This window comes from Zingiber officinale, chromosome 3B (assembly GCF_018446385.1).
Source record: "Zingiber officinale cultivar Zhangliang chromosome 3B, Zo_v1.1, whole genome shotgun sequence".
Taxonomy (NCBI): domain Eukaryota; kingdom Viridiplantae; phylum Streptophyta; class Magnoliopsida; order Zingiberales; family Zingiberaceae; genus Zingiber; species Zingiber officinale.
This window is the reverse complement of record NC_055991.1, coordinates 35768882-35840970: the sequence shown is the minus strand read 5'-3', so window position 1 is coordinate 35840970 and position 72089 is coordinate 35768882. Positions and strand designations below refer to the sequence as shown.

The 72089-nt window shown below is 41.1% G+C and overlaps 3 protein-coding genes across 4 annotated transcripts; 2 read left to right on the top strand and 1 right to left on the bottom strand.

The window, feature by feature from the left end:
- Window positions 1-24631: 24631 nt before the first annotated feature.
- On the bottom strand, window positions 24632-25497 carry LOC121968204. The gene has a single exon (XM_042518672.1). It carries the CDS (start codon window positions 25319-25321, stop codon window positions 24932-24934), a length of 390 nt encoding a protein of 129 aa, XP_042374606.1. The 5' UTR covers window positions 25322-25497; the 3' UTR covers window positions 24632-24931.
- Window positions 25498-43961: 18464 nt separating this feature from the next.
- On the top strand, window positions 43962-49782 carry LOC122056373 (rhodanese-like/PpiC domain-containing protein 12, chloroplastic). Of its 2 annotated transcripts, XM_042618295.1 has the most exons (9): window positions 43962-44310; window positions 44558-44674; window positions 45217-45308; window positions 45411-45503; window positions 46034-46134; window positions 46225-46335; window positions 48946-49054; window positions 49291-49341; window positions 49513-49782. In XM_042618295.1, exons 1-9 carry the CDS (start codon window positions 43971-43973, stop codon window positions 49591-49593), a joined length of 1095 nt encoding a protein of 364 aa, XP_042474229.1. In that variant the 5' UTR covers window positions 43962-43970; the 3' UTR covers window positions 49594-49782. The 2 variants fall into 2 exon arrangements, with proteins under 2 accessions (XP_042474229.1, XP_042474230.1); XM_042618296.1 differs by lacking the exon at window positions 45411-45503.
- Window positions 49783-50017: 235 nt separating this feature from the next.
- Window positions 50018-52524, top strand: LOC122056372 (calcium-dependent protein kinase 2-like). Its single transcript, XM_042618294.1, has 8 exons — window positions 50018-50970; window positions 51053-51196; window positions 51284-51436; window positions 51528-51643; window positions 51744-51911; window positions 51997-52124; window positions 52197-52296; window positions 52419-52524. Exons 1-8 carry the CDS (start codon window positions 50256-50258, stop codon window positions 52515-52517), a joined length of 1623 nt encoding a protein of 540 aa, XP_042474228.1. The 5' UTR covers window positions 50018-50255; the 3' UTR covers window positions 52518-52524.
- The last annotated feature ends 19565 nt before the right edge of the window (window positions 52525-72089 follow it).

The following is a 72089-nucleotide window of genomic DNA, read 5'->3' as shown; positions in this document are numbered from 1 at the left end:
AAGCATGATGTACCAATAGGTCAAGGTTGACCGGATATTGGTTTGGAAGGTTTGGGACTTGGTTTGGGCAAAAACCAAGCTCTGGATCGGTCTGCAGACCGATCCAGCGATACGTTTGTGTATCTGATCGATCAGATGACAAATAGAAGGTGATCATGGTTCTGTGGGCTTACTGATCGGTCTGGGGACCGATCAGCTTGGAGCCTGATCGGTCCCCGGGACCGATCAGGGACGCTACCACCTGAGGTGGGATCGGTCCGGGGACCGATCAGATTCCACACAGAGAGTTGGGCAACTCTCTGTGAAAGCTTTCTGATCGGTCTGGGGACCGATCAGCACAGGGCCTGATCGGTCCCCACGACCGATCAGGAGGTTCCCTGATCGGTCCATGGACCGATCAGGGACGGAACAGAAGCGAAGGCTTCTTCCCTGATCGGTCCACAGACCGATCAGGGTTCTAGCCGTTGCGACGCAACGGCTAGTTTCTTCGCTGTTTCTTCTTCACAGGTATAAAGGATCGAGGGCATCTTCTGTGCTTTTACAACCTTCTTTTCTTCTCTTCTGCTGAAGATTTGTGGGCTACGATAAGAGCTCTGTTGAGTTCCTTCCGAAAGCTTCGCGTGAGCTTCCCCGACTGGAACAGCTGCTGCTGTTAGGGTTTTTGAAGCTGTTGCTTCATCCGGACTCCAGTCGATGAGAAAGCAAGATTGGTAGAGTGCTTGTGTATTCTTATTGTATTTCTTGCTTATTCTTTGTACTTGTACTCCTGTTCGCTGTTGCAAACAAGTGTGGCGAGGTTTCTCCACCCAGAAGGAGTTTTTTTATTAGCCGGTTTTCCGGGGACTCATCCACCGACGGATTGATTGGGTTCGTCCACCTTACGGACACGCCGAGGAGTAGGAGCATCATCTCCGAACCTCGTACATCGCTGTGTTAAGGTTTGATATTCTTCCTTTCGTTTCTAGTTTATTTTTCCGCTGCGCTAACGAATTGTAGGAAGAAACGAGCGATTTGGGACGGCTATTCACACCCCCCTCTCTAGCCGAGTACGAAGGATCCTAACAAGTGGTATCAGAGCAAGGCCGCTCTTCGACGGATCAACACCCGTGGGAGCAAAGCTAGAGAATGGATCTCTATGGAGAAGACATCACCATTCCACCCTTCTACGAATGCGGTGACTTCGCGTATTGGAAGGTAAGGATGAAGTACTTTCTTATGACCAACATAATGAATTGGTTTTGTGTACAAGAAGGTTTTACTCCTCCGGTGGATAAGGAAGGAAAACCACTTGAGAAGAAGGAGTGGACAAGAGAACAAATTCACAAATCCGAAATCAACGAAGAGGTAACGAGAATAATTGAATTTTCATTGCCTACTAACATCTTGTGTAAGATAGGTTACAACAATGCCAAGGAATTATGGGATAACTTGGCCAAGTTCCATGAGGGAAGCTCAAATTCAAGCCATGAAGAGGAGCTAAGTGAGCCAAGTAGCTCACATCATGGAGGAGAAGATTTAGAAGTTGAGGGCCACTCAACATCTAAAGAAGAAGAGGAGGAGAGTTCCTCTTCAAGATCGGAGCAAGAAGAAGAAGCTTCTACCTCCGGAAGGGATGAAGATGAGAGCGTTCATCCATCCTCAACCCTAGGTAACTCAAGCATTTTAATTTCTAGCAAATTACACACAATGTGCTTCGAGTGTAGGGAATTTGGGCACTACAAGAGCAAGTGTCCAAAGAGGGTTAGAAAGACTCCACCAGCACCAAAGGTCAAGGAAGCCGGCGTCCCAACACGCAAAGGCAAGAAGCACGTGGTGTGCTTTCAATGCAAGCAACGGGGACACTATAGGAGCCAATGTCCGAAGGGGAGGAAACCTCACAAGGACAAGGGATGCACATCGATAGGGGGAGCTAAGGCAAACCCTAAGGTATCTTTTAAGGCTCATTCGTGCAATTCTAGTAGGATACATGCTAGTAATTGTATTGCATTAGTCAATAATGATAAGCATGTTAACACTAGAAATCAATACATGTGCTTAGGTGCTAAACATGTCAATCTAAATAGGGATACTACTAGGAATGCTAACCCTAGGATTAACACTTCTAAGGTTAAGGAAAACCTAGGTAGAAATCCTAAATCAACTAGACATATGCCTAGGAACACCTCAAGAAAGAATGATAAATTAAAACTTGAGGTTTTAGAGAAAGAAAATCAAGTCTTGAGGTCAAGACTTGACACTCTAGAAAATGCCTTAAAGAATTTAGAGAAGTCAACTCTAGGGTCTAAGGGTCAAAAACCCAAGTCCAAGGACAAGAAAGGTTTGGGTCACAAACCTAAGTCCCAAGTGGTCAAGTCCACTTACCACAATGTTCCATTCGATTATGGAACAAAACCTAGGGCTAGGAAGACCATTACCAAGGTTACAAGGGGAGTCACCCCTATGGTTGACCTTGATGAGACCCAAATGACCAAGGCTTCAAAGCCTAAGAGGGTCATTAGGAGGGTTGCTAGGGAAGTCATCCCTAGTGAATATTTAGTGAACCCAATGAGCTCAAATAGGTATTGGGTTCCTAGGAGCATCTTCTCTACCCCATAAATGGGTTAGAGAGTGTCAACTCCAATAAGAAGGGTAGTTAACCCAACTTTGAGGAAATTGACACTCAAGGAGCATTTTCAAGGTTTTGTGAACCTTTGAAAATGAAATGGAATTATCATTTACTCCTTGGAAGAGTAAAATGTGCCATTATGGAAAAGAATGATTTTAATTGGCACAATTTGGGAGAACTCTCGAGGAAAAATGAAACATGCCAAGTTTTGAGGATAAATTTGATCTTTAAGTGGCATGAATTAATCTAGAGTTCAAGAAGTGTCAAAATTAGGATTCTGGCATTTTAGGGCAATCAAGGGTTAAATTTTAAGTTAGCTAAGACTAAGGATACTTAGATAGGGAATTTAGGTATTTTATTTGTGCTAACTTGCCATGATTGGTTGCCATATGCCATGCCATGACATCATATTTATTTTATTATCATTTGAAATGTCATGATAATGCTTAGGTTATCTATATGTCATGTGTTAGTTTAGTTTCAAACTTTATGCCATGACATCATGACATTGGCACATGTTTTCATTTATGATACCATTTTATGCCATGTCATCATCTCTTGCATTAATAATCAATTGAATTGATTTAAGGATGAAAAACACATTTTGATATTGAGATCAAATTTGTGTTTAGAAAATGCATGAGACCTTAGTCTAAGATACCTAAACCCATATCTCACATCAAAATTGCCATGGATGTGTTTGATACACTTTAGATGTGTGTGAGATATTAGGATCATGAATTAGGATCAAGGTGCATAGTTCTTGTACCTAGATGACCCTAATTCAAGAAATGGAGGATCATAGGGAAAGCTTGTGTACAAGTCATGTACATTTAGCCCTAAGATTATGGTCCTAAATTAAAAGGTTTAAAATCATTTTGAAATTGATTTGGAAAACCTTGATGAAGCCATCTTAGTGATTGCATTCATCATTGAACATTGTGATACAAAGTTGAGTTAACCTTGAACTATTTCAAAGTTTTTGAACTTTGTATCAAGATTGAAAAATGGAAGTTATTTTCATAGAAAACTATTTTTCCTTGATAGTATATGTTATGAGGAATATATCCTCAAAATTTTATAATTTTTGGAATTTTCTGGAATTTGTTGTGAGTTTCTGAATTTCGGGAGAAGGAAATCAGAACTCGAATCTGTCCAAGGCTGGATCGGTCACTGGACCGATCCAGGGAAGGCTGGATCGGTCTGGGGACCGATCCAGAGGGGTCCTGATCGGTCCGGTGACCGATCAGGCGTGCTGAATTTGCTGAATTTCGACTGGTTGTCTGAAATTTCAGCTCGGGAAGGTGGTGTTTTGGATTTCTAAAGGTTTGAAACTCTCCAAGACATTGTTGGTGCAATGGTCAAGGGGGAGTTGACTTTTAGGGGGAGTTTTACCTAATTGTCAAGGGGGAGTTGACTTTTAGGGGAGTTTTTACTCCTTAAGACTTTTGAGGATTAGTGATATGAGATTATCACTAAGTTGATTGTTGAGTTTAGTATCAAGGGGGAAATTAAGAGTTTCAATGAAAGGTATGGGACTTTCATTAGGAAGAAACTCTTGACCTTGATACCCTCCTTTTTCCTTTTTGATGTGTGTCAAAAAGGGGAGAGTGTTCATTGGAGAATTATTGGAGAACCCAAGTTAGGTTATCGGGTTAACCTAAGCTAGGGGAAGAATGTCAAGGAATGTTCGAGGAAGAACATTGGAATTCTTTTTGATGTGTGTCAAAAAGGGGGAGAATTATTGGAGAACCCAAGTTAGGTTATCGGGTTAACCTAAGGGGAGAATGTCCAGAGAATGTTCAAGGAAAGAACATTGGACATTGGAAGATGGTTGAAAACCTAAGTTAGGTTATCATATGAGTTTTGTCAAACATCAAAAAGGGGGAGATTGTTGGTGCAACATTAGGTCAAGGTTGACCTGGTTGACCCGACTCGAGGTGACTTGACTCGAGTTGTATTTTGATGTTTGACTTGGGAAGATTGTCGGTGCAATCTTAGGTCAAGGTTGACCTAGTTGAGTTGCATGTTGATGTTTGACACTCGTGAGAGAGTTCTATTCTTGATGTGAGACAAGAATAGATGGTTGGGAGATTATTGGTGCAACCCTAGGTCAAGGATTGACCTGGTTGACCTGAAAAGTCCAAGTATGGAGACTTGGCACTGGGAAAGTCCAAGCAGGGAGCTTGGCACGCGAAAAGTCCAAGTATGGAGACTTGGCACTGGAGAAGTCCAAGCAGGGAGCTTGGCACGGGGAAAGTCCTGGTGAGTGAAGCCAGGCAGTGGGAAAGTCCTAACTGGGATGTTAGACAGTTGGAAAGTCCTGGTGAGTGAAGCCAGGCAGTGAGAAAGTCCTAACTGGGATGTTAGGCAGTGTGAAAACCCTAGTGAGTAAAGCTAGGTGAAAGTCCTGGTGAGTGAAGCCGGGCAAGGGAAAATCCAGATGGATCAAGGGTGATCGGACATCTGGTGATGGGAAGTCCAAGTAGGTCATAGGAGTGACCGGATACTTGGCACGAAGAGGAAAGTCCAAGTGGGTCAAAGGGATTGACCGGACACTTGGTGGGGAGTCTTAGCAGGTCAAGGGAGTGACCGGATGCTAAGCATGATGTACCAATAGGTCAAGGTTGACCGGATATTGGTTTGGAAGGTTTGGGACTTGGTTTGGGCAAAAACCAAGCTCTGGATCGGTCTGCAGACCGATCCAGCGATACGTTTGTGTATCTGATCGATCTGGTGACCGATCAGATGACAAATAGAAGGTGATCATGGTTCTGTGGGCTTACTGATCGGTCTGGGGACCGATCAGCTTGGAGCCTGATCGGTCCCCGGGACCGATCAGGGACGCGTGGGATCGGTCTTGTGAAGCCTTCTGATCGGTCTGGGGACCGATCAGCACAGGGCCTGATCGGTCCCCACGACCGATCAGGAGGTTCCCTGATCGGTCCATGGACCGATCAGGGACGGAACAGAAGCAAAGGCTTCTTCCCTGATCGGTCCACAGACCGATCAGGGTTCTAGCCGTTGCGACGCAACGGCTAGTTTCTTCGATGTTTCTTCTTCACAGGTATAAAGGATCGAGGGCATCTTCTGTACTTTTACAACCTTCTTTTCTTCTCTTCTGCTGAAGATTTGTGGGCTGCGATAAGAGCTCTGTTGAGTTCCTTCCGAAAGCTTCGCGTGAGCTTCCCCGATTTTTGAAGCTGCTGCTTCATCCGGACTCCAGTCGATGAGAAAGCAAGATTGGTAGAGTGCTTGTGTATTCTTATTGTATTTCTTGCTTATTCTTTGTACTTGTACTCCTGTTCGCTGTTGCAAACAAGTGTGGCGAGGTTTCTCCACCCAGAAGGAGTTTTTTTATTAGCCGGTTTTCCGGGGACTCATCCACCGACGGATTGATTGGGTTCGTCCACCTTACGGACACGCCGAGGAGTAGGAGCATCATCTCCGAACCTCGTACATCGCTGTGTTAAGGTTTGATATTCTTCCTTTCGTTTCTAGTTTATTTTTCCGCTGCGCTAACGAATTGTAGGAAGAAACGAGCGATTTGGGACGGCTATTCACACCCCCCTCTCTAGCCGAGTACGAAGGATCCTAACACATGGGACGAATCTTCATCGGAGGACGACGACGACGAGCTCGAACAAACGAGTCTACTTGCATTAATGGCCCGAGACCAAGTCGTCGAATCCGGATGTGAGAGCGAGTCTGAGGCAGAGTCCGAGCAAAGCCACGGATCCGTATCCGTTTCCGAAGGACCAGACCCCGCTGTAAGTATCTCCCGGTTGAACATTTTAGTTAGCTATTTATTGCGCAAATTAGCTAAATCAAACCTGAAAGTTAAGTCACTTCTAAAGGAAGTTAGTGTCCTTAAATAAGTGGCTAACACCAAATCCTTACCTGACCAGAGTCAGACTGAATTTCCAACTCAAGTTCAAAAACTTGAGGAAGAAAATTCAAGTCTAATAAATCAGGTTAAAGATTTAGAAAATACCTTAGAACGGTTTACTTTGGGCTCCAAGAATTTGAACTTGATTCTTGGGACACAAAGAGCCATCTACAACAAAACTGGGCTGGGTTACAAAAGTAAATATAGATCTTATTTATCATTAATAAACAAACAAAGTATTAAAACAGTCCAAGCATGGGTCTCCAAGTCTAACTTGGTTAATCAAGTTGGACTTGGCCAATACTGGGTTCCAAAGGATCAAATATACTACCTCGATAGACCATATCGAGGCCATGATCCAGGGGGAGCAAAAAGAAAAATAATCCTAAAAATTTAAAAATTCTAAATTCGAAATTAAATTCAAAATTAAAATTAAAAATTAAATTCAAAATTAAAATTAAAAATTAAATTCAAAATTCGAAATTAAAATTAAAAATTAAATTCAAAATTTGAAATTAAAATTAAAAATTAAATTCAAAATTAAAATTAAAAATTAAATTCAAAATTTAAAATTAAAATTAAATTCAAAATTCGAAATTAAAACTCAAAATGAAGATAAGGGATCTAGACTCGCTGGCACCCCCAACTAAACTACCCGGCAGGGTAACTGAACCTAATCTACCCGAAATGGGTAAAACAAGAGTAGATTACTCGGCAGGGTAATTAAGGTTAGATTAAAACGAACTAAGGTTAACTTGAACCACAGTACTGGTGAAGTTTTTGGAAGATAGTACGTTAGGGAAGCTTGGGCATCGCATGTCTAGGAAGATATGGCTTCGACCTGGTGCATTTGGCCAAGTGGAACTGACCGAAGCTACCCTTAAATGGATCCTAACTGTTGGAGCAATCTAGTGACCCTAGGTTTTGATGTTTGGGCAAAGGTTTAAGTTAGGTTTATTGTTGTATTTGATATGCATTGTGAGTGTGCAGGATACAGGTACAACAAGGAAGTCCAAGTGTGATCTTGGCAAAGGAGAAAAGTCCAAGGATGAGTCTTGGCGGTGTAAGTCCAAGCATGTGGTCTTGGCAACGTAAGTCCAAGTGTAACTTGGCAATGGATGAAGTCCCGGAGGCGCGACCTCTTGGCAAAGGAAGACCCGACAACAATGACAAGGTCAATGGAAGCTCCAGAAGGCAAGACGTGAAGGATGGGGATGCATCCGAGGGACGCAAGGCTGATGGAGGAGGCTAGAAGGCTAGGTCTAAGTTGGTCGGGCAGAGACGAGTGCTGAGAGATTGTACTCAGAGTAAAATACTAGAATTAGGGTTTACCGTAGCAGCACTGTAGCGTTACTGTAGCAGTACTGTAGCGTTACTGTAGCAGTACTGTAGCAGTCGACTGCATGTTTTAGCAGTCGACTGGTGCAGTCGACTGGGGCAGTCGACTGCATGTTTTAGCAGTCGACTGGTAGGCGGGGTTTTCAACCCGCGGGCTATAAAACCAAAGCTTGGGAGTTTGGTTTGGGTTGACGAAATTAGACTTGGTTAAGGTCTAATTAGTAGTCTATAAGTGCTCAAGAGTTTTCCTTGTATCCAAGAGGTCTTGGTGAGTTTGTGGTGAGGTTTCTCCACCCACAAGGTGTTTGAGCTAGCCGGAGGTCTTCCGGGGAGTAATCCACCGACGGATAGGGATCGTCCACCTTATGGACACGCCGTGGAGTAGGAGCTTTATCTCCGAACCACGTAAATGATCGTGTAGCTTGGTTTGCATTCTTTCTTATCTTATATTTTGTTTAGCTTGTTTATTTTTGTATTATTCCGCTGCGCAAGCTAACAACGTAGGAAGCGAACGATTTGGGTGAGCCGCTATTCACCCCCCTCTAGCGGACGTCAAGGTCCCAACACTAACTAGTTAGACCAAGGTTTAGTACTAAGCTCAATGGGTAGGACTATTTGGAAAACCTCGAAGGCATGGTTACTTTAATGAGTTCCTTGTGACTCACCATAGCCCAGAAGTTTATCCAAAGAATGCTTACTTGTTGAAACCAAAGCTAAACCTGAATCTAACACAAAGTTAACCCAAACCTTAAAATTGAATTATAAATCATCTCACATCAATCATAGGATTCCCTGATTGAAAATTTAGATCGGGTGAGATGACTAAGTAATAAAATTCATTTGAAAATTATTCCTTTCAAAATCGTTTCAAAATCAATTTTAAAACTCAATTTCAAACTCAATTTTAAACTCAATTTCAAATTTCAAAATTATTTTAAACTCAATTTCAAAATTATTTTAAACTCAATTTTAAAATTATTTTTAAACTCAATTTCAAAATTATTTTTAAACTCAATTTCAAAATATTTTTAAACTCAATTTCAAAATTATTTTTAAACTCAATTTCAAAATATTTTTTAAACTCAATTTCAAAATATTTTTAAACTCAATTTCAAAATTATTTTTAAACTCAATTTCAAAATTACTTTATTTTAAAACTCAATTTTAAAACTCAATTTCAAAATTATTTTAAAAATCAATTATAAAACTCAATTTCAAAATTATTTTAAAACTCAATTTTAAAACTCAATTTCAAAATTATTTGAAAAATCAATTCTAAAACTCAATTTCTAAATTATTTCAAAACCTCTTCAAAATTAAATTAAATTTAAATTAAAAAAAAAAAAATCGGGTGGAGCTTATTAGAGGCGCCTCCCATCAAAAGGAGGCGCCTTAGCAAGCGGCGGGAAAATTCCGGCCGCTTCGTCTTAAGGCGCCTCGGATCAACCCGAGGCGCCTCCAACTTATATAAGGCGCCTTAAACCTTGGTTTAAGGCGCCTTCAACACTTTATATCAAAACGAACAGAAGCTTTTCTGTTCGTTTTCTGTCGACGCCGAGCACGCGATACTCGTGCGGTTTCTACCCAACTAAGGCTCCCTCAACCGTTTTTTTCCCTCTCTACATGACAATGCCTCCTAGGTATAATCCTAATCCCTTCCGATCAAGTTTTACTTAGAATATTTGCTTATTTCTGTCAATTTTTGGTAAAATCGTTCAAAATAGGAAACGCCGACATGTTGATCTTAATCCAGCTAGAATTCCATCAGCAGATATCCGATTCCCGACTATACATCTTAGGGATACCTTTGCTAATTACATCTTTGAACCTATCAAACCTAGATATGTAAATAAGACTTTTTATACCCAGTATTGTCAACCAACTATTCAAATGATAGAGCACTATCAACTGGATCAATTGGTTTACTGCACTGATACAGTAAACCAGGAGTTATGTGCACAGTTTTATCACAATCTTGAGAGGATTGATGATAATAGGTACAGCACCAGAGTTTCTGGCGTGGACATTGAGCTTACTCCCACTCTGCTACGCCCCACCCTAGGACTTAGGGCTTCTGAGTCTACCTTTCTATGCTACCCCAGTAGGGATCTGCCATTTGGCTATCCTTACTCCCACATTACGTTAGATACTATCTATACGTATTTCCTCGGGGGAGAGAGACCTGCTGACTTGACTGAGTTCAGGTCAGTTACTCTTCGGATTCAGGACTACATGATGTATAGGGTCCTGACAGCATGTATTCTGCTGATCTCATCTCGGGATGTCCCGAAGATGAGATCTTCACACTCATTCTTCTTGTACGCCCTGTGTCATCGATTTGACATCGATATTGCCCTGCATATGTTCCAGAACATTATCTGTGCATCTGGGACAGTCACCTCCAAGATAGTCCACATGCCCTATTGTCATATTCTGACACGCTTCTTTTCGACGATAGAGGGTATAAATGTGACCAGAGGAACAGTCATTCCTCTTACTATATATGATGAGCTAGGATCCCGTAGTTGTAGACTAGCCAGTGCCGATATCACAGCTGATGGGGTTCTAGCATGGATAGGACGACCACAGCAGGCAGCTGCCCCTATCGCTCCAGCAGCCGATGATTTACCAGGCGAGGGAGAGGAGTGGGCTGATTTCTTAGCTGAGGATCTTTTCGCGGATCCCTCCCCGTCTGCCAGACCATCCACCTCAGCTGGACCTTCGACCTCTTCCTCACTCTCCGTCGAGGACAGACTAGCTCGACTCGAGGTTGAGTCCATCCAGACACGACGGATAGTTCTCTCTATTCGATCCGAGATGGCTGCCGGATTTACGTCCCTTCGTGACGAGATACGACGGCTAGGTCAGCCAGCACCGGAGCAGCCCCATGATCCTCCAGCTATTTCTCCTCAAGCAGATGATCCTGCTATTTGATATGACTCTGTTATGCATTATTCTGTGGATTGTTGTCTCACTTGTTTAGACTTCCTTATTCTGTGGATATACTTATTTGCATGCTTATTCAGTTTCACAAAATCTGAGTTTGGTTATCATTTGCTTTTAAAATTTCTAGGATAAAATATTTTTCAAAACTCCAATTTTGTTAGATTTTTTAAATTTGGATTTAGCTTAGGTTTTCCCCTAGATATCATGTACCCCTAGATTAAAGCCAGAGCATCTCACAAACACCTAGGTCTACCTTGCTTGTGTTTGAAAAACTTAAAAAGGCGTGAGATGCATAGGGTACAGCCTGGACTCAGGAATGCTTATATTTGTGCATCGATATGAGTCTGGGCGTTAAACACATCATAAACATTAATCAAATTAAGTTTTCCAGCTCTAGCCAACTCTAACTGGACCAAATGGACTTAATTTGACTAACCATGTGAAAGCTACTGCCCTCTAGGCAATCAGCAAGTAGCCAAAGGTTAAACAATTGGGAAAAGTGTGTTTCAATTTTTTGTTTAAGCATGATTGTACTTTAAGGTTCTAATCAAATTACTTTACCTGATTAATTTAAGGCTCTGATACTTAATCAAATTAAACTCAATAATTTAATTTGACTCATGCTTGGACTAGAAAACAAACTCCTGCTACTCCCTCTGTCCTAAAACTAAATATTTTTCTTTAATATCAAAATGAGTATTCAAAACTTAATTACAATTTTTTTTCAAAAAACTTGTCCATGTAATTGAATATTCAAATATTTTCAAATCTAGTCAAACTTTTTATAACGTTTTAAAGTGTTCAAGTGACCTCATATTTTATAACTTCTAAGCAAATCCTTTTATTGAAAATTCAAATACTCATATTTTCGAACTTAGTTAATTTTAAGACTATTTTAACTAGACTTTGTTAGATTGTACTCTAAACTTAGCTATTTGGCAAAATATTTTCTCAATACAAATCATTTCGAAGCTGAATATATATAGCTAAATATTTTCAAGCTAAGTCGTTTTGCTAAAGAGAAAAGTTATTTTTATCCCTCTTTGAAAATTTTCCTTCAGAAAAATACAAATCTACTTTCAAACTGGTTTATTTTTGATATATGGCAAAGGGGGAGAGTAGGTAAATTAAAAGTTAAAGGAAAATTCAAAGTATTTAATAAAAGGAGGGCTTTTATTAAGGGGGAGTCTAATATTACCAAGGTAAAAAGTTTCCAGCTTAACTGTTATTGCATTTGAAGTTTTATTTACTTAAGCTTGGTTAACTTTATGCAGTTATTACATATGTTATTTTTCTTAACTTTGAATTACGTATTGCCATAATCAAAAAGGGGGAGATTGTTGGTACGGGAAGCATCCGACGATCGAACCTAAGTTTTGATAATGGCAAAGGATTCAAAGTTAAGGTGTTTTGTTGTCTGACAGCTTTTGCTGAGTGTTTCAGGAAAGTCCTAACTGCGGTTAGGCAAGGTAAAACCCTAGGGGGTGGTAACCCTAGGTCATAGGGGGTGGTAACCCTATGCGGAAAGTCTTGGCAGGTCGATGGCTTCAGGCAAAAGTCCTAGGGGGTGGTAACCCTAGGTGATAAGTCCTGGTGTCGCGAACCAGGTGAAAGTCTGAACTGGCCGGTGAAGCGGATGTTCAGCAGAAAGTCCGGAAGCATCGAGTGCCGAGCAAAAGTCCAGTCGATCTGGAGGATCATACTGGCAACAGGTAAATCTCCTGAGTGGAGTAGGTGAGGACGCGTTCCCCGTAGAGGGAACAGTAGGCGTCGGGTCGACCTAGGGTTTCCGGTCGGAAACCCGAAGTCAGACTCGGACAGTCCGGAGACTGTCTATTCTTTATTTATCATGTGTACTGTGCTAACTTTGTTTTGCAGGGTATGTGTTTGGGACTAACACATTTTGCAGGAACAAAGGAGCAAGTTACAACTCGGATGAACAGTGTCCGAGGCGCCTCCATGGAGCTTGGAGGCGCCTCGGGTGCGAGCCAGGAAAAGGCCAGCGCAGCAGACTGGAGGCGCCTTGAATGGAGTTCAAGGCGCCTTGAATGGAGTTCAAGGCGCCTTGGACCGGAGGTTGGAGGCGCCTTGGATAGGCTGAAGGCGCCTTGAACCAGATAGAGTTCGACCAGGTCAGTGCTGATCCACGCGGGTGACTCGGCTCGTTCAAGGCGCCTTGATGAACAGTATAAGGTGCTTTGAACCCTCTTTATAAGGGGTCTCGACCAGCAGCTCTATACAACAATTTCCAAGCGATCGTTCTGCTACAAGCTGCTCATGAGACGATCCCGAACTGCTGCTACGAGACACCGACGACCCGGAGCTCCGAAATCTTCAGATTACGATATTGTCGTCGGTATAATTGTACTTTTTTTTATTGTACTTAACTGTTATACTTGTACTCTTGTCGAGCTATTAGTTGTTTCCCACGGAAAGCGATCAAGGATCGCGGGCCTTCGAGTAGGAGTCGTCACAGGCTCCGAACGAAGTAAACGACCGTGTCTTTGTGTTTGTGTCTTACATTTTCCGCTGCGTATTTTACTTTGATAGTTTTACGATTCCGATAATCGAACAAAATAGCCGCGAGCGTTATTCACCCCCCCTCTAGCGCGTCTCGATCCAACACTATATATTTACGGTTCGATTCCTAAATATGGCATATTTGCAGAATTTTTTCCTCTAAATAGAAAGCACAACCAAAGGATGTTGGGCTTTTGAGCTGGCTACCACACTCGCTTCCTGATTTACGATGGTGGCCGGTAGAAAACTTCTGTAGAATTAGATCGGTCATCACAGGGATAGTCAATAAAACTAATTTGAGTTATTATTTTTTTTTTCATATAAGGGTAACGGTAAGAGAAAGAGATAATAATATTTTATTTTTATTTTAAATTGCTTATATAATTTTACAAAGATATATCTTTTTTCTTTATATTTCTTTGTATCTCAAATGCAAGTACATGGAGGTATTTATACATACAAGAAAATAATCTAGATACTGCTCTAGATTGATGAATATTAATTTTCTAAACTCACATACAACGAATACGATCGAAGACGAAAATTACTCTTATTCTAGATACAATGAATATATTAATTCTACCCATTCATATTCACATCTAAAATAATTTAATTTTGTATTTTCAACAAGTCCTGCCTACCCTAGCACATTTCCTATTTTAATTTAAAGTATTACTTCATAAAGTTGAAGGTCTTAAATATTATAATGATTTATTTTGGATGAGAATGTTGATGCAACCTTAGGTCAAGGTTGACCTGGTTGACCCGACTCGAGTTGACCTGACTCGAGTTGTATTTTGATGTTTGACGAGAACAGAAGAGTTGTATTTTAATGGGAGATTGTTGGTGCAACCTTAGGTCAAGGTTGACCTGGTTGACCTGACTCGAGTTGACCTAACTCAAGTTGTATCTTGATGTTTGACAAGAACAGAAACTTGGGAGGTTGTGGGTGCAACCCTTGGTCAAGGTTGATCTGGTTGACCCGAGGTGAGTTGACTTGGCACGGAAAAGTCCAAGCAGGGAGCTTGGCACGGGAAAAGTCCAAGCAGGGAGCTTGGCACAGGAGAAAGTCCAAGTATGGAGACTTGGCACGGAGAAGTCCAAGTATGGGAACTTGGCAAGTGGAAGTCGGAGAGGGCTCGGTAGTTCGTTCTCTGGACCGAAAGTGAAAGATGGAGAGGGCTCAGTAGCTCGTTCTCTGGACTAGGTCAGAGAGGGCTCGGTAGCTCGTTCTCTAGATCAGGAAGGCAGATGGAAAATCCTGGTGAGTGAAGCCAGGTGAAAATCCTGGTGAGTGAAGCCAGGTGAAAGTCCTGGTGAGTGAAGCCAGGCAGATGGAAAGTCCTGGTGAGTGAAGCCAGGCAGACGGAAAAGTCTTGGTGAGTGAAGCCAGGCAGATTGGAAATCCTGGTGAGTGAAGCCAGGTGAAAACCCTAGTGAGTGAAGCTAGGTGAAAGTGAAAGTCCTGGTGAGTGAAGCCAGGCAGTTGGAAAGTCCTGGTGAGTGAAGCCAGGCAAGGAAAAATCTAGATAGATCAAGGCTGATCGGACATCTGGTGTTGTGAAGGTCAAGTAGGTCAAGGGAGTGACGGATACTTGGCACGAAGAGAAAAGTCTAAGTGGGTCAAAGGGATTGACCGGACACTTGGTAGGGAGTCTTAGCAGGTCAAGGGAGTGACCAGATGCTAAGCATGAGATACCAATAGGTCAAGGTTGACCGGATATTGGTTTGGAAGGCGTGGGACTTGGTTTGGGCAAAAACCAAGAGCTGGATCGATCAGTGGATCGATCCAGTGATACATTGGGTTATCTGATCGGTCTGGTGACCGATCAGTAACCAAACAGTATGTTACTGTATGTTATCTGATCGGTCTGCAGACCGATCAGAAAGCAAACAGAAGGCAAAGAGAAAAGGAGGGGATCGGTCTGTGGACCGATCCACATGCACCCTGATCGGTCCATAGACCGATCAGGAGACGATCAGAGAGTTGGGCGAGTTCTCTGTGAAGAGTGCTGATCGGTCTGGGGACCGGTCAGCATAGGTCCTGATCAGTCCCCAAGACCGATCAGGGAGGCCTCAGACCGATCAGGTAGGCCTCGGACCGATCAGGGTGGAGCCTGATCGGTCCAGGTATAGCCGTTATGAGTGACAACGGCTATCTCCGTCTTCTTCGCTGTCTTCTTTGCAGTGCAGGTTATAAAAGGAGATCGAGGGCTTCTACAGCAATGCTTCTTCTTCTTCCTCTCCTCAGTTGCTACCTCTTGCTTCTGTAACAGCTTGTTGTTGCTGAGCTTTGCTGAGCTCTTCTTAGCTGAAGCTTCGCGTGAGCTTCCTCGGCTGGGGTCTCCAACAGTTGCTGCTGTATTTGGCCCGTGAAGTTGCTGCTTCATCAACAGCCGACGAGAAGGCAAGATTGTTTGTTTTTTTTCATTCATATTGTTGCTTCTTCTTGTGTATTCTTGTACTCCTATTCTTGCTGGTGCAAGAAAGATTGTGGCGAGGTTTCTCCACCCAGAAGGAGTATATATATTAGCCGGTTCTCCGGGGACTCATCCACCGACGGATTGATAGGCTTTGTCCACCTTACGGATACGCCGAGGAGTAGGAGTTTATCTCCGAACCTCGTTACATCGCTGCGTGTTGAGGTTTGATCTTCTTGTCTTTGTTTCTTTGTTTTATTTTCCGCTGCGCTAACGTCAACTTGTAGAAAGAAACGAAGATTTGGGGTCGGCTATTCACACCCCCCCTCTCTAGCCGCGACCATCGATCCTAACAAGTGGTATCAGAGCGAGGTCGCTCTTCATTGGATCAACACCCGGGGGAGCACGAGCTAGAGAATGGAGTTATTTGGAGAAGACGTCACAATTCCACCTTTCTACGATCGCGATGACTTCGCGTTTTGGAAGGTAAGAATGAAGTACTTTCTTATGACTAACCTAGAAAATTAGAGGTGTGTGCAATTAGGTTTTACTCCTCCATTGGATAAAGAAGGAGAACTTTTGGAGAAGAAGAAGTGGACGAAGGAGCAAATCCACCAATCAACCATCAATGATGAGGTAACGAAAATCATTGAATTTTCTTTACCTAATGATGTTTTGTGTAGGATAGGTGGATATAACGATGCCAAGGAGTTGTGGAATAACTTGGCAAAGTTCCATGAGGAGAACCCCACTTCAAGTCATGAAGAGGAGTCAAGTGAGCCAAGTAGCTCACATCGTGGAGGCATGGATTTAGAGGTTGAGGGCTACTCAACATCTAAGGAAGAAGAGGAGGAGAGTTCCTCTTCAAGATCGGAGCAAGAAGAAGAAGCTTCTATCTCCGGAAGGGATGAAGAAGAGAGCTCACATCCATCCTCAACCCTAGGTAACTCAAGCCATTTAATTTCAAATAAATTACACATAATGTGCTTTGAGTGTAGGGAATTTGGGCATTACAAGAGTAAGTGTCCAAAGAGGGTTAGGAAGACTCCACCGACGCCAAAGGTCAAGGAAGCCGGAGTCCCGACACGCAAAGGCAAGGAGCACGTGGTGTGCTTCCAATGCAAGCGAAAGGGACACTATAGGAGTCAATGTCTGAGGGGGAGGCAACCTCACAAGGACAAGAGGTCGAGCACGTCAATAGGGGGAGCTAAGGCAAACCCTAAGGTAACATTTAAGTCTCATTCTTGCAATAAGACACAAGCTAGTAGTTTTGTTACAATTGTTAATAATGATAAGCATGTTAACTTTAGGAACCAATACATGAGCTTAGGAGCCAAACATGTTAACCTAGATAAGGATAATACTAGAAATGTCAACCCTAGAATTAACCCATCTAAGGCTAAGGAAAATCTAGGTAGAAATCCCAAATCATCTAGACATATGCCTAGGAATACCTCAAAGAAAAATGATAAATTAAAGCTTGAGGTATTAGAGAAAGAAAATCAAGTATTGAGGTCAAGACTTGACTCTCTAGAAAAGGCTCTTGAGGATTTGACTCTAGGGTCTAGGGGTCAAAAACCCAAGTCCAAGGACAAGAAAGGTTTGGGTCACAAACCTAAGTCCCAAGTGGTCAAGCCCACTTACCATGATGTTCCATTCGATTATGGAACAAAACCTAGGACTAGGAAGACCATCACCAAGGTCACAAGGGGAGTCACCCCTAGAGTTGATCTTGATGAGTCCCAAATGACCAAGGCTTCAAAGCCTAGGAGGGTCATTAGGAGGGTTGCTAGGGAAGTCATCCCTAGTGAATATTTAGTGAACCCAATGAGCTCAAATATGTATTGGGTTCCTAGGAGCATGATTTCATCACGCTAGATGAGTTAGGGTGTGCCAACCTTACTTGAATAGGTAGTTAACCTAATCATGGCAAAAGGTGGCACTTTAGGAATTTTCAAGGTGTGATCAAGCCTTGAAAATAAAATTAAGAATTATTCCTAAGGTGATTAGAATGTGCCAACTACATTTGAGGAGTTCTCTTAGGTCAGTTTAATTGGCACATAGTGATCTAAACATCCTTGGTATATGATTTTAAGTCTATTACTCTTAGGAATATAGAACCTATGGCAAAATGATCAAAATTATCAAAAATGGCAACTAAGGCTAGAATTAGGTATTTTCTATACCTTTATATATTATTTGCCATGTATTGTTTGCCATATGCCATGTCATGACATCATATTTAATTTATTATCATTTGAAATGTCATGATAATACTTAGGTTAGCTATATGTCATGCCTTATTTAAGTTTCATACTTTATGCCATGACATCATGACATTGGCACATATGTTCACTTATGATATTACTTTATGTCATGTCATCATCTCTTGCATTTATGATCAATTAAATTGATTTAAGGATAAAAAAAACTCAATTTGATATGGAAATCAAATTGTTGTTTAGAAAATGCATGAGAACTTAGCTTAAGATGACATAAACCCATATCTCACATCAAAATTGACTTGGATGTATTTGATACACCTTAGATGTGTGTGAGATATTAGGATGATGAGTTAGGATCAAGGTGCATAGTTCTTGTACCTAGATGAGCCTAATTCGAAATGGAGGATCATAGGGAAAACTTGTGTACAAGTCATGTACATATAGTCCTGAGATTATGGTCCTAAATTAAAGGGTTTAAAATCATTTTAAAATTGATTTGAAAAACCTTGATGAAGCTTTTCTAGTGATAGCATTCATCATTGAGCAAGTTGATACAAAGTTGAGTTAAACTTGAACTATTTCAAAGTTTTTCGAACTTTGTATCAAGTTTTGAAAATGGAAGTTATTTTCATCGAAAATTATTTTTCCGTGATAATATATGTTATGAGGAATGTATCCTCAAAGTTTTACAATTTTTGGAATTTTCTGGAATTTTCTAGGAGTTTCTGAATTTCGGGAGGAAAATCAGAAATTCTGATATCAGACTTGTGGACCGATCAGAGAGGATTCTGATCGGTCCAGGAAAGTGTGGATCGGTCACTAGGACCGATCCAGGAGAGTGTGGATCAGTCTGGTGACCGATCCAGTGAAGGCTGATCGGTCTGGTGACCGATCAGAACGTGCCAACTTGCTGATTTTCGACTGTTTTATCTGAAATTTCAGCTGAAAGTTGGTGTTTTGGATTTCTAAAGGCTTGAAACTCTCCAAGACATTGTTGGTGCAATGGTCAAGGGGGAGTTGACCTTTAGGGGGAGTTTTACCTATTAGTCAAGGAGGAGTTGACTTTTAGGGGGAGTTTTTACTCCTAAATACTTGAGTGATATGGGATTATCATTAAGTTAATTGTTGACCTTAGTATCAAGGGGGAAATTAAGGGTTTCAATGAAAGGTATGGGACCTTCATTGGAAAGAAACTCTTGACCTTGATTCACTCTTTTTGATGTGTGTCAAAAAGGGGGAGAGTGTAGATTTGGGGAGAATGTTCAAGGAAGAACATTAGAAAACCTAAGTTAGGTTATGGTTTTGTCAAATATCAAAAAGGGGGAGATTGTTGGTGCAACCTTAGGTCAAGGTTGACCTGGTTGACCCGACTCGAGTTGACCTGACTCGAGTTGTATTTTGATGTTTGATGAGAACAGAATAGTTGTATTTTGATGGGAGATTGTTGGTGCAACCTTAGGTCAAGGTTGACCTGGTTGACCTGACTCGAGTTGACCTGACTCAAGTTGTATCTTGATGTTTGACAAGAACAGAAACTTGGGAGGTTGTGGGTGCAACTCTTGGTCAAGGTTGACCTGGTTGACCCGAGGTGAGTTGACTTGGCATGGAAAAGTCCAAGCAGAGAGCTTGGCACGGGAAAAGTCCAAGCAGGGAGCTTGGCACGGGAGAAAGTCCAAGTATGGAGACTTGGCACGGAGAAGTCCAAGTATGAGAACTTGGCAAGTGGAAGTCGGAGAGGGCTCGGTAGCTCGTTCTCCGGACTAGGTCAGAGAGGGCTCGATAGCTCATTCTCTAGATCAGGAAGGCAGATGGAAAATCCTGGTGAGTGAAGCCAGATGAAAATCCTGGTGAGTGAAGCCAGGTGAAAGTCCTGGTGAATGAAGCCAGACAGATGGAAAGTCCTAGTGAGTGAAGCCAGGCAGACGGAAAAGTCCTGGTGAGTGCAGCCAGGCAGATTGGAAATCCTGGTGAGTGAAGCCAGGTGAAAACCCTAGTGAGTGAAGCTAGGTGAAAGTGAAAGTCCTGGTGAGTGAAGCCAGGCAGTTGGGAAGTCCTGGTGAGTGAAGCCGGGCAAGGAAAAATCCAGATAGATCAAGGCTGATCGGACATCTGGTGTTGTGAAGGTCAAGTAGGTCAAGGGAGTGACCGGATACTTGGCACGAAGAGAAAAGTCTAAGTGGGTCAAAGGGATTGACCGGACACTTGGTAGGGAGTCTTAGCAGGTCAAGGGAGTGACCAGATGCTAAGCATGAGATACCAATAGGTCAAGGTTGACCGGATATTGGTTTGGAAGGTGTGGGACTTGGTTTGGGCAAAACCAAGAGTGGATCGATCGATGGATCGATCCGGTGATCATGGGTTATCGATCGGTCCGGTGACCGATCGGTAACAAACAGATATCTCTTGTATGTTATCGATCGATGCGGACCGATCGAAAGCGAAGGCAAAGAAAGGAGGATCGGTCATGGGCGATCCATACCTGATCGGTCCACAGACCGATCAGGAGACGATCAGAGAGTTAGGCGAGTTCTCTGTGAAGAGTGCTGATCGGTCTGGGGACCGATCAGCATAAGTCCTGATCGGTCCCCAAGACCGATCAGGGAGGCCTCGGACCGATCAGGGTGGAGCCTGATCGGTCCAGGTATAGCCGTTATGAGTGACAACGGCTATCTCCGTCTTCTTCGCTGTCTTCTTTGCAGTGCAAGTTATAAAAGGAGATCGAGGGCTTCTACAGCAATGCTTCTTCTTCTTCCTCTCCTCAGCTGCTACCTCTTGCTTCTATAACAGCTTGTTGTTGCTGAGCTTTGCTGAGCTCTTCTTAGCTGAAGCTTCGCGTGAGCTTCCTCGGCTGGGGTCTCCAACAGTTGCTGCTGTATTTGGCCCGTGAAGTTGCTGCTTCATCAACAGCCGACGAGAAGGCAAGATTGTTTGTTTTTTTTCATTCATATTGTTGCTTCTTCTTGTGTATTCTTGTACTCCTATTCTTGCTGGTGCAAGAAAGATTGTGGCGAGGTTTCTCCACCCAGAAGGAGTATATATATTAGCCGGTTCTCCGGGGACTCATCCACCGACGGATTGATAGGCTTCGTCCACCTTACGGACACACCGAGGAGTAGGAGTTTATCTCTGAACCTCGTTACATCGCTGCGTGTTGAGGTTTGATCTTCTTGTCTTTGTTTCTTTGTTTTATTTTCCGCTGCGCTAACGTCAACTTGTAGAAAGAAACGAAGATTTGGGGTCGGCTATTCACACCCCCCCTCTCTAGCCGGGACCATCGATCCTAACAGAGAAGACTGAAAAGTTGAAGAGGACCACTTTGCAAGTAAATTAAAGAAAGGAGTACGTTCAATGAGAAGTACCAAAAAAAAGTCCTTAAGCGAGCTTCTAGAGGTATCATCTTCTGTCAGTATTCTTCGATGGAAGATGATTTCTATCAGGAAAACTTTTTTTTTTTTTTGAGAATATCAACGGATACTAATGGAAATACAATTCCAATGGAAGATAGGTTCTCGATGAATTGTTGTTTCCATCGGGAAGGAAGAATCCATCGTCAGAAATACAATTCCGTCGGAAGAGTGGTTACCGACGGACTGTTATTGCCGTCGATAACCCCCCACAAACCTTAATTTTCCACAAGGTTGCTGACAGAATTCCAATTCCGTCAGGAAACACCAACAGAATGTTAGTGATGAAAGCACTAGCTAATCAAACCTTTGTTTTGATATTGGTAAAGGTTGAAAGTTAAGTTGTGTTGTGATTTAACGAGTTGAACTAAGTATGTAGGAAAATCCTAAGTGATCTTAGGCAAAGTAAAGGCCTTAGTTGAAGCTAGGCAAAAGGTGGAAAGTCCTAGTTGTGATTAGGCAACGAATCATAGTCCATGGGATTCGGAAAATACTTAGCAAGTCGAGGACGTCGGGTGAAATTCTAGGGGTTGAGGACATTAGGTGAAAGTCGTGGGGGTCATAGATACTAGGCGGAAAATCCTAGGATCGAGGACACTAGATGAAAGTCCCGAGGTCTTCGATGCTGAGCAAAAGTCCAAACGGTTAGGAGTTGTTGGGGACTCATAAGTATTTTTAATTATTAATAATTCAAGTTCATATATGACTTTATTTATAATATATTTCTCATACCTTAATATTTTTTCATACAGGTTTACTCCAGTTGCCTACTCATTGCCACCTATATAACTGAAAAATTTAAAGAAAGAGTACGCACTTCTGGTACTATATGGAGATATGTAGACTACGAGACAAAGATATTTTATTATAATAAATTTATAGTAAGTAAATTTAATATATTTTGTATTCTATAATATATTTATCCTTTAATATACTAAATTTTAATTCAACTTATAATTATAAAAAATATACATGAGAGGAACGCCACGAGGAATAATTTAAAAATACTTGAAATAATTATTATTCTTAACTTTACATATACCTTCTTTATTATATAAGAAAGAATGGCATCAGGGTGATGTATATATCAGCCGAGATATGGAGTGCATTTATGGCCACTTGGGATGTAGAAAGGTGACAAGTAAATATTGAAAAGGCATGAGTAAATAGGAATAATACAGAGTCAGGTGGCCTGAGCACTGAAATCACTCGGCATACATCCAAATCCAAATCTATTGTTAAGCATGTCATAGATCTAGTGAGTTTAATTTAAAGTTATATAAGTAAATTTTGTATTTATTACTAAACTTGTATAATTTTGTCCTAAATTATTTGTGTATGCAGGAACGTAAACTAGGCCATGAACCCACTTATATGGAGGTCTTTGTCAAGACCCATAAGAAGAAGAATGACACATTTGTCAATCCTCGATCTCAGACCATACACGTAAAATTATTTACTTTATTATATTTAATCATTTCTATCTTGATTAACTTTAGTAATTGTGATAAAATTTAATATTAATCATATTATATTTTTTTTCACACATAATCAAATGACAAATAGAGTGGCTCAAGCATCTTAGCCATCAGCAAAGGAGGGGGGGTGGGGGAGTCATAGCCTCTATCCACCGAGGTGTCACGACTTCTATCCACAGAGCTGCTAAATGAGATTTATTATGATGTTGTTGATTGGCAGGTAAAAAATCCACCCTCTACGACCTTAACTCCTAGACCAAAGTTACATTTGATTGCTTGAGGACTCCTAATGATTGTGATGGTTCCTCTTCCTCTTCTTTACTGAGGTGCAGTCTTTAAAACAGAAAAATCAAGAACTGTGAGCTCAAGTTGTCTTAATGGATCAATGGATGAATCAGTTGATGGTCGTTAAGGAGCAGAGGAGGGCTACTAATATAATGAGCAAAGGAGCGTTGAGGATGATTAAAGGAGAGTTGATCATGAGGCTCTCATGGCTGATGAGTAGAGGAGGGTTACAATTGATTGTTTGAGAACTCCTAGTGGTTGTGATGGTTCTTTTTCCTTTTCTTCTATTGAGGTGTAGTCTTTAAAACAGGAAAATAAAAAATTGTGAGCTCAAGGTGGATGACCACTAAGGAGCATAGGAGGGCACTTGATGAGCAAAGGAGCATTGAGGACGATCAGAGGAGAGTTGATCATGAGGCTCTCATGGCCCATATATGAGCGATCGTGGCTAAATTCACCCAAACCCAGACACCACATGACTCAAGACCCATCAGACCGTAGTGATTAGCTTTTTCTGAGTTTTGTTCAATTACAACATAGTTTTTTATTTATCATACATAAACCATGCAAAATATATTTATTTTATTTTAATATTCTAATCTACTCATTTCTAACTTTCATATTACTATATATTTTAGGAGTCCTGACCTATTGACATATTGATGATCATTATCATTTACTTATTTTTATCTATGTATCAAAATTAGTTATACATATATATAATTTTTTTTAGTTATATATAAATTTGATATAAATCTTCATATTTGACTTTATGTAGGATTCTATTACTATTTTATATATGGATGTATTCATAGTAAGTATTTATATATGGATATTTAGATAGTTTAGTTTTTTTTTATTATTGTGATTTGTTTAGATTTTGTTTAATTTGTTTTAGATGCTTTGTGATTATTCGATACTTAAATACTTTCTAATTTGTTTTCATAATTTAGTATGTTTGTTTTTATGAATGTTAGTTCATTTGTGTTTGTAATATTATGAATTATAATAAGTATATGTATGGATTGTTAAAATGTATTTTTATGTGTAGATTGTGTGAAATGTGATTGTACGAATATGAAATGTGTGATAGTTTCTTGTATTATGAAATTATAAACATGGCAAATCCTAAATATAAATGTTTCATGGATTTTTTTTAAAATTACCGATGAAATTAGTATTCTGTCAGTAAATATCGAAATTTTTACCAACTAAAACTCTATTTCTGTCAATAAACATCAAGTAATCATCAATGGAAACAAAGTTTCTATTGGTAATATTTGCTACAGAAATTAAATTTTTATAGTAAATTTTACCGACGAATCTTAAATTAAATTCTGTCGATAAAAGAGTTTACAATGAATCAATTTCTGATAAATTATTTTTCATCGTGATTCCATCTCTAAACCACTTTATTAATATAATTATAACAGAATATTTCATCGATAATCCTGATTTAACTTTATGATTTTCATTTGTTTTTTATTTAAAAAGAAGTATATATCTTAGTTATTTAGTTAATTAAAAGGAGGAGGAGTTATTGTCTTTTACATTGCAAATTACAATACATATCATATCACATAGATACTTTGTGCCTCAAAATTAAGATACAAGCCTCAGTTACTAAGATTGTAAATGTGCATCGTTTTTTTTTTTTCTTTCAGAAAATCAATTATGAATACTAAGGAAGGAAAACAAAAATCCAGCAAACTATAAGTAAACGGCTTCTTATACACGCGAGGAGAACAACCACAGCGTTACCTCGGGAGATCTCGTTTTTAGATGATCTGTCGTTTATATAGTCTCAAGCTCGCACTTGATTCAGTGCCGGATGCAGCCGGCCATTGGAGGTTCATAGTACGGCGGCGCCGACAAGAATTCCCAGAAGTTCTCCAACAGCTGTGCGTCGAAGCCCCCGCCGAATACTTCGCTCGGAGCCACCAAACTGTTGCAGGGATCCACTGACTTCGACGTCGTCGTCGTCGACCCAGACAAAGCCGGCGGCGGTTCGGCGACAGAGGCGGCGGAGGAGGAGGAAGCGATGGCGTCGACGTCGGAGTCCCGGCCGGTGAGCTTCTGCACGAGGGCGCGGAAGGTAGCGGCGCTGGCGGTGACCCGCATGGGGTTGGAGATGTAGACGACCTTGACGGGCTTCTTCTTGGCGATCGACCGGACGAGGCACTTGCGATGGGCACTAAGTATTTCCTCCATGTGGCTGATCGAGAGGAGAAGGAAGGGAGTTGGGAGCTTTATAGAGGCTGAGGTTGTGCCGTCGTCGCCGGAGCTTTACAGAGGCTGCTGCTGCTGCTGCTTCCTGGAAGCAATATAATGAGAGAGATTCATTAATTGGAAGGAGATCAAACTATGAAAGCAAAGAAAAAAAAGGGCATTTTTGTCAAGGAGTGGACAAATCGAGAGGTGTAGAACAATTAATGATTAATTGTTGCTGCGTGGCGTTGCGTAGCGCAGCGTGGCGTGACCTGCCTTCCAGGAAGATCAGTATAGCTTGGGGATGATGGCGCCATGGTCATCGGACCCGCCTTGACGTACTAAAAGGTGATCATATTAATTATTAATCAATTGGTTACTTTGAATTATTATTTCTTTATCACGGGTCGAATGCCGATTTTCTCAAGCATGTGTCAAGTGGCCGATTAATCAAGCTAGCTAAGTCGGTCTATTGAACTGGTCAAGTCAAAGTAGGTTCGGTTGGATGGTTGTTAGGCTAGTTATATTAAGCTCGATGAGCCAACTATTAGGCTAATATGAGCGTAAAATTAAACATGTAAAACTACTGGGAGAGTTAAACCGATGAAACTTGATGATTGTGGCATAGTAGTCATATTGATTAAGCTAAATTAGCAACCAATTTTGAATTGAAATAATCAAACGTGTGTCTTAGAACCATATACATTGAACATATAATTACATTAACTAGTTGATATATTAGGTTAATAAGAAAAAGGTAAACATGCGTTGAAGAATTATTTAATTCTCTTTTTCATTTTCCTCTTAATTCTTTCCTATTCCGATCCATTCATTCTTTTATTGCTACTGTTGCGTTGTGAAACTTTGTAAGACACGTATTTGTTAATTATAAGAGATGTTTTAGCTTCATATATAAGTGGTTTAAGTTGCAATAAACCCATCACATGGGATCGCACGAATGATATCTACGTTGTCCTTTTGGATGGGTCTAGTGGTTAACGCATGAGGTATTGTCATAATAAGGTCTGGGGTTTGAATCTCGACAAAACCGAGGTAAATACTTCCTTTATATGCTAGTCAATATTCCAAAGATTAGTAGTCGTCCCGTGATTTACCTCCTCCGTATTGATCTTAGAATGAATTGATGGGGGTGCTAGGACGAAACGTATTCATCTTTTACCACAACGAACGAATGATGTCCACGTTATAATTTGGGCATAAATTTTAAAATGATTGTGTGTGGTACATAAAAGTATCATTTATATAAAAAATTAAATGAATATAATTCGCATCTTTTTTAAAAAAAACTAAAACACATGTTACAATTAAATAAAAAAACATATTCAAGTTATTATTTTCTTTAGATTATATAATTTATATTATATAATCTATTAAAATTATTTATTTATATCTTTAGGATAATTTAGTCTTTTACCTTTTCAGTATAGGATTTAGATTTAGTCTTTTACCTTTTCAGTATAGGATTTAGATTTAGTCTTATAATTAACTATATAAATATCTTATACTCTTTATTTCTTAATCAATTTTGGATTTAATAATATGATTAGTTTTTTCTTTTCTTGATTTCTACATATTATCAGAGCGAGGTTCTCCTTCTCTGACCTAATTTTTTTTCTACCGCCCTCTATTATTTCTTCCTGTTACTGCTGCCGTCTCCTACTACTGCTGTTGATTTCAGCGTCGTCATCTATTTTCTGTCCTGCTTCTATCGATTTAGGCACCGACGTCTTGTTCTGTTGATTTTGGCGCCATCATTTATTTTTTGTCCTGCTTCTATCGATTTCGACACCGACACCCTATTCTGCTGATTTCGGCACCGACGTCCTGTGCTGCCAATTTCGGTGTCGATGTTCTTTTCTGCCGATTTTAGTATCGATGTCCTATGTTGCCAATTTCGGCACTGACGTCAGTTTTTGCAAATTATACAAATGTGTATTCTTATAGTTTAGTTATTCTGAGAATTATTCATTCTATCATCATGCCTGGTCGTGCAGATGCTTCATGGAAATCTGATTCATTTATGTTTGAGCAGTTTCGATAGTTCCTTGCTTCACAGCTCTCTGCCATATCAGCTTCCTCTTATATAAGTTTGTCATCGTCTGGTATTTCAGATATATCTTTGTCCTTATGGATTTTGGACTCAGGTGTCTCCCATCATATGTCATCCAATTTGTCATCTTTTATTTTTTTTCTCCCAGTTCATCTATATCTATTGTGACTGCTGATGGTACTCCTATGTCATTAGCAGGTGTTGGTTCAATTGTTACATCTTCTTTATCTCTTATAACTAATGTTTATTATATTTCAAGTCTTACTCTAAATCTTGTTTCTGTTAGTCAATTATGTGAGTCTGGATACCTAGTTTCTTTTTCTTCATCCAATTATTATGTTCAGGACCTGCAATCTCAGAGGCTAATTGGGACCGGTCATAGACAAGGAGGACTCTATGTTTTAGATCAACTCAAAAGTACCAGAAGTTGTAGCTTCAAGTGTGGATTTATCATCTTTTCATTTGAATCGTTCATCTTTTGATTTTCATTTGTGGTACTCCCGTTTAGGTCATGTTTCAGCGTCTCGTTTGCAGTTTTTAGCTTCTACAGGAGTATTAGGACTGATCCGGATATGTGAAGAGGTCAAAGGTAATTAAGAGGAAGGAGAAGGGCATTTTTGTAATTGGATGTTTAGGTTTCTTTGGGGGATTAAGGCAAGCACGAGAGAAAAAAAAAAGGAGGGGGGGCTCGCGTTTTGGGAAGGGGCGCCGCCAGGGAGAAACGGAGGAGGGGGAAAGGGTTTTTTCCGCCGCCAGCCAAGGAAGGAGCTGCCCCTTGCGTACTTCGCCGGCGCCTGACGTAGCCATCGACCGCCGCATACCGCCGGTCTCCATCTCTTCTCCCCTCCATAGAGGGGTGGTTTTCGAGGGAGCCGCCATCAAGCACAGGGAGGGGGGCTGCTGTGTCTTCTCCACGCGGGCATCACCTCAGAGCCTGATCAGCGCCGCCCTGGTAGGCTCCGTCCCCGGCGACCAGCGCCGCCCCAGCGGACGCCGTCCGCAGCGACCAGCACCGCCCCAATGGGCGCTGTCCCAGCGACCAGGGCCGCCTCAAGCTACTGTTGTCGCGGCCATCCTATCACGCCAGCGTTCGCCGACACTTCCAGCTGTTATTGCCGCCTCCAGTGACTGTGGATATAGCCACCGGCACCTCCAGGCAGCCATTGTCACCTGCCGGCAGCCACCACTACCTCCCCCTGCGGTCACAACCGCTGTCTTCAGTGGACGTTGGTATCCTTAGGGCAGCCACCGCCCACGCATTGTTTGTTCGCTTCGACCTCCGAGCCGAGATGGGGTTTTGGCCATAGAGTCGTGTTGTGTTTCGCTATTTATATTGTTATTTTGCTTGTGAGTTATTCGTATCATCTGGCCTGCGAGCCACCGCCATATATCGGCCTGTGAGCCGTTGCATTGTTCCGGGCCGCTGCGACTAGATTAGCGACGCGACCAGCTCATCCATCCATCCGAGGGCGCCCCCTGGGCCAGGGTACGTTCTCGTACTCGATATCTGTTTATTTTACTACTATTCTGCTATTATCTGGTTACTCATACATTTGTGGGATTCGCCTCGAGCATCGAGGTACCAGAGACCGGGGGAACCCGGTCGCTGGATACAGGTACAGTTGACCGGAGGAGGACTTCAGACGACTTGGTCAACGCAGTGGACAGATCATCAACCGGGTCATGGGGATGCGGTCAACCTTCCAGACACGTAACACCGGCAGGTTCGTCTTCTCAGCTTCCAGACAGTATCAAATTGGCGCCGTCTGTGGGAACGCGCCTGATCTGAAACGTGAAGATGAACGGCGCCGGATAGTTCTGCCATCCTCATGACCTAGGTCAGTCTTTCCGTTATCTGTTCTCGATTAGTTATGTGATTTGTAGTAGTTCTTCGAGCCAAGGCCCCCGAGCCGAGCAGCCGGGAGGATTATATACGAGCCAGGGGCTCGATGGCGAAGACCCCCGAGTCGTTCGGCCGGGAGGATTATATACGAGCCAGGGGCTCGATGGCGAAGACCCCCGAGTCGTTCGGCCGGGAGGATTATATACGAGCCAGGGGCTCGATCACGAAGACCCCGAGCTGTTCGGCCGGGCTGCATACTATTATGGCAGGATGGGAAACCAAAACCCTGCGCTGTTCAAGATGATAGAGGGAGGTTATTGCCTTGTATCCTGAAGAGTGTCTTATGTTCTCCTAACTCCATGGGTGTTCGGGAGTAGGGAGCTAATGCAAATCTCCGCTGGTCGCTAGGAAGCGAAGGCCTGAGCCGCTCGGCCAGGTACATTATAGCTGAGTGCTTCCTCAGGGAGCGAAGGCCTGAGCCGCTCGGCCAGGTACATTATAGCTGAGTACTTCCTCAGGGAGCGAAGGCCTGAGCCGCTCGGCCAGGTACATTTTAGGTGAGTACTTCCTCAGGGAGCGAAGGCCTGAGCCGCTTGGCCAGGTACATTTTAGCTGAGTACTTCCTCAGGGAGCGAAGGCCTGAGCCGCTCGGCCAGGTACATTTTAGCCGAGACTACCTCGAGGAGGATTATATACGAGCCAAGCACTCGATGTGAAGGCCCGAGCCGGTCGGCCGGGTATATGGTTTTCCGAGCCAAGCGCTCGACGACGAAGGCCCGAGCCGTTCGGCCGGGTGTGTAGTCTCACTTGGAGACCGACGAGCACCGTCGTTAAAAATCGAGAGTCGGGCCCGGGCGACCGACCAAGAGTCGGGACGCAGTCGGGCCGGCGACTATAAACCTCCCGGGCTGAAGACCTCTGCACGGACCAGCATATCATATATTTTATCTCCCCTGTTCGGGGTCGAGTTATCACCGAAGGCCCCCGAGCTGATCGGCCGGGAGGTTTATATCCGAGCCACAGGCTCGAGGACCGAAGGCCCCCGAGCCGTTCGGCCGAAAGGTTATTATCCGAGCCAAGCGCTCGAAGCCGAAGGCCCCCGAGCCGTTCGGCCGGGAGGACCAGTATATCGGACCAGTATATCATACATCTATCTCCCCCGTTTGGGTCGAGTAGCCGTCACGAGCATCTATCTCCCCCGTTCGGGGTCGAGCAGTCCTTGCGGCCCGGCATCTATCTAACCGATCGACGTCACCACGGTCGCACGCGCGGCATCGTCCGCCCGGCATCTATCTGACCGATCGACGTCACCACGGTCGCCCGGCATCTATCTGACCGATCGACGTCACCACGGTCGCACGCGCGGCATCGTCCGTCCGGCATCTATACATCCGATCGGCAGCATTACGATCGTTCGCACGACAGCATTCGTCCGGCATCTATCCATCCGATCAGCATCATTCCGATCGCTCGTTCGGCATTGCGAACTCCTCGCTACTCGACTGCCGGACCAACATTTTATGTTTGCTCGTTGACCATTCTCGGTGCTGCTCATTCAGCACGTTAGGCCAGCATTTCATGATCGACTGATCGTCATTTTCTCTGTCGCTCGTTCGACGTTGTCCGCTCGCCGTCTACTCACTCGATCGACATCTTTCCGATCATCCGTTCGGCCACACCGCTTGATCTAGGTCGCACGCCCGGCCTCGTGCCGGTCTACTCAGCGTCCCACGTGCCGCTCGGTCGGCTGTCAGTTTACATGTCGAGCACTCAGCGTGTTGTCGTTCGCTCAGCATCTTCCGCTCAGCGTCTATCCACCCGATCGGCATCACTTTGATCGCCCGGTCGGTATCTTCGTGGCTGCGCACTCGACATTGGTTCGATTACAGACTTGGTCCACTCGGTATCGTTACCATCTCCTACGACACCACTATTATAGCGACCGCTCGAGCGACATTATATTATTGGTTCAGCGATTTGGCTTTGACATCGAGAGTGGTTCAATTCTTTGCAATAGACTGTCCAGTCAGTCGGACTCACGCCTCCTTCGACTAGACTTGAAGGGGAGGCTTGTGATCCGGATATGTGAAGAGGTCAAAGGTAATTAAGAGGAAGGAGAAGGACATTTTTGTAATTGGATGTTTAGGTTTCTTTGGGGGATTAAGGCAAGCACGAGAGAAAAAAAAAAAAAGGAGGGGGGGGCTCGCGTTTTGGGAAGGGGCGCCGCCAGGGAGAAACGGAGGAGGGGGAAAGGGTTTTTTCCGCCGCCAGCCAAGGAAGGAGCTGCCCCTTGCGTAGCGCCAGCGCCGACGCTGGTCATCGACCGCCGCATACCGCCGGTCTCCATCTCTTCTCCCCTCCATAGCGGGGTGGTTTTCGAGGGAGCCGCCGTCAAGCACAGGGAGGGGGGCTGCTGTGTCTTCTCCACGCGGGCATCACCTCAGAGCCTGATCAGCGCCGCCCTGGTAGGCTCCGTCCCCGGCGACCAGCGCCGCCCCAGCGGACGCCATCCGCAGCGACCAGCGCCGCCCCAGCGACCAGCGCCGCCCCAATGGGCGCTGTCCCAGCGACTAGGGCCGCCTCAAGCCACTGCTGTCGCGACCATCCTATCACGCCAGCGTTCGCCGACACTTCCAGCTGTTATTGCCGCCTTCAGTGACTGCGGATATAGCCACCGGCACCTCCAGGCAGCCATTGTCACCTGCCGGCAGCCACCACTACCTCCCCCTGCGGTCACAACCGCTGTCTTCAGTGGACGTTGGTATCCTTAGGGCAGCCACCGCCCACGCATTGTTTGTTCGCTTCGACCTCCGAGCCGAGATGGGGTTTTGGCCATAGAGCCGTGTTGTGTTTCGCTATTTATATTGTTATTTTGCTTGTGAGTTATTCGTATCATCTGGCCTGCGAGCCACCGCCATATATCGGCCTGTGAGACGTTGCATTGTTCCGGGCCGCTGCGACTCGATTAGCGACGTGACCAGCTCATCCATCCATCCGAGGGCGCCCCCCTGGGCCAGGGTACGTTCTCATACTCGGTATCTGTTTATTTTACTACTATTCTGCTATTATCTGGTTACTCATACATTTGTGGGATTCGCCTCGAGCATCGAGGTACCAGAGACCGGGGGAACCCGGTCGCTGGATACAGGTACAGTTGACCGGAGGAGGACTTCAGACTACTTGGTCAACGCAGTGGACAGATCATCAACCGGGTCATGGGGATGCGGTCAACCTTCCAGACACGTCACACCGGCAGGTTCGTCTTCTCAGCTTCCAGACAGGATCAAGGACCTTTAAAAAGTTCTGATATTTCTGATTGTAGTGGTTGTAAACTGACCAAATTTTCTTCCTTACCATTTTCTAAAAGTCTTTCTTTTTCTTCTGCTCCATTTGATCTTATCCATTCTGATGTGTGGGGACCCTCTCCTATTCCTATAAAAGGAGGTTCAAGGTATTATGTTTCCTTATTGATGATTGCACTCGTTACTCTTGGATCTATCTTATGAAACACAGGTTTGATTATCTTACAATTTTCAATAACTTTAGAGCTCTTGTGAAAACTCAACATTCTAGTATCATAAAGTGTTTTCGTTGTGATTTGGGGGGTGAATACACTTCGAACCAATTTTTACATTTACTTGCTTCTGATGGTACTATTCATCAAACCTCATGTTCAAATACTCCTGAGCAAAATGATGTGACTGAACGGAAACATAGACATCTTGTTGAAATAACTCATTCATTTTTATTATCTGCCAGTGTTCCTAATGCCTTTTGGGGGGAAGCAATCCTTACTACTGCTCATGTCATTAATAGAATTCCAACCTCACACAATTCAGATTTGTCACCTTTTGAAAAATTGTATGGGTATGCTCCCGTCTATTCCTCTTTGTGTATTTTTAGTTGTACTTGTTTTGTCCTTCGTCCACATGCAAAGCGTAATAAGTTAGCCTCTCGGTCTCCTCTTTGTGTCTTTCTGGGCTATGGTGTTAGTCAAAAAGGATATTGTTGCTTTGATCCTGTTAGTCAAAAATTGTATGTCTCTCGTCATGTTGTGTTTCTTGAACATATTCCATTCTTTTCTATACCTGCTAGTTCGTATAATATGACAAAATTAGATCTACTTTGCATTGATCCTTTCAATACCGACACTGAGGAAGTTTCACCCACAGCTCCTACTGGTAGTTCAACTGAATCTGATACTTTGGTTCCTGAGATATCCACTCCACATGCTCCTCCTTCTGCCACCACCCAATCATCTCCTGAGATTGCGGATGATCCTTCTCTCCATCATCGTCAATCCACTCGTGCTCGTAAATCTACTAAACTACCAGATTTTGCTTACTCTTATTATTCTCATTTTTTTACTTCATTTGTTGCATCTATTCATTATCTTTCTGAGCCTGTATCCTATAGAGAAGTTGTTTGTAACCCACTTTGGCAGAGTGCTATGACTGAGAAACTAACTGCTTTGCATCAGAGTCATACATGAGATTTGGTCCCATTGCCACCAAGAAAACATACCATTGGTTCTTGTTGGATATATAAGATCAAAACTAAATATAATGGATTTATCGAATGATATAAAGCTCGTCTTGTTGTTAAAGGTTATTCTCAGGAGTATGACATAGATTATGAGGAAACATTTACTCCTATTGTAAAAATGACGATTGTTCGTACTCTGATTGCTGTTGCTTCTGTTTGTCGATGGAGAATATCTCAGATGGATGTTAAGAATGCATTTCTAAATGGTTATCTTCATGAAGAAGTTTATATAACACCTCCTCCTGGTATTTCACACCAACCTGGTGAAGTTTGCAAGTTTCGTAAAGTGCTTTATGGTCTCAAACAAGCATCTCGTGCTTGGTTTGAGAAGTTATCTACACTACAGTGATTACTTCGTTTGATTTTCATCCTAGTAATCATGATTCAGCATTGCTTATTAGATGTACGAGTGCAGATCATATTCTTTTATCATTATATGTTGATGACATGATTATTACTGGTGATGATTTTGATGGAATTGCTTCCTTGAAGTCTGAGTTGGCTCATTGTTTTGCTATAAAAGACTTGGGTATACTACGTTACTTTTTGGGCATTGAGATTGCTTATTCCCTGAAAGGTTATCTTTTATCTTAGTCAAAGTATATATCTGATCTATTTGAGCGTGCTCGTCTTACTGATAATAGGATTATTGATACTCCTATTGAGACTAATGCTCAATATTCTCCATCTAATGGCTCACCTTTGTCGGATCCTAGTTTGTATAGAACTATTGTTGGAATCTTAGTTTATCTCACCGTGACTCGTCTAGATATTGCATATGATGTTCATGTGGTTAGTCAATTTATCGTTGCACCAACTATAGTTCATTGGACTGTTGTTCTTCATATTCTCAGGTATCTTAGGGGCATTCAATTTCAAAGCCTTTTATTTCCTTCAACTTCATATCTTGAGCTGCGTGCATATTCTGATGTGGATTGAGATGGTGATCCTACAGATCGCAAATCTACCACTGGCTTCTACGTTTTTCTTGGTGATTCCCTCATTTCTTGGAAGAGTAAAAAGCAAGATGTTATTTCTAGATCTTTCACAGAACCTAAGTATCATGTCATGACCTCAACTACTTGTGAGATAGTTTGGTTGCGTTGGTTGCTTGCGGATATGAGTATCTCTTTTCATCACCTACTCCGTTATATTGTGATAATTAGAGTGCTATTCAAATTACACACAATTCAATTTTTCATGAACGGACGAAACATATTGAAATTGATTGTCACATTACTTGTCACCATCTTCAGATTGACATCATCACATTGCCTTTTGTTCCTTCAAAGCTACAGATTGTTGATATGTTTACCAAAGTTCATTCCGCTTTGCGCTTCTGATTTTTATCTGACAAACTCTCAATGCTTCTGGCTATAGCATTGTAAGTTTGAGGGAGGATGTTAGATTATATAATTTATATTATATAATCTATTAGAATTATTTGTTTATAGTCTTGATGATAATTTAGTCTTTTATCTTTTTAGTTTAGAGTTTAGATTTAGTTTTTTACATTTTCAGTTTAAGGTTTAAATTTTTTTCTTATAATTAACTATATAAAGATCTTATACTCTTTATTTCTTAATCAATTTTAGATTCAATAATATGATTAATTTTCTCTTCTCTTAATTTCAACCATTTAAACCAAAAATATTAGTAATTTACAACTAATAAGACATCTATATATTATAACTAAATTAGTACACCTATATTAATAATTATTTTATTTTTTCCTATGCACATGCAATAGGTAGATGGAACACTCCTTCAAAATTTTACGGAAAGATATTTTAATATATATACACACACACAAAAAGTGCTATACGTATTGTAGCTGTCTCACTAACTTTATTTCAATAAAGACAATACAATCTATTAATATCAAGGTGATGGAGGAGTGTGAAACTTTGTCTCTGGCCTTGTTCAGTTGTTCTTAATCAAGGCGACATTTTCCCATTTCTTTCCTAGCTTGTTTAAGCAGCTCAGGGCCAAAGCAAAGTTTTAATGACAGAAAGAGACAGACTTGATGATAAGTACTATCTTTAACATAATTAATTCTAGTAATTCGTACGTGGCCAGAACGTCGAAGCCATAGGCTCAGTGTTTTACTTAAGAGAAATGATACGCTGCTCGAATTTGTCTCTCGAATTTGGATCTCGAATGACGTGGCTTCCTGCGTGGAAAGTGACACGTCAAAGACTTTCCACTTTGTTTTTTTTCTCTCCCTGCTCGGCTCGAATTTTCTCTCCGCCTCTTGCCTTGCCCTAACGTTTTCTCTCCGCCTCTTGCCCTAACATTTTCTCGCCGCCTCCTTGCCGTCTCTCTTTCCCTCCGCCTCTTGCTGTCGCGTTTTCCCTCCGGCTCCTTGCCCTAAATCTCTCCGCTCTCCGTTCTCTGCTCTCGGCGCTCGACGGACTTGGCTCCTTCCTTTCTCTCAGCCTCTCCCCTGCCCTAAATCTCCCCTGAATCCAGGTACAAAGCTGTTTTCCTTAGCTGATTTTTGTCCAAATCGACTTTATGCTATTCGGACCTTAATGTTGTTCGGTTTCCTACTGTTTAGCTGCTCGCCTCTCCCTGTTTTTTCTGCTCGTAAAAGGACTTTTTTGTTCAACTTAAGCAAAGTGATAAACTTAGAGCAGTGTGCGTTAATTCTTCCTCTAAATTCTCGAAGCAGTATCCTTGAGTCTGAAAAATATTAAAGTGGATCGGTGCAAATTTTTTTACAGGCCCTCTGATAGTACCCGCTAACTTGATTGTTTCATTGTAATATGACTTGATTGTTTCAGTGCAAATTTTTGGCTGGGTTTTTTGGCTACAACAAAAGTAACATAGCTGGGTTTTTTTGGCTACAAGCTATTTAAACCACTGAAATATCATTTAAGAATCTCCATTCTTTGCTAGATGCTTGCATTCAGGATTCAGTCTGAGTCCATAATCACTTTCTTGGTGATGGCAAGCCTTAGTAGATGCTTGTATGTTCTTATTTCTTTTCTGGATGTTTTCTATTTTTTAAGCAAATAAATGTAGTTGAATACTTACCTGCCTTCCATTTTTGAATAAATGTAGGTGAAAAATAATCATGGAACAAGGAAAAAGTGATTCAAATGAGGTAAATGATAACAACGACCATGTGAGCACAGACCTATCTCCATCTAGTTTAAATGAAGTCATGATTCCTAAGATTGGAATGACTTTTATATCTGAAGATGAAGTTCGTAATTTTTATAAATCATATGCTCAGAATGTTGGTTTTGGTATTTCCAAATTAGGTGGTAAAAAGGGAGATGATGGAAAGCAAAAATATTTTTGTTTTGGATGTGCCAAAAGTGGTAAAACAGTATCTCAAGCCAAAAATGCTTTGTACCCTAGGCCTTCTACTAAGACAAATTGCAAAGCTAAGATTAATGTTGTTATTCGGAATGATGATAACTTTGTGATAAATAGTGTATCTCTTGAACATAATCATGTCTTGAGCCCGGGAAAGTCACGACATTTTAGATGTAATAAATTATTGGATTCAACTACAAAGAGGAAACTTGAATTAAATGATCAAGCAGGAATTACTTTAAGTAAAAGTTTTCATTCATTGGTAGTTGAGGCTGGAGGCTATGAGAATTTGACATTTGATGAGAGAAAGTGTAGGAATTATATTTCAGAAGCTAGAAGGTTGAGGTTAGGGGATGGAGATGCTGAAGCCTTGAGTAATTATTTTTGTTGCATGCAAAGTCGGAACTCTAACTTCTTTTATGTGCTTGATTTAGATGAAGAGTCTCGAATAAGAAATGTTTTTTGGGCAGATGCAAGATGTAGGGCTGCATATCATTACTTTTCTGATGTTGTGACTTTTGATACAACTTATTTGACTAATAGTTATGATATGTCATTTGCTCCTTTTGTTGGGGTGAATCATCATGGTCAATCCATTTTGCTTGGTTGTGGATTATTATCAAGTGAAGATTCAGAAACATTCATATGGTTGTTCAAATCTTGGCTGACATGTATGCTTGGGCGTGCTCCAAAGGCCATAATCACAGACCAGTGTCGTGCCATGGCAATTGCTATTGAAGAGATATTTCCGAATTCTCATCATCGTTTGTGTCTTTGGCATATAATGAAAAAATTACCAGCAAAATTAGGTGGGCATGCTCAATATAAGCTGATAAAGAAACAAATGAAGAATATTGTTTACAACTCACTTACTATTGATGAATGTGATGCAAATTGGATGAAAATGATTGAGGTTTTTAATTTAGATAACAATGACTGGTTGAAATCTTTGTATGAACAGCGGAATAGATGGATACCTGTGTATGTCAAAGATAAGTTTTGGGCAGGTATGTCCACATCCCAAAGGAGTGAAAGTATGAATGCTTTTTTTGATGAATATGTTCATTCGAAAACTTCTTTGAAGCAATTTGTTGAACAGTTTGATAATGCTCTGAAGAAGAAGATTGAAAAAGAAAAAAATTTGGATTTTGGTTCTTTTAATTCTATGATACCAGTAATTTCTGGTTATCCTATTGAAAGACAATTTCAAAGTTTCTACACTAACAACTTATTTAAGTTGTTCCAAGATGAGATAAGAGGGTTGATGTTTTGCAATACCTCACTAGTGAGGCAAGAAGGGGTTGCTTTTATATTTGAAGTGGTAGAAACTTTGTTGGGAAAAAATGGAGACCCTATAAGAGATGCTTCCTTCAGGGTAGATTATACTGAGTTAGCTTGTCAAGTTAAGTGTCTATGCCATCTTTTTGAGTTTCGGGGAATTTTATGTAGGCATGTGATCTCTGTGTTGATACGAATGAAGGTGATTGAGGTTCCTATGAATTATATTATGGATCGATGGCGCAAAGATATTAAACGTGGTTATCAAAGTATCACTAACATTTATGATGAATATGTTTGTGATGGAGAAAGACATCGGTATAATATTCTCACTCCATTGATACAAGAGGTTCAACAACTTGGGGCAAATAATGACGACAGTTGTTCTGTTTTGGTGGAAATCTTGAAAGATGCGAAGGAAAAATTGATTGATATTCAAATAAATCATTCAAGAGCGCACCAATTGAAAGAAACATCTACATCAAGTTCAAAAACAATACACTCTCCATTAAAAGTAAGATCTCGAGGTCGTCCACCCACAAAGAGGAAACAATCTAAGATTGAACAAATTATGAAGAAATCAGTTGCAAAGGCCAGAAAAAAGGTATGATTTATTATGTTTTAAGCCATAGAGGATTATTGTTCGGTACCTATGAGATAACTTTTGCTTTATATACTTCTTTGTAGCCAAATATCTCTATTTACTATTTATATGGCTCTTTGTTGAATACAATGTTAGGTCATTCATTCTGCGACAACCAGCCAATCAACAACATAATGATGACAACGACAATCATTCAATTCTTTCTGTTCTCAGAAACCAGGAGCTACTGACCAGAGAGAGAGGTACATCTGGGCAAATGTCAGTATCAAAACACATTATTTAATGTCAGTTTCAATAACTAATCAACATTCTAATTGTCATCATGCAGATTGATATTCTGTGATGCGTGTTCAGGCTTTTGGCGTGGCCATAGATTCGAGTTCAGGCTTGTCATGGGCTAAGAAGGCAGTCTATATGATGCTTGTTTCTTGTGTTTCAAACCTTGTTCAATTCTGTGTGATGGTTAATTGTAGCTATGGATGGCATTTTGTAGTTGAACTGATGACAAATCTGTATCTGTGTTTGCAAAGAAGTTTCATGAAAATTTCTGGTTTTTTCACTGCTACAAATAGAGATGGTTCGCCTTAATTTGTAGGATGGTTCGCTGTTTGCTGCAAAAAAGTGAAAATTTGTTAGCTCTGTCACGTTTTTTTTTTAAATCTATTATTTTTTAAAATAATGATATTGAATATTGAGGTGTATTTATTGTTCCTTGATTTAGTAGAAAATCCTTGTTTGCATTTCCAATGTGCATTTTTCTCATGATATATGATTATTTTTTTGTTTTTTTTTAAAAAATGAAACTTGTTCTGATAGTGTTTATTTTGCCCAGGAATGGCTGTTGCAAGAGATATTCAAGGAAAGAAGAATCGTGTTGTGACAATCATAAGAAATTTGACAACAATGGCTGGTCAGGTCTATGAGGCAATGAGCAATGCTGGATATCTTGACTCTAACATGATAGTGATTTTAAATGATAGTAGGCATTCTTTACATCCTATGAGGCAATGAGCAATGCTGGAATGAAAGAACCTGAGTTCTGTAAAGTCTGTTTTGGAAATGTTAATGTTCATTTACCTTAAAATTTTTCTTGACAGAACTTCAAATAGGTGAAGTTGCTTTGATATGTGGGTTTTTTTTCATATGTTTTATTGCCTCCATTCTTGACTGCTCCAATGGTTTTGTTTCTTAACTACTGCATGTGTCTTGCCTCGATTGTTGGCCATTCCAATATTTGTGTTCTGAACTACAGTGTGTTTTAGAGCTCTATTATTTGGTATGCATTATCGTCTCTGCATTTTACCTATATTACATTATGTTTTATCATGTTTGTCGATACCAGGGAATAACAAAAAAGATCGGTAAAGCAGTGCATGAATTGGCAGCCAAAGTTGATGAGTGCACACGGGGTATGATGGGCCCTCTTGGAGCTACTCTCTTTGAAGACCTTGGACTTTACTACATTGGACCAGTGCACAGACACTTATATTTGATGATCTAGTTTGTGTACTTAATGAAGTGGCATCATTAGATTCAACTGGTCCTGTGCTAGTACATGTCATCACAGAGGATGAGAAGGACTCAGAATCTACCGAGGAGGGTAAGATGATTGAATCCTTGGCTACTGTAGCTTGTGGCAGAGCAAGGTCTCTGCGCCACTAATCAAATTTGATGTAACAATGTGTATGCATTTATGTATATTCATTCATAAATTGGAAATGTATACCTTACTGTACTGAAGATTTCCTAAGCGATCAATGTACTCTCACATTGATGCCAAACTGGTACCCCAAAATCATTCTCTTTAGTACCAGATCGTATGTCTATCAAAAGCAGCCTCAGGACATTCAATGATGTTCTTGTGGAAGCTCTAGTAGCAGAAGCAGAAAGGGACAAATCAATTGTAGTGGTCCATTCTGGCACTGAACTTGATCCATTTATTAAGTTCAACTACAAAATTTTCTGATTTGTTGTATCTTATATCCAACTAAATAAGTCCCGAAAGAAGAACAAAGCAGAATAAAATCATTACAAATTATCAAACGATTATATAACATGTTCTGCATTATCCATCTTAACTAAAAACAAATTATCCTATCACATTACAACACCAACATTACTCAACGCTAATTAACAAGACCGAACTAACAAAGTAATAAGGTATACAGCCAAAAGAGTTAAATTCACTATAACTAATATCCAGACCACTGATGGTACATTCCAATTTCCTAGATTATGCCCACGAGAAGCAATGTATTCACTTCCTAACCTTGACTCTATTCTTCCTAACCTTCCACGACATATGTCACTTCTGTCTTCATTAGACAAAGTATCGGCTACGACCCACTTTTGCCAGCCATGTTGCGCACATCCATAATACCTCCTTCCAGGATTTTTGCTCGATCTAGAAACACATACCAATGTTCTTCGTCCGCAATCTCTACATGGTACATGTTCAAATTTTGCGTCGTCGATAGAGCTGTAACTTGATGATGCCATCTTTTAACAACCTATTCAGCAAACAAGAATTACTTAGATTCAAATATTTTTTAATGCTCATATATTGTATGCTAAATCAATGGAAAAATAGGAAAAAAGCCATTTTGCGTTATTGTATAAATCAATAATATATCAAAACTCTAGTTAAAGTCTTAACTTGCCATCATACTGAATCCGGAAAGTGAGACAAGATGTCACCCAAGATAAAAACAAGGTCTATGGATAGAAAAATCAATATTGATAATTAAAACAACTACCCTAATAAACAGCCCCTTAGTCACAAGTCGTAACAACATAGCCCTAAAAGATCAACTCCAAGGCTCAGATGGAACTTCTTGAAGCATCCAATAGGATGCTCCATCACAGATTTTGGACTGCTCACGTCCAATTTAGTATCAAATCTGATTATTGTAAGCTAAAAGAACCCATATGTTGCCTGAATATATAATTCAAGTTGTCTAGGGCTAAAGACACTAGCACTCCTCCAACCCAAAAAATGACAATAGGCTTGCCATCACCAAGAAAGTGATTATGGACTCAGACTGAATCCTGAATGCAAGCATCTAGCAAAGAATGGAGATTCTTAAATGATATTTCAGTGGTTTAAATAGCTTGTAGCCAAAAAAACCCAGCTATGTTACTTTTGTTGTAGCCAAAAAACCCAGCCAAAAATTTACACTGAAACAATCAAGTCATATTACAATGAAACAATCAAGTTAGCGGGTACTATCAGAGGGCCTGTAAAAAAATTTGCACTGATCCACTTTAATATGTTGTCAGACTCAAGGATACTGTTTCGAGAATTTAGAGGAAGAATTAACGCACACTGCTCTAAGTTTATCACTTTGCTTAAGTTGAACAAAAAAGTCCTTTTACGAGCAGAAAAAACAGGGAGAGGCGAGCAGCTAAACAGTAGGAAACCGAACAACATTAAGGTCCGAATAGCATAAAGTCGATTTGGACAAAAATCAGCTAAGGAAAACAGCTTTGTACCTGGATTCAGGGGAGATTTAGGGCAGGGGAGAGGCTGAGAGAAAGGAAGGAGCCAAGTCCGTCGAGCGCCGAGAGCAGAGAACGGAGAGCGGAGAGATTTAGGGCAAGGAGCCGGAGGGAAAACGCGACAGCAAGAGGCGGAGGGAAAGAGAGACGGCAAGGAGGCGGCGAGAAAATGTTAGGGCAAGAGGCGGAGAGAAAACGTTAGGGCAAGGCAAGAGGCGGAGAGAAAATTCGAGCCGAGCAGGGAGAGAAAAAAAATAAAGTGGAAAGTCTTTGACGTGTCACTTTCCACGCAGGAAGCCACGTCATTCGAGATCCAAATTCGAGAGACAAATTCGAGCAGCGTATCATTTCTCTTTACTTAAACTGATGCATTCATCTGTCCCTATTGATGCGACTGCTCAACAATTTTTTTTTATTTTTTTAAAATTACTTTAAAGCTATAGCTGTGGGTGGTGTCGCACAGTTCTATGCATTAATATTTCAAATTGATAAGGAAGAAAAAAATATCTGGAAGTAGCTGACAAAGTCAAGTTCTGAGAAAAGAACAACAACAGTAAACTGCAAAAATTTTCCACAGTTTGTCAAGGCAATTTTCGCTTGGATCACTTCAACTCCACATGCTTATCTTCTTTGAATATGGAACATTGGTGGTTTCTCTTCGCTTTCCTTGGAATTAACGGGAGTGCTGTATGTGAAAGGAAGGTTCATGTGAAAATCCTATGATAATATTAAAAGTATTTGTCTAAATCAAAAGGAGCTTTCCTGTGTTATTAGAATGGAGCTCCTTTTAATTTTGGCGTTTTGTCTTTTTATTTATTTTAATCTCTTTGATTTTTTTTTTCCTTTGTTAATTGTTGGAGATAATCACATGTATTAGACTTGTCTTGTTTTGATTTGATAGGCTGTTTTGTTTATTTATTTATTTTATTATTTTTTCTGTCAGTGGCTTGAAATGCAAGAAATTGTTGGCATGTCTTATCAAGTAATCTACCAGCATCATCGTAATGTCATTAATGAATGAAAACATAGGTATTGTTGAAATTAGAATTGAATTATCTTTTTAATAAATTATAAATTTAAACCAAACTTTTAGGAAACATAAATTTGTAAGTTCACAGTAGTCCTTAATCTTAGAGCTCGCTAAAGGGAGAAGCGCCTGAGGACGTATATTAATATAACTCTCATTAATTTATACAACACATACGATTAAAGTGCAAGTGTATAAGATATTATTTAAATAAAAGATAATAATAAATGATATGAAAAGAATATAACTGCAGCTTTAATTAGGAGTGTTGATTTATAATAATACAAATTAAATATAATAAATATGTATTTTATTTTTTTTTAAAAAACTATTTTATTTTGTAAAAAGTAAACCAACTCAAGAAGCGATTTCCATTATTTCCTAAAAATTGTATTTTAAGTTGGGTTCTCAAGAATAGATAGCACTTATTTGGGCCGAAAAGTTGGGCTGCAATCGCATATGCCTTTTTTGTTCGGATCCACGCATGATGAATTCTGCCATCTCCATACAGGCGTGGAGAGATCTGCGGAGATCTGGCGGCAGCGGATTGATGATATCGCAATGCGAAGCTTGCCTATGGCGTCAGCGCTTCGCTCCCTGGCTTCTCCGATCTTCGTTTTGCACAATCTCAGAGCGCCATCCATCGACTCTGCTTCCAGACCGCCTTCCTTCCAGTCGTCCTTCCATCCTAAACCCTCTTTCTCCTCAAGACAGCGCCTGCGTATCTCTCCTTTCTCCTCTCCCTCCTCCGTGAAGTGGAGCTCGTTCATGGCGGACGCCCCCAGGTTGCAAAGTCGAGGTTGGTACATTTCCATTTTTAAACCCCCTTTTGACATGAAAACTAGATAGCTAGATAGCTACGATTTTGAGAGAAAAGTGTTTTTATTTATTTTATGGCTGGAGGAGATTAATTGTGCCAAAATTCTATTTTACTTGTATTCAAGTAATAAAAGTTTGTTCTTATGGCTTGTTTCTATAGTCGATATGACTTTCTCAGCTAATTAAATGGCGAGGTTTTAGGATTGATATGTTTTGTTTATCCATAGTTTGTTTCAGTGCTGGAATCAGTGGAAGAGAGAATAAAGAGCTTTTGGTACAACATCTACTTGTTGGTGAAGACAACCTTAAGCTTTTGCTGGAGCTCCAGCAGCGAATTTCTGGAGGTTTTTCTTCATTTTAACTTCCTTTTTTGCACAATGATTTGCAATATTCAAAAGTGTTGCAATAGTGTCTAATATCTGAATAGATGATTTCTCTTTTAATACTTAATAGGACGAACCAATTTGCTTTTACTTTTTTTTGCCTGAAATTTGCAGTGTATTGTTTTATGTTATTCCTTGGTAATAGGAATGCTATGGAGAAATGATATCTACCCTCTAATATGCAAATTCTTAGCTCGTCTGGTCCATAGGGAGAGAGTGTAGATGGTTTCTTGTATGCAAAAAGCCAGCTGAGATAAACTGCAACTTGATATGGTTGAATTCCCCCCTAGACATTAAGCATTTCATAACATCATGTCTGATTTCATAGTAGCCATTACAAAACCAACTGAACCCTTTACATTGGATTTATTTCACACTTTGTTTGCAGTTACAATTTATATATGAATTTCTGATCTTCAATCTCTCATTTTACCATCTTTTCTGAACGACTTTCTTAATTTTCTATATCATTGCACTTAAGTGATGTTCTAGTCTTTCTCCAGGGGTGGATTTAAGTGATTTAGCTGTGGAGTACTCTTTGTGTCCCTCAAAGGAAAATGGCGGGATGCTTGGATGGATAAGAAAAGGGCAAACGGTACTTTTGCAATTTTTATTTATTGTGTTGATAATTTTAATGAGAGCTAGTCAGTCAAAACATCTGATGCTTATTTCGAAAATCAGCCTAATTGTTATGAAGGTGAAGTGTCATTCTTCTGTTATATTCTTGGATGTGGTGTTCATAATTCCTCGTCAATATTCTGATGAATGTTGTTATCAACTAACTTTTCAGGTATTGATTCCTCTGTGCTCCCAAAGTCTTTTTATTGTGCAAACCTTTTATTGATAGCATTTCTGTGAATATTCAAAAGAGAAATTAAAAGTTAGTCACTAATAGTGCAATGAAAACTCACTAGGTCTGCTTCTTCTATTTGGACATGGAATTTTTGTGTTTCAGACTCTTGATATGCTTTGCAAAATATTCTAGAACTGATAGAGTTTATGACACTACTTTTCTCTCAGAACAGGGAAGGTAGAGATGAAATGCACTGTTTTGGGAATGTTTAAGCATTTTCTATTTTATTAAATTTATTAACCTCTTGTTTTGTGATTTTATTTATGTGGTGTGATTTTCCTTTTCTCACGGGTTCTTGTCATGGTCATGTGGTTTTTCTACTTGTATCATGATCTCCTAAAATATCTTTTCTTTTACAATTTCCGAGGTAAAACATTCTTGTCCACTTAATAGCAGTATTTATTTTCTCATGGAAGTGCAACAATGGTATCTTGTAAGCTTTAACTAAGTTGGAGAAATCTGACCAGGTTCCTGAATTTGAGGAAGCTGTATTTAATGCTCCTTTAAACAAAGTTGTGCGCTGTAAGACTAAATATGGATGGCACCTTTTGCAAGTGCTTTCTGAGAGGTATTAATTGCATGCATCTTGTGGTTTCTCACCTTTTCACATTTCACATATTTGCCAGAATAAATTTCCTGCAAAGTTTTCCATTCCTAGGGAAGAGTCAATTCTGCAAGATATGGACCCTGAAGACCTTCATTCAAAAATGCAAGATCCAGGATTCTTTGAGGAAGCTCAGTTGATAGATGTTAGAGAACCCGAGGAAGTGTGAGCAAACTTCTTTTTGTTAATATTAACCAAGCTGCTATTTCAGTGTGCATGTATCATTAGTTAAACATATGTTCATGGTAAAAGAACTGCAGAAATACACATGCAGCTTCTGAAGCATTTAAACTTATATGAGTTCTCATGGTTAGCAATTGTTTTTCTTGGAATGTTATTAGACTTAAAGGTTTCTTCACTTAAATATTGTATCTGTTATCAAAATATAGACACACCATTAGTTCTATTAAGTTCTAGAATTTACCATCATTAGGCGATTTACTTTCATTGTTTTTGAGAGCACATTGGTAGTTCATCATTTTCAAGCTGACATAGTTCTATCGACCTATTCAACAAGTCGGTTCCAGATAGTTGTTTAGCTTGCCAATGGATTCTAAGACTTTGTGTTTATATAGATAACTGGGAGACTGAAACAAAATAATGAAGGATTCAGGACATTTGATGGAATCCCTTTTTGCAATGTAATCACACTCCATATCTGACTGTAAATTACATTCCGGAGATGTTTATATCTTCCTCATGTTAGATGATGAGCTTTTAGTCTTGCGTCTGCGTTTCAGATAATGTGAAAGTACTTATTGGGTGTTAATAGATATTTCTGATATTTATGTGTGTTGCCAGATCGAACAATACTTGGTGGCAAAACGCGATTGCGCTCGCCCCTAGCGTCCCCGCCAACCTGTCTAGGGCCAACATGGAGGAGGTAAATCACGGGTGGCTACTGACCTTTGGAATACTAACTAGCGCATGAGGGAGACATTTACCTCGGCTATATCGAGATTCAAATTCCAAACCTCATGGTGGCAGCACCTCATGCGCTAGCCACTAGACCGTCCTGAGGGGACCAAATTGAACAATACTTGGATTAATTGAAAGTTGCTATTCAAGTTTTAGAGTGTAGGCCATCTAGTATCAACATAGCAGTACTTGTTGCAGCCCACAAATAGGGAACTTATTCCAAAAGGATGAAAAATCCCTATAAACTGAAGGAAAACACGACAACACATATCTATCTTTTGACAATTTTATCAATCATTTTATACTTTTTTTAAGAAGAAAATCACATGACATGTCCCAAGGCTTAGATATTGTGGTCATTTTTTTTTTTCAAAATCTTATCACAACATTTAAGATGTAGGACAAGCAAGAATTTAAGATGATGACAATAACTTGCATTTGGACAATCAAGATCTTCACAATCACTGTTATTAAGAATTAGGATGATGAGAATAACTTGCGTTTGTATGATCAATATCTTCACAATCACTGTTATTAAGAATTAGGGATTACTGAGTATATTTCTCTTTTGTTCAATGACTTAAGTGAGCCACTGTCAGCAACAATATAAATTTTCTGTGATAACAGTGAGCTTACTCTATAGCCTATAAGCAAGTAATTTAGATCTTAGAATGTCAGAACTTAGAATACCCTCTTGTTATGTACATGAGACAGATTCATATTTCTAATTAAACCTCCCTTTGCTTCAAAGTTTAGAATCCGTAAGCTTTGTTAAGCTTTCACAGAATTCTAATCCATGAAACAACTCCATTTTCGGCCCTGGATTCACTGAATCACTGTCCTCTTTGAACAATATTGATCAATGATGGCCCCTTGACACAACCAATGTGTTGGGTTGTTATCAAGATACCTGACTCGCTCACCACTGCAGGCAGCCTGTTGGAAAAGCTCCAATCCTTGATGTAAGTAAACATAAACTGAGCATCAGCATATGCATTGAAACAATATAAGTTAAAGCAAAATTTGCCATCCAAATAAATATCTCCTCAAACAAAACTACAAGTAGAGAATATCATACCTTTGGAGCACGAAAACTAAACAAGACAAGGTCTTCTTCCCACAATTAACTGTTGCTGCTTCTGATGCAACCATGTGTCTACTAATGACTTTCACAAATTTGTCGGTTAGGAATATTGATCCAGAAATTATGATAAAATTTCAAGACATTTGACATGAACTTCAGGTTCTCACATATGGTGTGCAACAAGGCTTAGATATTCTGGTTTTATGTGGATTGGTACAGTTTTCTGGCGGATCCATATCTCCCACATCTCTTAGTAAAATGTTTCAGAAGCTGAAGATACTCTCACTCTGGATAAGGCAGTGAATTTAGCTGAAGTTTGATAGAGGATAGGATTGAGGCTATGATTGTACATTAATTTGATATCTGATCTCAATGTTCATCTTGAACTTCATGGATCAAGCCTAAGTAGATTAGATATATGCACTTGTGTAAACACGTGGAAATTAACTGGGTGATGCTTTTAGTGAACTAAGTTTGGACTAAGCTTATTCAAACATATATTTTTTCAGAGATCTAGCTTAAATGCTACTCTGCCATCTTGGAGAGCAATTCTACTAGGAGACAAACTTCACAATTATCCCAAGGCTTTCAATCCTATGCTTTGTTTGTGTTCCTTGCAAGTCTTCGATGCATTCAGACTTTGAGATGCAACCCTTATGGCCATTGATAATAAGAGGAAGAGATTACCTTTCGCTAGCATTCAGTTCCATTAATATGTATACATATTTTATGGTTTCTCTACATGCTTGACATTTGTTGATTGTGGATGACAGAGCTCAAGCTTCTCTGCCTGGCTTCAAGGTTCTTCCACTCCGCCAGTTCGGAACATGGGGATCATTAATAACTGAAGAGTTTGATCCTCAAAAGGACACTTATGTTCTGGTAGTAGCGATGCTTTAAAATTTGCTTATTGTGAATCCAATGTTTGCACCAGCATTTAGAAAAATATGAATGAACACAGTTACATTGATACCAATGGCATGCACTATACATCAGTGTGTTATTCTATATTTATATTCATAAAATTCATATCCATTTTTGTCCTTAAAATTTTGTGCTTGAGTTGAATTCTTTTCTTGTTTTTCTTGGTCACTCAAATTGATCATTCTGAATGGCAGTGTCACCATGGTGTGCGGTCTCTTCAAGTAGCCCAGTGGCTACAGACGCAGGTAACCCATGCATCAAAAGCCATTACCTTCCATTTTAACACATTGGGTTTCATCAATTTGTTTGTGATTTTTTGGACATTAAGTTTCTTTTTATAGTAACATGCATGTTTTATTATCTTTACGGCATGTTCATGTTGATGAAAATTTGTCTTGTGTTCGTGTTTCTTGCAGGGATTCAAAAAGGTCTTCAATGTAGCTGGAGGAATTCATGCTTATTCTGTCAAAGCTGATCCATCAGTTCCGAAATATTAAGCGTTTTGGCCTATAGCTTTTAGTAGCTCTTGTTGAATGAAGATCTTGTGTACGTAAAAGTAATTTACGTTTGGGTTATCTTTTTTCTTTCTTGTTACCAGTTTGAGTTTAATAGGTCATGTGATAACAGTGCACAACAATCACAAAGCAGTGACAAAAAACATTTTCCATAAATATTTTACTTCATCAGAATTGTGTTTTTCACGGTTAATTCATTCGTCTTTGTGAAAATGCAACGTGACAAATAATGTGCCTTAATTATCTTAGTAAAAAATTTTCTGATCTTTGTTTTTGGTTATAACAATTTTATATTCTGTTGGATACTTATTTATTGAGTGCTTGATGTAAATTATTACTACATACATAAATAGAGCATACGCTTATTTATCACAACTGTACTTAACTACTGCAATAACAGGTTGATGCTCACTTATGGATTTACCGGGGAATTCTGGATTTACCGGGCAAAGTTGGCTATTTTAATAGCCAAAATCTGTCGCTTCCCGCCAATCTCTCGTATCCTCTCTTCCCGCTTCCTCCCCCTTTGCAGCTCCCCTTCTCCAGTTGCGCCGCGCCATCCATATCTCCATGGACGCTCCTTTCTCCATCGCAAATCTCACTCTCCTCTCTCTTCCTTCTCTTCTCCGATTTTCGGCTTCACGATGGGCAATTGCTTCTCCCATGGCAACAAGAGAAAGTCCCATCGCCATCCCGTTTCTCCACCGCCCTCCACCTCCCCCCCACCCACTTCTGCGCCTCGCACCAATCACGGCACCGACAGCACTCCCAATGCCAACCCCACGGCAGCCGCACCGCAACAGCAACGTCAGCCGCAGCCGCAAGCTCCACCGAATCCCGCCGCCCTGGGCTTCGTGCTGGGCCAGCCGATGGAGGACATCCATGACACGTACGAGATCGGCAAGGAGCTGGGCCGCGGCCAGTTCGGCGTCACCTACCTCGCCACCCGCAGGGACACCGGGGAGCAGTTCGCCTGCAAGACCATCGCCAAGCGCAAGCTCATCGACGTGGAGGACATCGAGGACGTGCGGCGGGAGGTGGTGATCATGCGCCACCTCTCCGGTCAGTCTGGCTACATCGTGGAGCTGAAGGGCGCCTACGAGGACAAGCATTCGGTGCACCTCGTCATGGAGCTGTGCGCCGGCGGCGAGCTCTTCGACCGCATCATCGCCAGGGGGCACTACACCGAGCGGGCGGCGGCGGCGCTTATAAGGACCATCGTGCAGATTGTGCAGACCTGCCACTCGATGGGGGTGATGCACAGGGACCTCAAGCCGGAGAACTTCCTCTTGTTGAACCAGGACGAGGATGCCCCGCTCAAGGCCACCGACTTCGGCCTCTCTGTCTTCTTCAAGGAAGGTTAGGAATTCATCGACACATCTAAGATTGAAGGGTCACAAACCTTTCCCGATTAATACATCGTGTAGCTACTTTTGCACAGGAGAGGTATTCAGAGACATAGTTGGCAGCGCATATTACATCGCACCTGAAGTCTTAAAGCGAAGATACAGCCAAAAAGCTGATATTTGGAGCACTGGGGTGATGCTTTATATTTTCCTCAGTGGATCTCCTCCATTCTGGGCTGGTAAACTTCTTCCTGATTTGTTTTTGCAGTGCTCAAATATACGTACATGCTGCTAACCTGCATGATCTTTAACGTTTATTCCACCAGAGACAGAACGAGGGATCTTCAATGCCATTCTGCGAGGAGACATTGATTTTGCATGCGATCCGTGGCCCAACATCTCGTCTGGTGCAAAAGATCTTGTGAGGAAGATGCTAATGTCAGATCCGAAGAAGAGATTAACAGCTATGGAAGTTCTAAGTGAGTAAATTTACCTTTCTGGTGTGGTGCTCCAGTTATACCCTGATATTTTCTTCTGATTATTCTTTTTTTTCCTATATATCCATGGCAGACCATCCTTGGATCAAGGAAGACGGAGATGCACCTGATACTCCACTCGATATCAATGTTCTGAATAGGTTAAAACAATTCCGAGCGATGAACAAGTTCAAGAAAGCCGCATTGAAGGTAAACAAAAACTATATGCATGTATAGATATTTATACATAGAGATGTGCATCCTTTTGAATTGTTCTTAATTCATTCCTACATGGTTTTGGTTTCTGAAGGTAATAGCCGGCTGTCTATCAGAGGAAGAGATAAGTGAACTGAGTGAGATGTTCAAGAGTATGGACTCTGACAATAGCGGATCGATAACACTAGAAGAATTGAGGAAAGGTCTTGCCGATCAAGGAGCAAAGCTCTCAGAGAGAGAACTCACATTGTTGATGGAAGCTGTAAGCTGTACAAATTCACCGATCAATAGTACTTCTTGTAGAGGAAACTAAGAAACCCTGATTGTCACGATGATACTTCGTGCAGGCTGATGCGGATGGAAATGGAACTATCGATTATGAAGAATTCATCACTGCAACTATTCACATGAACCGGATGGACAGAGAAGAGCATCTCTACACAGCATTTCAATTCTTCGATAAAGATAATAGCGGGTGAGATCGAGTACAAACTCATTTCAATTCCATGGAATTGAGCGACATCTAATTACGTCGTCTTCATTATAGTTTCATTACAAAGGAAGAACTCGAGCAGGCACTGAAAGAGAAGGGAATGTACGATGGGAAGGAAATCAAGGATATTATTTCTGAAGCTGATTCAGACAATGTAAGTAAATATAACAACAAAGTGCCTAAATTTATATAGCTTCCCTACCATGAATTCATTCATTCAGTCATTCATTCTTTTTGTTTTTCATTTGATGTTGTGGGTTTTAACTTGCAACACAGGATGGAAGAATTAACTACGACGAGTTCGTGGCCATGATGAAAAAGGAAAACTCTGAACGTCAACCGAAGTCAAGGAGGAGAAGTGGAGCTTATGCTTGATTTGAGGGAAAAAAGAAAGGAAGGAGAGGAGAGGAGAGGATCTATTCTTTGTAAAGATTGGCGGACATTGGCAAAGACATGGAAATACTGAAACACTTCGCTGAGGGAGGAGCTTCCAAGCAACACACACACGTACCTTCGTGTATTATATTCATTGCTGTTCGTTGTGGCCGAGATCCATGTATAGTGTTTAAATGATTTGCCTGGAATTAATTGATTTTATTGATTTGTGTATTAAAGAGAAAATTTCGATCTTTTATTTCGAAGTGAGACGAGCAGACGTGATTCGCCAAAAATTTATATAAATATGTACAGACAAATAACGATAATAATGATGTATAATATAATTAAATTTGTAGACGATAACTCGATCTTTAATTTTACAAGTCTCACTTCAAAACAACATATTGAAAAACAAAGATAAATTGAGGGAAAATCAATTTATGAAATAACTCGTGTTTAAATTATTTTATCGAAATATTCGTTAATATAAGAAATAATTAATACTTTTCTTTTAATGTCTAGAAGCTTGTAATAATGATCAAAATCTTTAGTTTCAAAGGCATAAATTGATTTAAGAATCGTCTTGCACTTTGAAAATCGATATCAATAAGAGATTTATTTTTTTTATGAAAATAATTAGATACACATATGAATATTCTTAGATAATTATTATTATATACTAAATAATTGACCTTAAAATGAATAGAAACACTACCGGAACAACGTTATTTAGCGCTAATTATTCGTCACTAACACATATTTTTGTCGCCAATAGTAAATAGCAACCATAAATATTTGTCACTAACATCGTGATAAGCTTGTTGTAAACTATATTTAGTGACGAAAGTTAATATTTCATTGCTAAGATTAATGATATAACGTAAAATAATACTAAACTATCATAATCACCGCTAAAATAAATACTCCAGGGTTAGCAATGAATGTAACATAATTCACTCCAGGGTTAGCAACGAATGTAATATAATTCATCGCTAACCAATGTAGCATAATTCATCGCTAACCAGGAAAGTATTAGCAACAAATTGCCCATAATTTGTCACTAACATGTATTAATTTTCACGACGAAATTCTCAAATTCGTTGCGGAAACTAGGTGTTAGCAATGAATTTTTTCATACTTCACCGCTAACTTTTAAAAAAAAAACCCAGTGGCTATTTTGTCGATTAAATCTATGTTGTGAGTATGTTTGGTGTGTACTAATTGGAGGATTATGTCGATCATACATATATTGTGTGTGCATGTGTGCCAGGTGTATGTTTGGTAGCATCATGATGATTCTATCTATGTTGAATGTAGAATGTCGAGTGTCTACATTATGTTATTGGTTGTATTACCCTGTCAACTAATTCTACTATTAGTGGGTGACCCACTAGGATGTTGATAGAGTTGACGATGGATTTGATTTGATTACTGGATTGTGATACCTTTGGCTGACCACAGTGATATGTGGTAAAGTGATCTTGTACAGACTCTAGTTGGATAGTTAGATGTCTTGGTCACTTATGGATTGTTGTGGTGGAGCGTTGCTCCCACATATTATGGATTATTGTGGTGGAGCGTTGCTCCCACATATTATGGATTATTGTGGTGGAGCGTTGCTCCCACATATTTTAGATTGTTTGTGGTGGAACGTTGCTTCCACCTATTGTGGATTGCTTGTAGCGGAGTATTGCCCTATATATATATTGTAGATAAATATTTCGGATTACTTGTGGTGGAGCGTTGCTCCCACATATGGAGGATTTCTTGTGGTAGAGCGTTGCTCCCACATATGTGGTATTTCGTGTGATGGAGTGTTGCTCTCACACTGGAGGATCTATTCTTTGGTGATCTATATCGTTGGTGATCAGATTTCATGACTTGTTGTCGGGGATCTTATGGTTGAGAATGTCTGATTTACGGACATTATAAGTTCTTTGTTTTATCATTTAGGCTAATAGTGCCCTAGATGTTATCATAGACTCGATAATTTGATATTCCTGGGATGTTGGATCGGTTTCCATTGTCTTTGTTGACAATGTTGTGATCTATTTCAGATCTGAGGTGAGTCACGTACACCATCTTCGCATAGTTCTAGAGATGTTTCGACGGAAACGTCTATATGTGAAGATCAGTAGTGCGTATTTTGGTTATCTTCTGTGAGATGTTTGAGACACATGGTCACCAGTAGGAGTATATCGTGGTTCCACAGGAGATAGAGGTTGTTACCGTTGGGAGTAGACGAAGTCTATAGAGGAGGCTCGCAACTTTCTTTGTTTGGCTCGATATTTTCGGAGATACGTTGAGGGTTTCTCTCGGATTGCTAGGTCCCTTACACGCCTGACCAAGAAAGGCGTGAAGTTCACTTGGGCTGAGAATTACGAGACCAGCTTCCAGGAGCTGAAGTGGAGACTAGTGTCCGCTCCGATTTTGATTTTACCTTCTGAAGAGGACGGATTCGTGCTCTATACCGACGCATCTCTACAGGATTTGGGCGCTGTTCTGATGCAGCACGACAGGGTAGTCTCCTATGTTTCTCGGTAGTTGAAGGAGCGTGAGGAGAACTACCCAGTACATGACTTGTGGCTGACCGCCATTATTTTTGCCTTGAAGATTTGACAGCATTATCTGTACGGTGTTACATTTGAGATTCTCACTTACCATAAGAATCTCAAATATCTGTTCACTTAGAAAGAAACTTAATCTCCGACTGAGAGATGGATGGAATTCCTGAAGGATTACGATTGTACCATTAGCTATCACCCGGGGGAAGCTAATATGGTTACCGATGCACTTGCCGGAAGTCCAGAGGGACTTTAGCTTGCCTCGAGTTGCAGTTACAGACTTGGTTCAGGGTTTCTCCGAGTTGGGCCGTCAGGAGCAGGGACAGACAGAGCAGGGTATGTTGGTTACCATGGTTGCTCAGTCGTCGATCAGGATGAGGATCTGAGAAGCCCAAGCCGGTGAACAACATTTGTAGTTCATTGATAGTCAGATAGCTTCCGGGCAACAGACCGAGTTCACATGAGACGAGGAGGGTATTATATACTTCCGAGGCAGATTATGCGTATCTCAGTCTCACCCGGTATTGTCGGAGCTATTTCAGGACGCTCATCGCTCTTGATTTGCGATCCGCTCCGGCGGTACCCGTATGTACCGAGATTTGAGGCGTTCTTATTGGTTGAACTGTAAGAAGAAAGACATTGCGGAATTCGTAGCTAGATGTCTTGTCTGTCAGCAGGTGAAGGCTGAGCACTAGAGACCTGTCGGATTTCTACAGAGGATTCCTATTCCTGGGTGGAAATGAGAACATATTACCATGGACTTTGTGCTGGGTTTGTCTAGGACATGATGATGCCATGACGCGATTTGGGTAATCATTGATCGATTAACTAAATCCGTGCACTTCTTAGCGATCCGGATAACTGATTCCCTGGATCGATTGACAGATCTGTATTGCCGGGAGATCATCAGAGTATATGGTGTCCCTTTGACTATTATTTCGGATAGAGACCCCCGGTTCACTTCTTGATTCTAGCAGAGTCTGCAGCAGGCCTTGGGCACTCAGCTCCAGCTTTCCATCCACAGACAGATGGACAGTCAGAGCGGACCATTCAGACTCTAGAGGACTTGCTGAGGTCAGGTGTATGAGATTTTTAGGGGCAGTTGGGAGGACCACTTGCCATTGGTAGAGTTCGCCTACAATAACGGTTTGCATTCGGCTATCCAAATGCCACCGTTGAAGCATTGTATGGTAGGCCTTGTCGGGCACCCACCCTCTGGGAAGAGGTTGGGGAGGCCCAGTTGTTGGGACCTCATAGAGCTCAACATGAGGCAGAGTTGGTCCGTACTATCAGACGGAGTATGTCAGAGTCGCAGGACCGCAAGAAGGGTTATGCTGATCTGAGACGCAGACCCTTGGAGTTCTCTACATACGACCATGTATTTTTACGAGTTTCACCCACGAAAGGGGTGAAGAGATTTGGCCTCAGAGGTAATCTAGCTCTGTGGTGCATTGACCCTTTCCAGATCCTGGAGAGGATAGGAGCAGTAGCTTATCGTTTGGCACTACCACCGTCCCTGGTAGGCGTCCATGACGTATTCCATGTATCTATGCTGGGGAGATATGTACCCGACCCAACACATGTGCTGATAGATATCCCAGTTTCCCTTTAGCCTGATGCTACTTACGCGGAGGTTCCGGTACGGATTCTAGACCGGAAAGAGCGTTAGTTGCGGAACAAGACTATCCGGCTGGTTAAAGTCAGATGACAGCATCATTCGGACGAGAAGGCTACTTGGGAGCTCGAGGATACAATCAGAGCTCGATATCCCCATCTTTTCACTTAAGGTATGTGATTTAATTTACCGTTCAACATTTGTACTCTTTACCTGTTGTTAGTATTTGCTGATGGTAGATAACGAAATTTGGGGACCAAATTTTTATTAGTGGGGGAGAATGTAAAATACTGAAAAATGGTGAATAATGATAAGAGAATTTTTCGAAATTTTTAAAAAAAATTTTGAAATTTTTCGGAGATCGTATGACTCAGGTTACGGGGATAAAAACGGGGTCCGGGAAAGCTTGTTTTAGGTTACCCCATTTAAACGAGGAAATGTTTAATATTTTTATTTATTTATTTTTCTTCTTCTTTTCCTCTATTTCTTACCCGTGCCCTAACTTCCTTCTCCGCCCGTTCCTCTTCCCATCTTCCCGAGCCTTCTTCCCGAGCCCGATCCTCTTCCCCTCCTCGTGTGCTCGATTCGTCCTTGACGCCAGCGCTTCTTCTTCCTCTCCTCTCTCGCGGACAAAAGGGGTAGCCAAGGAGTCTCGATTCTTCTCTTCGTCTCTACCCCGAAGTCTCCTCCTCGCCTCTGCGCGGCGCCGAAGCCGTTTCCTCTTCCCTATCTCTGCTATCCCTCTCTGCCAAGCCTCTCCCGACGCCTTCTCCCCTCTCTGTGCTCGTTGCCCTAGCTTCCATACTCGAGCACCGTCCAACACCTACTGGTGCCGCCTTTCCTCTCCTTCCCTCTGCCCTAGCGGCAACCAGCCGAACCCTAGATCGTTGCTGGCGCACTTGTGCCCTAGATCGCTGGAGGCTGAGAGCCCGAATAGGCGACAGAGAGCTGTGGAGATTTGGCAGTGTGACTGAGAGGTAAGGGATTGGATCTCGATTTTGTGTTCTGTTTTGTCCAATGAGTCCCTGTCCGAATAAAATTTCGGCAGCACCTCCCCTGTACGACTGACAATCTGAAGCATTTCTACAGACACAATATACATCAGCCACATGCAGCTGGAATATATACACAACCATGCAGTTAATAATCTCAGCCTACACGGCTGGACAAATATAACATAGATCGCCTGACCTAGGAATTTAATTCTAAGGATGTGCTCCTTATAGACCATAGAAGGGATCTGGAATCTCAGGCTACAGAGTTGGACTCCTTGTGAGCACAGCTGTCTCAAGCCTGATCAGCATTGTCTCAGTCAACTCAGGCCTTCAAAACATATAAGGAGGGAGAAAATGAGCACCGGTTGACTGATCAGGCGGAGTACCTGCACTCTCTGGAGTTTGGCTCTTAGGTAGGAGATCACTTCGTCTGATTGCTGGCTTATAGAGCAGTAGGAGCAGTTCAACAACTCCAGGAGGGAGGATACTTGTCCTCCGACCCCCTGAGGATTTCCTAGACCATCATCAGATTATCAAAGAAATGTCCGATGATGTTTTTTTTTTTTACTTTAAATGACTGTTTTCCTTAGCACATGGTATGGCTATGTATAAAAACTCGTCTGAGGTTTTTAATTCTCACTTTGCAATAGGGCTTTTTGGATCTGTGTATGCAAGGATCTATATGTGTAAGTGGTGCAGAGTCTGTTGGATCCTGAGCTTCAAGAGCTTGTTGTGAGATACTCTTTAGATCTTTGCTTGCCCTAGCTGATAGTCAACCAGGGTTAGAAGAGCTTTGTTCTAGGCCTACTCAAGGAGTGTGGTGGGACTTAACTAAGTCCTGTCTCTATGTCTTGAGGACTTTCGAAATGGCTTGCTAAAGGAATTAGGCTTAATCCAGGTTAGGATTTCCCGACCGGGGTCTTTGCGCATATTCCTATAGTGTTCATTTCACAGTCGTGGGCTTTTCTCTTAAACAACTACTATGACAAAGGAATAACATTTTCAAATATGATAAGGCTGGAGATAGTTGACACTCCATGGGCAGTCCAGCCTTCTACCCTGGGCATCCTGTAGGTAATAGCCACTGGACGCTAGCTTCTTAATGACCTTATAAGGGTCATCCTATAGAGGTGCTAACTTAGTTATCTCTCCGACCGGTTTGATCCTTTTCCATACTGATCCGGCGGTAAGAACAGGGGACCCCCGTTCCGGGGAGTCAACGCCACATGGAAGTCAAAAGGTTAAATGGCCGACCGGACAAGGGTGGACCGACCGGCCGACCGGGGTCTAAACGGAAGCAAGGGCACCCGGCGGGGAGTCAGGGTTCCGACGCTCATGTTGAACAGGATCGTATGGCCGAGCGAATAGCCCGCTCGGCCGAAGGCATAAAGTAGCAACACTGCGAACAGTCCACATAGCACACGACTGGTAATCTCCCGAACGGACCAGCACATACGATCGGTCAGACGCGAGGGAACTGTCGACCGACCAAACGCTCGGCATGGAGTAAAAGGAGAAAAGGACAAGGGAACATCTTCTGACAGCGGGTATGTTCGACGAGCAGGCCATACGCAGGATCTTATGACAGAGGGTTCCGCTGTCCCATCAGAGATGTGCTCGGACTGTAGCAGTATGGTGTCAGGTAAGCTCTTCTGATAAGCCCATATGGAGGTATGGGTTGAGGACATGTATTCGCCTCGGTATGTGTGCGTGAGCCCCTTCCCAGCTCTATATAAGGAGCCTCACACTTCGCCGGAGGCATGCATTCTCTGAGATTGAGAGCCACTTCTTTGTTGTCCACTTGCCTGACTTGAGCGTTAGAGGGTCATCGTCGGGAACCTCTTCCCGGCCCGACTTCTTTGCAGGTTCGCCGGAGCTCCGTACGACAGGTTGGAGATCTACGTCAGCAACTAGGAGAACGCCACGTGCCCAACATCCGTTGATTCAGCGATTCGGACAGGATCAATTTGGCGCCGTCTGTCTTCATCCTCAAAATAATAAGCACTCGAGCGGAGCCTTTCGATGACTTTGAAGGGGCCCACCCAAGGAGCCTCCAGCTTGCCGACGTCGCCGACCGACTTTACTTTCTTCCAGACAAGGTCGCCAACTTGGAATGCTCTAGGGATCACGCACCGGTTGTAGTTCTGCTTCATTCTTTACCAGTACGCCATAAGCCGGACGGACGCCTTGGCTCGCTCCTCGTCGACCAAATCTAGCTCTATGTTCCTCCGCTCGGCGTTATCATCATCATAATTCTGGATCCGGAAGGACTCGACGCCCACTTCAACTGGAATCACTGCTTCACCACCATACACTAAGTGGAATGGCGTCACGCCCGTTCTCTCCTTCGGGGTCGTTCGGATGGCCCATAGGACGCCCGACACTTCATCCACCCAGCTTCCTCCCAAATGGTCGAGCCGAGCGCGCAGAATATGAAGAATTTCCCGGTTGGCTATTTCGTCTTGACCATTGCTCGATGCCATAGCTTCTGCACCAATCTTCGAGTAACTTTCCCGCGAATTGCCGCCCGTTATCGGAAACAAGTTGACGGGGGATGCCGAACCGGCAGATGATGTGTTGCCATATAAACTTTTTTATCATCTGCTCGGTGATCTTGGCTAGTGGCTCGTCCTCCACCCATTTGGAAAAGTAGTCGACCGCCACCAGTAAAAACTTCCGCTGACCGGTCGCTATAGGAAATGGACCCACAATATCCATTCCCACTGGTCGAACGGACAAGATACGGTAGCTGCTTTCATTTCCTCCATCGGTCGATGGGAGAAGTTGTGATACTTCTGGCAGGAAAGGCACGTCGCGACGGTCCGAGCGACGTCTGCTTGCAAGGTTGGCCAAAAGTATCCGGCCAGCAGGATCTTCTTAGCCAGCTGCCCCCTTGCTTCCGGGCGGATGGTAGTTTCAGGATGCCGCTCGACTCAACTGATGGTCCAGTCAGTCGGACTAATCGCCTCCTTCGACTAGACTTGAAGGGGAGGCAAGTGATCCGGCGGTAAGAACAAGGGACCCCCGTTTCGGGGAGTCAACGCCACGTGGAAGTCAAAAGGTTAAATGGCCGACCGGACAAGGGTGGACCGACCGGCCGACTGGGGTCTAAACGGAAGCAAGGGCACCCGGCGGGGAGTCAGGGTTCCGACTCTCATGTTGAACAGGATCGTATGGCCGAGCGGATAACCCACTCGGTCGAAGGCATAAAGTAGCAACACTGCGAACAGTCCACACAACACACGACTGGTAATCTCCCGAATGGACCAGCACATACGACCGGTCAGACGCGAGGGAATTGCTGACCGGCCAAACGCTCGGCATTGAGTAAAAGGAGAAAAGAACAAGGGAACATCTTCTGACAGCGGGTATGTTAGACGAGCAGGCCATACGCAGGATCTTATGACAGAGGGTTCCACTGTCCCATCAGAGATGTGCTCGGCTGTAGTAGTATGGTGTCAGGTAAGCTCTTCTGACAAGCCCATATGGAGGTATGGGTTGAGGACATGTATTCGCCTCGGTATGTGTGCGTGAGCCCCTTCCCAGCTCTATATAAGGAGCCTCACACTTCGCCGGAGGTATGCATTCTCTGAGATTGAGAGCCACTTCTTTGTTGTCCACTTGCCTGACTTGAGCGTCGAAGGGTCGTCGCCGGGAACCTCTTCCCGGCCCGACTTCTTTGCAGATTCGCCGGAGCTCCGTACGACCGGTTGGAGATCTACGTCAGCAACTAGGAGAACGCCACGTGCCCAGCATCCATTGATTCAGCGATTCGGACAGGATCACATACTAAATCCCCTCTCCGAAGAAATGGGGGACCACTTTCTTATCATAGGTTTGCCGCATCCTTTGCCGGTATGTGTTTAACCAGGCAGTCATCCTTTCCTGAGTTTCACTGATTAGATCCAACTCTAGAAGCTGTCGCTCAGCATTCGTAGTGTCATACAGTAATCGCCGATCGGACGGGACTCCAACCTTGATAGGCACGACTGCTTCATTGCCGTAGATGAAATGGAAGGACATGAGTGCCGTACTTTCTCGTGGGGTTGTATGGTATGCCCAAAGAATGCTAGGGAGCTCTTCAACCCAATCACCTCCCACATGGTCCAGCTTAACCTTCAATCCTCGGACTATCTCCTTGTTGGTGACCTCGGTTTGCCCATTGCTTTATGGGTAGACCACGAATGTGAAAGCATGAGTGATCCCAAATCTTCGGCACCATTCTTGAATCTTGCGCCCTTGGAATTGTTGACCATTGTTTGAGACCAACTTGTGCAGGATTCCGAACTAGCACAAGATGTTCTTCCATAGGAACTGGATGACAGCTCCCTTTGTTATCCTGGCCAGGACCTCTACCTCCACCCATTTGGAAAAGTAATCTACTACCACTAGTAGAAAGCGTTTCTGCCCGGGAGCTATAAGAAAAGGTCCCACAATGTCCATACCCCCTTGGTCAAAGGGGCAGGAGACTATTGAAGTTCTCAAAGTCTTTGCATAATGATGGTCAGGTTCTGATGCTTCTGGCAAGAGAGACAAGTGATTACTAACTGTTGAGCATCCCTTTGCAGGTTAGGCCAAAATACCCAGCTAGGAGTACTTTGCTAGCCAATGTTCTTCCTCCCGCGTGGTTACCGCAACATCCTTGATGAACTTCTTGTAAGGCATATTCTGTTGGAACCCCAAGATATTTTGATGTGATCAAACAAATTAAGTTAGGTCCTGTTTGATTTAACCCTTGTGTCTAAGTGTCCAGGAGCTTAGGAGCACAGGAAGTCGAGCAAAAGATGCGGCTACCGAGAAGGACGGCACGGGGAGAGAGCCGATAAGCTTGGTGCGTCCAAGGGACGAGGTGTCGTGGAAGAGTACACCGGCGGACGAGAAGAATGCACGCGACGTTCGAGGGATGAGAAACTGAGGAGGAAGGTTACTCAAGGAGAAGGCCGAAACTTGAGTTTGGGGTGAGCCCTTTTCCGGAAGGCCGAGATCACCCAAGCAAGCGAAGCAGGAGCGGAAGACCCGGATCGAGGCGAGCTAAACCAGAGCAGAGGGCCCGGACTGAAAAAGTCAACACTATTGACTTTCTTAGTCCGGGCGCTCGGACCAGTCAGGGGCGCCCAGAACCCTTCCGGGCGCCCAGACCTGGATTTTATCTAGATCCCGGTCAAACACGATCTATGCGAAAAGGGATAAAATTTTGTCCCCTCCCAGGCACCTGGGAACCCTTCTAGGCGCCCCGACCAAGGCTATAAATATAGTCTTGGTCCAAGAAGCTGAACAACTTGTAATCCATTTCTGTATGTTCAACTTTTCTTTGTGTGCTGTAAACGCTATAAGAGGCTACTCCGCCCGAAGGAGATCTTCAGATAGTGCGCTTCATTCTCCTTAGATTAGCAATCTTCTGATTGCAAACCAAATAACTCCTTTGTGTCTATTTCCTGTTTAATTAGTCTCTTTATTTTTAATTACAAGTATTCTTAATTTAGTTATAAGTCGAGAAAGGATTGATTTATCTTTTCAGGGTAATTCACCCCTCCCCTCTTGCCGACCTCCAAAGGAACCAACAAGTGGTATCAGAGCGAGGACGCTTCAAAAGGACTAACCGTCAACTGAAGCAAAGTAGCCAATAATCGGACCAAGCATCGTTCCACCATAATTCGGGGAGACTTCGCACACTAGAAACGTCGTATGGAGGAATTTCTAAAAACAGACTTTGAAATTCGTTTAATAATAAAATATGATTTTGTAGCTCCTACGAATCAAAATGGAGAGGAAAAAGAAGAAAGTCTTTAGACGAAGAAAGAACAAAACGACTCCGTAGCAAATAACCGGGCGGAATATCACTTGCTAAGTGTGCTGCCACCTCAAGAAGTCAACCGCATCGGAAGCTACTCGTCTGCCAAAGAACTCTGGGAAAAATTCCTGGAACTCCACGAAGGCACTTCCGAAGCCAAACATGCAAGGAGAGATATACTTCGGAACAAACTGATAAATATATGTCTAGAAAAGGTGAGATAGTAGCCGATCTACACGCAAAGATAAAAGAACTAATCACCGGACTCGAAAACCTCGGAGAAACGATAACCAACCGGGACATGATACGCTACACACTCAATGCCTTTCCCAGGACTCCAGATTGGACCTCAATAATCGACGCCTACTACATCTCAAAGGACTTATTGGTAAGTACCCTAGAGGAACTTTTTCCCACTTTAGAATTACATGAAACAAGATGTGTAGGGACAACAAAAGAATCAAGTCAGATTATGGCGCTAACTGCAACCAAGAAGGATGAGCCCGAGTCAGACTAAGAAGAAGATCAAGAATCTTATATGGTAAGGAATTTCAAAAAATTCTTTAGATCTAATAAATTTAACGAAATGCAGAATAAGAAAAATCCAAGGAATAGAAGAAGGGTTTGTTTCTACCAGTGTCAAAAGGAAGGACACTTAAAAGAGGATTGCCCAGAACTCAAGAAGGATAAAGTCAAGATACCCAAGAAGCACAAGAATCTGAAAGCTACTTGGGAGGACAGTTCATCATCTGAGTCTGAAATACAAGAATATGTCGAACTAGCACTGATGGTGAGCTATGAAGGACAAAGTACATCAGAAGCCAGCATCGATGAAGGGGGAGTGACTTCAGATGAATACAGCGAAGCAGGGGGAGAGTCAGGCTTCAAGTCTGATATGGTAAGTGAGGTATGCCTCTTACCTCCTGATCAACTTTATTATGACATTAAATCTATAGTAAAATCTATGTATAAGTTAAAAAGTAAAAATAATAAATTAAAGAATGAAAACTTAGAAATAAAAAGAATTTTAGCAAAATCATGTTTGATAGAATATTTTGATAAAGTAAGACTTGAAAATGATAAATTAAAAGAAGAAATAAAAAACTTGAGAAATTCTACTTATTTAAATATTTCTGCTTTTAGAAACTATAGAGGATTAAACTGGTACTATAGGTTTCACAAAAGTCAGATCAGAAAATATCAAAAGCTTATGTACCTAGAAAATACCTGATTAACCCTGTAGGAAGGAACCTCTATTGGATTTCAAAAACGTGTTTAAATTAAAATAATAATTGAGACTTAGGGCTTTCAGGTAGAAAATTAAATATTTGAATTCATTAAAAGATTTTGTCTAGAAGTGGTTGATGATCCAATAACTAAGAAAGCCTAGTGCCTCGCCACATCCTAAAAGTCGATTTCTGAATTAAATATTTAATTGACAAACTGATAATCATAAAATAGTTAATTGCTTTCAATATTTGTCAATGGTTTTGAAATTTCTTCTAAAAATTTCACTTAGAAAAATTCAATATTTAAATTATTTCTGTTAAAAATATTTTTTAAGTTATTTATTCTGTTGCAAAAAATTTTATTTTTAACTTAGAAAATTAAATTGTTCTTACTTAGAAATTTTCTTAATTAGAAATTTTTCTGCTTAAAAATTTTCGCACTTAAATTTTTTTAAAATTTTCTAATTTATTGTAATTTTTTAAAGTTAACCTTAGACTTGTTAAGAAATCCCAATTTTTTTATGCGATCAAAGAGGGAGAAGGATATTAAGTCTAGGGGGAGGTATGGTATAATCCAATCTTTTTGCACTTAGATTCAAAATTAATTATTTTTACATTGCATTTGTTTACCCTAACTTAACTTGGGTTGCTCACATCAAAAAGGGGGAGATTATTGAACCCCAAGGTGTTTTGATGTGATCAAACAAGTTAAGTTAGGTCTTGTTTGGTTTAACCCTTGTGTCTAAGTATGCAGGAGCTTAGGAGCACAGGAAGTCAAGCGGAAGACACGGCTAGCGAGAAGGACGATACTGGGAGAGAGCCGACAGACTTAGTGTGTCTGAGAGACGAGGTGACGTAGAAGAGTACACCGATGGACGAGAAGAATGTACGTGACGTTCGAGGGACGAGAAACCGGGGAGGAAGGCTGCTCGAGGAGAAGGCCGGAACTTGGGTTCAGGTGAGCCCTTTTCCGGATGGCCGAGATCACCCAAGCAAGCGGAGCCAAAGCGGAAGACCCGGATCGAGGCGAGCTGAACCGAAGCAGAGGGTCCAGACTGAAAAAGTCAGCACTGTTGACTTACTTGGTCCGGGTGCCCGGAACCGGTCCGGGTGCCCGGAACCAGTCCGGGGTGCTCGAAACCAGTCCGGGCGCTTGAACTAGTTAGGGGCGCCCGAAACCCTTCTGGGCGCCCAGACCTGGATTTTATCCAGATCACAGTCAAACGCGATCTATGCGAAAAGGGATAAAGTTTTATCCCCTGCCAGACACCTGAAACCCTTCCAGGCGCCCCAACCAAGGCTATAAATATAGCCTTAGTCCAAGAAGCTGAACAACAACTTATAATCCATTTCTGTTTGTTCTACTTTTCTTTGTGTGCTATAAACGCTGTAAGAGGCTACTCCGCCCAAAGGAGATCTTCAGATAGTGCTCTTCATTCTCCTTAGATTAGAAATCTTCTAATTGCAAACCAAGTAACTCCTTTATGTCTATTTCCTGTTTAATTAGTCTATTTATTTTTAATTACAAGTATTCTTAATTTAGTTATAAGTCGAGAAAGGGTTGATTTATTTTTTCAGGGTAATTCACCCCTCCCCTCTTGTCGGCCTCTAAAGGGACCAACATATTCTACCTCGTCTGGGCCTAAACATTTAAGCAGTGGTCGAGAGAAGACCCTCTTGTATAATTGATCCCCAATTAGTGTATACGCATGACCTCTTCTTCTGATTGATCTAGCTTCTGTTAGTTGATACTTGGAATATCGTACCGGTTCTCCTGTATAAAAATTTTGTATAAGTCCTGAACCATTCCTAACAACCTATTGTGTTCTTTAGAAATTAAATTTGGAATCGCAAACGGAACTTAACATCATTGATTCCAAATTCAACTTATCTGTTCTTAGTGGTTTAGACTTGGATCGCAAACGATGCTTAACATTATTAATCCAAATCCACCTATGTTACAAATTCAATTAAATATTAATTTCAGAGATTGACTTCCAGGTTAAACATGGCGAGGCACTAGGCCTTCTTGGGTATGGGAGCATCCACCACTTCCTAGACAAAACCTTTCAACGAAATTCAATATTTAATTTCCTTATAGTAACCCTAGGTTTAACCAAAAAGAACAATCGAATCACAAATTCGGAAAAATAAAGAAACACAAACTCGAATCACAAATTTGAAACCTAGAAACGTTAGCCTCTTGTGTTTGGTATTTCAAGATCTAAATAAAAGGATGAACTAGTTATGATACGGAAACTAATAACTAGTTATGCCTTTTATAGCTTATAGACCTCACGATCTTCTGCCGTATTCTTCTTCTTATCTCGGACGTCGTGTGGGCGACGATCTACCGAGACGAGAATCCACCCAAGCCTCCTTCTCCTTGCAAGTTTCGGCCACCAAGAAATTTCATGAGATGAAGAACTTTGGCCACCAACCAAGCTCCAAGGGATGCAAAGAAACAAAGCCTCCTTTCTCTACTTCTTCTCCAAGCAAAATCCGGCCACCAAGGACTCCCCAAGAGTTGATGTCGCCGGCCACCAAAGAAGAAGAAAAGGAGATGAAGAAGGATGAGGGCCGGCCACCACCAAGGAGGAGAGGAATAATAGAAGTATTGTTATGAGGTGAGGCACCTCTACCCTCTCTTTTATATTCCTTGGTCTTGGCAAAAAAGGAAAGTTTTAATAAAACCTTCCTTATTTTCCTTGTCAATGAAAGGAAAATTTAATTAATTAAAAAAAATCCTTTTAAACCTTTCAATGGTCGGCCACATCATGTCTTCCAAACAAGGAAAGTTTTAAACACAAAATTAAAACTTCCTATTTATTTCCGAAAATTTTTAAAAAATAAAAATTTCTCTTTAAAAAATTCCCTTTATGGTTGATTATAAAAGGAAACTTTAATTAAATTAAAATCTCTCTATTAAAACATGTGGATGATTACAATAAGGAAAGTTTTCTCCAAAATTTAAATCTTCCTTTCAATTTCAAATAAGGAAAGATATCAAATCTTTTCTCTTAATCTTTTGTAGAAACTATAAAAGGAAAATTTTAAATTTTAAAACTCTCTTTTAAAACCATGAGAATGGTTACAAAAAAGGAAAATTTTATCAAAAATTAAAATCTTCCTTTTAACTACAAATAAGGAAAGATATCAAACCTTTCTCTTAATCTTTTGTAGAAAGCTATAAAAGAAAAGATTTAAATTTTAAAACTCCCTTTTAAAACCATCAGGATGGTTACAAAAAAGGAAAGTTTTATCAAAAATTAAAATCTTCCTTTTAACTATAAATAAGGAAAGATATCAAATCTTTCTATTAATCTTTTGTAGAAAACTATAAAATGAAAGATTTAAAATTTAAAACTCTCTTTTAAAACCATGAGGATGGTTACAAAAAAGGAAAGTTTTATAAAAAATTAAAATCTTTCTTTTAATTACAAATAAGGAAAGATATCAAACCTTTCTCTTAATCTTTTGTAGAAAGTTATAAAAGGAAAGATTTAAATTTTAAACTCTCTTTTAAAACCATGGCTTCCACATAAGGAAAGATTTTAAAATAAACTCCTTTTATTTTTTATGTGGCCGACCACCTAAGCTTGGGCTCCAAGCTAGGGCCCGCCACCACTTGGTCCATCCAAGGCTTACCTTGGCCGACCCTTGCTTGGGCTCCAAGCTTGGCTTGGCCAACCACCTAAGGATGGGTAAGAAGGTGGGTATAGGTGAGTATAAGACTTTATAACTAAGAGGCTACGACAGGGACCGAGAGGAGGAATTGGTTTTGGTTTCCTAATGAACTTGAGCTTCCCGTATTCGCCCCAAACACCCAACTCGAGTTCATCAATAATATCTTATCCCACTAAAGAGTTATTATTGAACTACCGCACTAATCCCATATTACTATATATGCTCCTTCATATCATGAGTGTGTTAGTCTCCCTGTGTTTAAGATATAGAATGCCCATTAATTAAATGAGTTACTGACAACTTACTTAATTAATATCTAGCTCCAAGAGTAGTACCACTCAACTTCATCATCATGTCGGACTAAGTCCACCTACAGGGTTTACATGACAATCCTTATGAGCTCCTCTTGGGGACATCATCAACCTAGATTTCTAGGACACAGTTTCCTTCTATAATCAACAACACGCACTATAAATAATATTATTTCTCAATTTATCGGGCCTATTGATTTATCGAACTAAATCACACCCTTTGATAAATTAAAAAATAAATACTAAATATATGCGCTTGTTATTATATCAGGATTAAGAGCGTACACTTCCATAATAACAAAGGTCTTATTTTCTTATGCAATCAGTATAAAAAGAACTTACCTTAAATGAACCTGCTCAATACACTCAGAGTGTACTAGTGTAATTTTATAGTCAAGATAAACTAATATCAAATTACACTATGACTATTTCAATGGTTTGTTCCTATCCATCTTAGTCGTGAGCTACTGTTTATAATTTGAATTGATAACATGATCTTCTGTGTGTGACACCACACATCATGTTATCTACAATATAAATTAATTGAACAACAACACTTAGCATATAAATGTAGACATTTGACCAATGTGATTTTTATACAAAAAGTTAGACTTTTAGTATACACTTTAACAGCTTCTTCCCCATCGGTAGGTAAGATGCCTTGTTGAAGGTAAATGATTATTGGAGCTCTCCAATCAATTGACTCTTCCAAATTATTTTGTAGATCGATCTGAGCTATTAGGAAGTTCTAAGCTATTGACCTATCCAATACCCAAGTGGTCAAAGAGCTGGCCATTTTGGCTAGTTCATCTGCCCTTTGGTTGTCTACCCGAGGAATCTTAGCCACTATTGTTGGTTGCTACTCGGAAAACCTATAGGTTCCACTGTACAAAAATTTTGTACAAAGGTCTGAACCTTTTCCTAGCTACCATGTGTTCTTTTAAATTAAATTTTGGATCGCCTGCGGAACTTAACACGTTTGATCCAAAACTTAATCTATTTGTTCTTTTAGGTTTTGACTTGGATCTCCTGCGGAACTTAACACGTTCGACCCAAGTCTCCTTAAGTTATTAATTCCATTAAATATTAATTTCCATAATTGGTTCCCAGTACTGACGTGGCGAGGCACATGACCTTCTTGGATATGGGAGCAACCACCACCGACTTGTAACGACCCACCTTTCTACACTACTACTATTCTCTAAAGGTGGACGCTACTTGACTACTAACTCTACTTAACCGGTATGATTAAAAATCACATAGAAACTCTACCGAAAAATTTCGGCAAAGTCTCCCCTGTATCGGTGACCCCAAACTGGGATACATAACATGTATACTCAGCCACAGGCGGCTGGAACATATAATTTCACAACCACGCAGTATAATAGCACAATAAAAATATGAAACTACTCTAGCAATGGCAAACAACCATATCACTCCAACAATAGGAGGTATCAAACTACAAATGCGGAAATAAACTCAATTTCAATATAACATTAAAAGAGAACTAAAAGAAAAGTCTTGACAATTTTGCCAGCTAATTCTGGATCTCTCCATAGTCCACACATCACACACCGTCACAGCACCTCCTTGTCGCCTTCTTCCTTATACTTTAGCTTTTTCCTTTATCTGCAGTAGGAGGAAAATAGTATCTATAAGCTAAAAGCTTAGTGAGCGCTATCCTACTCACAAAAACTCGATATGCATGTATATAAATAAAAACATGCTAAAACTGAATGCTAACATGTAAAGCTACTCATGCTCATAAATAGCCAAGAAATCAACTAACTGGAAAACTAACATGTATAGCTACTCATGCTCATGAATAACAAAGAAATCATATCATGCTAACTGAAATATTAAACATGTATAGCTAATCATGCTCATAAATAGCAAAGGAACTAACTGAAATACTAAACATGTACAACTAATCATGCTCATAAATAGCGAAGAAACTAACTAAAAAGCTAACATGTAAAGCTAATCATAGAACTATCATGTGTATCAATAAGAAACTGAATTGATACCTAAGCTAAACTAATTAATGCTAAACTGAGTCTAACTTTTATTCACATAACTAATTTGTGAAGTTTTGAAAACTATTTACATAATAGATTAAAATAATAATCATGCTGCTGATGGGCCCCTTGCTGTGCGCGCATCCCTAACTAAACCCGGGATTGCAAGTTCCGAGTCTAGTAGGGTTTACTAGGTTATCTAAACCTAGGGACGACTGTGGGAGCCCAACCCAATGGATATCTAATCCAGTACAGTGCCACTGCTGAAAATAAAATACTGATTTCATAGCTAATTTCTTATCTTGCTTTTACTAGGTTATCTGAACCTAGAACTAGGTTATCTGAACCTAGAGGCGACTGTGGGAGCCCACCCATTGGACCGTAGTCCCATATAAGCTGAAGCAAGACTAAATAAGTTATTTTAAATGCTTCTACTGCATTTACTGAGCTATTAAAATGCCTACTGTAGCATTATATTGAGCTAAGCATTTTATCAAGCACTTGGGGTGCACTAGAACACACCCTGCGTACTGAAAATCTGTATACAAAGCTTAACATAAATCTGCATGCAAAGCTTAACAAAAATCTGCATACTTTACTTATAAAAATCTGCATGCTATAAAAATAGAACTGCTCATGTTATTCCAATAGCAAATAGGAAACTAGAACAACTTAAGCATGCTGTGAAAGTAAAACCAATTCAACTACTACGCATGCAATAGAATCTAGAAAATAAAGGAATCGTTGCTGCATGGGATTAACAGAATATCATGCTTACTAACTCAACACAAAAAGGATCTAAACTGCTATGAATTGGTGGCTGTTCTTGCTCAACTTATAGCACAAAAGGAATGGGTTGTTCTTCACAATTTCATAAAGATAGGACTGCAATTCATGTAATGCGGGGTTAACTTAGTGCTTCTAAGCTTATCCTCAGTGATTACTTGTCCTAGTGAAGCATCTATTTATGTACTACTAGTCAAAGTTCACATCTGTAGCTTACAATTCCCAGCATAATTTGAAATGCTTTGAATTTTAGCCAACTCTATAAGGTCAATTACAGTAACAATAAGGTGTTATAACTAAGATGTGCGGATCTAAACTGAAAATTCGAAATACTGATTACATATATGTCAGTAACATTGAAATGCTACAACTGGGATGCTAAAATCGACATCAGAAGAAAGAAATCAAGCAAGCATGCTACTCTTAATCTCCAACAAATCCTAATTCTGAACATAAATGAATTGATCCACTCAATACCACAGGGAAGCTTCTGAAGAACATCAGATCTTTCCAAACCAAAAACCCTAGCTAAATTCTGAAACTTGTAGGGCTCATGTGTAAACCGAACATACC

What these genes read in the sequence shown, in the direction of transcription:
- LOC121968204 (XM_042518672.1), bottom strand. Translation starts at nt 25,321, where the DNA reads ATGGAGGAAATACTTAGTGCCCATCGCAAGTGCCTCGTCCGGTCGATC.
- LOC122056373 (XM_042618295.1), top strand. Translation starts at nt 43,971, where the DNA reads ATGCCTTTTTTGTTCGGATCCACGCATGATGAATTCTGCCATCTCCAT. An exon ending in GGATAAGAAAAGGGCAAACG is followed by an intron (nt 45,309 to 45,410) that starts GTACTTTTGCAA and finishes ATTGTTATGAAG; the next exon opens with GTGAAGTGTCATTCTTCTGT. An exon ending in CCCAGTGGCTACAGACGCAG is followed by an intron (nt 49,342 to 49,512) that starts GTAACCCATGCA and finishes TGTTTCTTGCAG; the next exon opens with GGATTCAAAAAGGTCTTCAA.
- LOC122056372 (XM_042618294.1), top strand. Translation starts at nt 50,256, where the DNA reads ATGGGCAATTGCTTCTCCCATGGCAACAAGAGAAAGTCCCATCGCCAT. An exon ending in AACAGCTATGGAAGTTCTAA is followed by an intron (nt 51,437 to 51,527) that starts GTGAGTAAATTT and finishes TATCCATGGCAG; the next exon opens with ACCATCCTTGGATCAAGGAA. An exon ending in CTGAAGCTGATTCAGACAAT is followed by an intron (nt 52,297 to 52,418) that starts GTAAGTAAATAT and finishes CTTGCAACACAG; the next exon opens with GATGGAAGAATTAACTACGA.